We start from the raw sequence: 70495 nt of genomic DNA, 5'->3' as shown, positions 1-70495 counted from the left end.
GAAGTTTGAGTTAGGAGTTTGAAAGGAAATGTGATTCCAATGTGATCAAGCCCTGCTTAGCAACATGATTAGCTTAATCACAGAGAGCTACTGTAGCATGATTCTCGGGGTGTTACAAATCTCCTCCACTACAAGAAATCTCGTCCCGAGATTTAGGAGCGGGAGCAAGGGGGAAGGGATTTGGTTACGAAATTCTAATGGGTCTTCTCGGTGTTGGTTGCTCTTCTCGAAGAGGTCTATCCACTACGTTGATGTCTTCATTTCTCTGCTTCAGGTCGTTATGATAAAGTTGTCGTCCTTTCTTCGGGAACTACATCGTACTTACGACAGAGTAAGGGGGTATTCTGGAAGAACGGACTTCTGCAGGGTTTACTATCTGGTCAATATCATCGGGGAAGGTGGCGGAAAGTATCTCTCGAGCTAAACCTTAAGAAAAGCCGAGAGCAAGTAAGAAAGTACCATGAGAAGTTTCAAACAGGTAGGCAATCGTTCGAAGCCTGAAACAAAGTGTGAAAGGGGTTCAAAGCAATCGGAATAAGTATTATGTCTGATGCCAGTATAGATCACTAGGCAGGTAGCCCGTGAGTTACATAAGAAGTCAAGCGCGAGGAATAACTTTGGAAACCGGGGGTGTACAGGAGAGTCAGGTTTCGATCCTGTGGAACTGTGGGTTATGGGCCCACCATGTGGTTTTTTTTATGAGAGCAGTGACATCTTGCACGGTCATGATAGCAAGGCATGTCAGGGAACACCCTGTCAGTTATGTCGGCAACACGTTGGTACCAAGGGCGAGGGACGAAGAGAACCATTTTCCTGCTCGTTCAAACGAGGCGGACCATTAGGCAAAGTTCTCGTCCATCGGTGGTTACCGAAATGTCACCAACAATAGTAATAGGGTCTTACTGACAGAGTTGTACAACTAGGTGTTTACATAAGCAGGAGAATATTACTGCTTAGATCATATAGATCACCAGAAAGGTTAAACCAAACAATGAAAAGGAAAAATATGATTATCAGATTAAACAGAAGAATGGAAAGGAAAATGTGTTTAAACACATATTTCAGGGGTATATCCTTCCCAAGGACAAGCAGCGTATCATATCCATGACAGGATAGAAAGTAGAAAACCATTTAGGTAAGGGGAGAGGAATTTCATGACATCACCCATACAGCGGTGTTTGGATAATTGAACAAGAAACATTTAGTATTGGGCTTCAAATGTTCTTGTTGAAAATCGGAGTACCATAGACATGCTTTGAGATAGCATTGACATGGTCAACAAGTGAAGATCAGAATTTGGAAACAAAAAGGATCCATCAGGATCAACTTATAGAATAAGTCTTACAATTTCCTCATGGAAGAATAGCTAACCTTGCTAAAAAGGAAAACTTATAACACTAGGTCCTGCGGCCAGGTGTGTTAGGCATGATGTCACTTTACCGGGTCATAAATAGGCCAATGTTACAACTCTTGGAAATATGTTCCAACCATCATATCTGACCGAGATTCAGATCTGATTGGTGTCAGGATACCTCAGACTCAGGATGTCTGAGAAGAAAAGTGCAACACAAATTGATGGGATGACATAGTAAGATTCTCGGGAAATGAACTATGAAAGCAAGTTCCGAAACAAGAGTGCATCATTAAACCAAGGAAAGGGTTAGGAGGTGGCTGATGGACTCAGCGACATTCCTCGAGATTTCCAAAAGGAGGGATTTCCACACTTATGTGAACAAGGAGATAACATTTGCCAGATCAAATGATAAAGTGAGGTATGCTCGAGGAAAACATACTCAATTAAACATTGGTTGAAAGGTGCACCCGAATATGGGCTTAGGTAGCATGATCAAGGTTAGAATGGTGATTCGATAACCAATACACAAGGAATGAACTATCGTTCATTAACTTACAAGTAATAGGGTTGCTGGAAGTTTTGAATTTTACACATCACAGTTCATTTGTGGGTACTTTGGTTAAAATCAACATGGGGACCAAGAACTGAATGTAGACGGCAAGATGTATTACTATCTCAAGAATTCTAAAGGTGGAGAAATTCTCACGACATTCTTGATATAAAATTTGGTAATACTCCAAAGTAAAGGGGAACAAATGCTGGATAGCAAGGATCTCAAGGTATAACACATAACACGAACAAGTTTGTGTTGGAGGGGGGGCAGTAAAGTGGCCGATGATAACACAAATCATCAAGGGAAAGGATGGTCTTCCTCATCATGAATTCAATCGATATTCCGGAAGGACTCAGAATGCTCATGATGATCACGACACATTTGTCGAGAGATTCCATGAAGATGCAATCACTCGGCGATGACATCAAGTCAAAGGAATGATGAAGCGAAAGGTTATTGGAACCCTGGGTACGACACAAACTCGGAATCAAGCTTGTTGTTCAAGGCGAAATGATATGACGAGGAAAGTCGGCGTAAGCTTAGCTCATCGTCAAAAATCGTGCTTCGGAAAGAAGGACCAGATAGCACAGTTATTGAATCGGAGTGCGGAATCGATTCGCTTATCGGTGTTCTCGAGTGACTAATAACTCAGAGCCCGTGGAAAATTGGAATCAGTGAGAATGTAGCACTTGATGAAAAACTCATAAGAAGTTATGCAGTTCCATGATAATCTCGAGATACCAGGGGGTAATACTCGACGACAAACCAAAATAGAGGTTGGACTGGGGTATTGCTCTGCAGAAGACAAGTGCCTAACTTGTACGAGAAATGGTGTTTAAAGGAGAACATGGTCGGAACCACGATTGCAAAAGGCCAGATCCCAGATATAAGATGAACTTATACCAAGGGAATAATTAATTTAAGAGAAGCTTTTAATGATAAGATCTACATCGTGTCCATGGGCATGAACACAAAGTTCAAGGTCGACTCCCACTTCTTCAATGCATAACCTTTCATTCACTTCTTGCGTTTGATGAAGTTGCAGTGTTGAAAATTTTTATCTGGTAAAATACCAGAAGAGTATGACTCATGAAAACTTTCGAGTTCACACGTATTAAGGAAGGCATAGGTTCAAGCCATCGGGGCTTCTTAGAACATACACCACGAACTTCGGAGTAAATAATACAAGCTCGAAAGTAGAGTATGGTTCACAAAGCAAAGGATACAATTTACCAAAGGCATCATGTATCCGAGGAAAAGCTCACCAGCTTATTTAATATGGAGGACATTGTCGGATAAAATCCGACAAAAGGGTCTGGTGGTCCCCAAGGGATCTGATGTGAGCATCAGTACTCAACTAGAGGAAGAACGAATGCAAGGAGATCAGACTATAGAAACAACTGACTAACTCAAAAGCTCAAATGCAAAGGAATTATGAATTCCAAGACTAGGGATCAGAAGCAATGCTCTGATTAGGGATGGATAAGTTGAATAGCCTTAGGGGTACAATCGATGACGATTTGATTGGTCGAGATCCAGCTCATGTTAAAGATGTCTGAGCCGGAAGGATGAATTCTAGGATCTGATTGAGGATTGCGAGCATTCGCAACATATTGAATCAATGGACTCAAAAAGATAATGACAAAGGGTGCCAATAAGATTTCGAGGTTTATGGGATTAATCATAATGCTAGTAAGCAAGAATTTCAAGAGCAACAGGCTCCTGAAGATTATCGGAAGATCGAATGATATTTTGAACACTTTTGTGAAATACTTGAATCAACTGGGGATGAGCGGATACTCGGTAAGTGCGAGGATTATCCGTAGGGGTATTCAGGTGACAAAGAACAGCAGGGTAGTAAGCTCAAGGGATTCTCGGAACAACAGAGAGAATTTCGGGGTATCTTGTACTAACAAGATCATCTGGGAAACATTGTATGAGTGGCGAGTATACGTGGTTATCCATAGGAGTTTATTGATGAAAGGGAATTGCAAAAGCGATGAACACAAGTTCTCGGGGTAACAGCGGAGAGTATCTTCAGGGTCTTCACGTGCAGCAGACGATCATCAGTAATAAAGGGGCTCTCCGGGTGAAAGTGATAACGAGATCCTAATGTTAGATTTAGCAAAATTCATTTAACCCGAATAGAAGAGATGTCAGAGTCCCAGAGTATAGGTTGAGGAATAAAAGATCCTACTACCACCCAATGGCGACGTGGGCCCGTAAGCCACACAGCCATGCTAGTAAAATAGTTTTCACTGACTAGACTCAACTTCGGCCAAGGAGTTGAAAAGGGGGATTCCTACAGGCAGTCGGCTCTGATACCAACTTGTGACGCCTCCGATTTGACCGTACACTAATTATGCACGCAAATGTGTACGATCAAGATCAGGGAGTCACGGGAAGATATCACAACACAACTCTAAAACAAAAATAAGTCATACAAGCATTATAATACAAACCAGGGGCCTCGAGGGCTCGAATACAAGTGCTCGATCATAGACGAGTCAGCGGAAGCAACAATATCTGAGTACAGACATAAGTTAAACAAGTTTGCCTTAAGAAGGCTAGCACAAACTGGGATACAGATCGAACGAGGCGCAGGCCTCCTGCCTGGGATCCTCCTAACTACTCCTGGTCGTCGTCAGCGGGCTGCACGTAGTAGTAGGCACCTCCAGTGTCGTAGGTGTCGTCGTCGATGGTGGCGTCTGGCTCCTGGACTCCAGCATCTGGTTGTGACCACCAGATAGAAAAGAAAAGGGGGAAAAGAGGGAGAGAAGCAACCGTGAGTACTCATCCAAAGTACTCGCAAGCAAGGAGCTACACTACATATGCATGGGTATATGTGTAAAGGGGCATATCAGTGGACTGAACTGCAGAATGCCAGAATAAAAGGGGGATAGCTAGTCCTGTCGAAGACTACGCTTCTGGCCATCTCCATCTTGCAGCATGTAGAAGAGAGTAGATTGAAGTCCTCCAAGTAGCATCGCATAGCATAATCCTACCCGGCGATCCCCTCCTCGTCGCCCTGTTAGAGAGCGGTCACCGGGTTGTATCTGGCCCTTGGAAGGGTGTATTTTATTCGGTATCCAGTTCTAGTTGTCATAAGGTCAAGGTACAACTCCGGGTCGTCCTTTTACCGAGGGACACGGCTATTCGAATAGATAAACTTCCCTGCAGGGGTGCACCACATAACCCAACACGCTCGATCCCATCTGGCCGGACACACTTTTCTGGGTCATGCCCGGCCTCGTAAGATCAACACGTCGCAGCCCCACCTAAGCACAACAGAGAGGTCAGCACGCCGGTCTAACCCTATGCGCGCAGGGGTCTGGGCCCATCGCCCTATGCACACCTGCACGTTGCGTACGCGGCCGGAAGCAGACCTAGCCTAGTGGCGTTCCAGTCTAATCCGGCGCGCGCCACTCAGTCGCTGACGTCACGAAGGCTTCGGCTGATACCACGACGCCGGGATACCCATAACTACTCCCGCGTAGATGGTTAGTGCGTATAGACCAAATGGCCAGACTCAGATCAAATACCAAGATCTCGTTAAGCGTGTTAAGTATCCGCGAACGCCGACCAGGGCCAGGCCCACCTCTCACCTAGGCGGTCTCAACCTGCCCTGTCGCTCCGCCACAAAGTAACAGTCGGGGGCCGTCAGGAACCCAGGCCCACCTCTACCGGGGTGGGGCCACCTGTCCTTTCAGCCCCCTCATCAGAATCACTTGCGGGTACTCCTTGAGCCGACCCGACTTTAATCACCACATGTGTCATGTATATAATGTATATAGTATATACCCATGATCACCTCCCGAAGTGATCACGGCCCAGTAGTATAGCATGGCAGACGGACAAGAGTGTAGGGCCACTGATGGAACACTAGCATCCTATACTAGGCAGTAGGATATCATGTAAGGGTAACAACAGTAGAAGCAAGGGCAGGCTATGCATCAGTATAGGATTAACGGAAAGCAGTAACATGCTACACTACTCTAATGCAAGCAATATAGAGAAGAATAGGCGATATTTGGTGATCAAGGGGGGGGGCTTGCCTGGTTGCTCTGGCAAGGAGGAGGGGTCGTCGACTCCGTAGTCGAACTGGGCAGCAGCAGTGTCGGTCTCGTAGTCTACCGGAGAGAAGAGGGGGAAGAAACAGTAAATACAATGCAAACATCAGCATGACGATGCGTGACATGACAATGAGCGGTGCTAGGTGTGTCCTAACGCGACAGTAGGTGGTACCGGCGAAGGGGGGGAACATCCGGGAAGTATTCCCGATGTTTCGCGTTTCGGACAGACGGACCGGAGGGGGAAAGTTGCGAGTTCGATAGGTTAGGGAGGTGGGGTGGACGAACGGACTGCGTATCCGGATTCGTCTCGTCGTTCTGAGCAACTTTCATGTAGAAAACATTTTCATCCGAGTTACGGTTTAAAAGATATGAATTTTCAAAGATTATTTGAATTTCTGGAATTATTTGAATTTAGCAAAAATGAATTATGACGTCAGCATGAGGTAACGCTGATGTCAGCAGGTCAACAGGTCGGCTGACCAGTCAAACCAGACAGGTGGGTCCAGTGGGACCCACATGTCAGCCTCTGTTAGTCTAACAGTAATTTAAACTAAACTAACAGTCTAATTAGAGGGGTGGGCCCCATATGTCAGTGAGTGTTTAATCTAACAAATTAATTTTATTTACAAAAACAATTGTTAGACTAATTAACAGAGGGGGGGCCTGCATGTCAGTGGCTGGGGGCCACCCAGTCAGCACGTTGACCGCGGTCAACAAGTCAAGGGGGGCCCTGGGTCCACCAGTCAGTGGCCCAGGCGGTGCCACGCGGGTGCCACGTCGGTGACGTCGCCGGAATCACGCCGGCGACCATTCCAGCGGCGGAGGTTCGCCGGAGTTGCTCGGATTTCCAGCACGGTGCACCATTCCGCGCGTTTTCGGTGGCGTTCGAACGAGTAGATCGTCCCGCGTCGATCTAGAGCGATCCCCGGAGCGGGGGTGGCCGGATGGAGCTCAACGGCGACCGCGGGCGGCGCCGGACTACGGGCATCTCCGAAGACCACGCTACGGGCTGCGTTCTAGCTAACAAACGACGCTAGCGGGCTCTACGGACCTCCGGCAACTCGACGGAGGCCATGGCTTGGCTCGGAGATGGACGGGGTGAGCACAACGAGCTCGCGGACGAGGCCGCATGCGGCAATGGCGACGGCGGCACCGCGAGCCATCTACGGTGTATGAGGAGGAACCAGAGGAAGGAGGAAGGGCGGAGGCTTACGGCGCGGTACACGGAGGCCCTCGAGTGAACGGGAGCGCAGAGGGGAGGCGGGATGAATCGCGGCGGGCGGCGGCGAGCGAGGTTGGGGAAAGGCTTGACCCGGCCGCTGCAGGGCACCCCAGCTCGTCCTGAAGCGCGGGGTCGACGAGGACGACGTAGAGGGAGCTCGGGGACTCGGCGGCTCGACGAACGGTGGTCGGTGGCTGCGGGAACGACGGCGGCACATCGGCGATGGCGCTCGGGTGAGGCGGGTGAGCGAGACAGAGGGGGGGAGCGTGTGGATCTGGGAGGCGCAGAGGCGGGCGAGAGGGGGGCAAGTGGGAGAGATGGGTGGAGGCCAAGGCGACGGGGCGGCCTTATCCCCTCCCGGCGTCGGCGCCGACGAGGTGGTCGGGCGGGGACGGGCCCCTGTTGCTTCCCCGGTCGGGGGAACAGGGGGGGAGGCGACCCAGGGAGGGGCTGTGGGCTGGTAGTTGGCCAGCTGGGCCAGGTGGGCCTGTGAGCTGGGCCGCCTGGTCCAGTGAGGGGGGGTTCCTTTTCTTTTCTTTTCTTTTCTTTATTTTTTTTGTTTGCAAAAAATGTTTAGCACCTAAATGGTATTTATAAAATATGGGAGCTAGCTTATAAGTTGCAGTGCATCAGACCCTTGCACCAAAAACTAGTTTGGGTGAAATACTAATTCATATTGAATTTAGATTATTTAAAAGGTTATTAAATGTTGTTGCTCCAAAGTTTGAGGTTGTTAGGGTCACTTAACTAATCCATTTAAGTTTAGTTACAATTTTATAATTGCTTCAGAATTAATTGTCATTTAATGAACATTTTAGTTTTCAATTTTGACAACTTTTTATTTTCTACTTTAAATTTAATTGAAGTTTGAGTTAGGAGTTTGAAAGGAAATGTGATTCCAATGTGATCAAGCCCTGCTTAGCAACATGATTAGCTTAATCACAGAGAGCTACTGTAGCATGATTCTCGGGGTGTTACAAATCTCCTCCACTACAAGAAATCTCGTCCCGAGATTTAGGAGCGGGAGCAAGGGGGAAGGGATTTGGTTACGAAATTCTAATGGGTCTTCTCGGTGTTGGTTGCTCTTCTCGAAGAGGTCTATCCACTACGTTGATGTCTTCATTTCTCTGCTTCAGGTCGTTATGATAAAGTTGTCGTCCTTTCTTCGGGAACTACATCGTACTTACGACAGAGTAAGGGGGTATTCTGGAAGAACGGACTTCTGCAGGGTTTACTATCTGGTCAATATCATCGGGGAAGGTGGCGGAAAGTATCTCTCGAGCTAAACCTTAAGAAAAGCCGAGAGCAAGTAAGAAAGTACCATGAGAAGTTTCAAACAGGTAGGCAATCGTTCGAAGCCTGAAACAAAGTGTGAAAGGGGTTCAAAGCAATCGGAATAAGTATTATGTCTGATGCCAGTATAGATCACTAGGCAGGTAGCCCGTGAGTTACATAAGAAGTCAAGCGCGAGGAATAACTTTGGAAACCGGGGGTGTACAGGAGAGTCAGGTTTCGATCCTGTGGAACTGTGGGTTATGGGCCCACCATGTGGTTTTTTTTATGAGAGCAGTGACATCTTGCACGGTCATGATAGCAAGGCATGTCAGGGAACACCCTGTCAGTTATGTCGGCAACACGTTGGTACCAAGGGCGAGGGACGAAGAGAACCATTTTCCTGCTCGTTCAAACGAGGCGGACCATTAGGCAAAGTTCTCGTCCATCGGTGGTTACCGAAATGTCACCAACAATAGTAACAGGACTCCCATGAACCTCTCAAAGGGGAACATATTGTGTAGAAATACGGGCCCAGAATGACAATCTCGTCGACTAGATTAACTAGGACGTGCGTCATGATATTGAAGAAGGATGATGGGAACACCAGCTCGAAACTGACAAGACATTGCGCCACATCACTCCTTAGCCTTGGTATGATTTCTGGATCGATCACCTTCTGAGAGATTGCATTGAGGAATGCACATAGCTTCACAATGGCTAATCGTACGTTTTCCGGTAGAAGCCCCCTCAATGCAACGAAAGCAGTTGCGTCATAATCATGTGGCAGTCATGAGACTTTAGGCTCTGAAACTTTTTCTCTGGAATATTTATTATTCCCTTTATATTCGACGAGAAGTCAGTCGGGACCTTCATACTGAGCAGGCATTCAAAAAAGATTTCCTTCTCTTCTTTGGTAAGAGCGTAGCTGGCAGGACCTTCATACTGCTTTGGAGGCATGCCGTCTTTTTCGTGCAAACGTTGCAGGTTGATGACCCACAAGTATAGGGGATCTATGTAGTCCTTTCGGTAAGTAAGAGTGTCGAACCCAACGAGGAGCAGAAGGAAATGATAAGCGATTTTCAGCAAGGTATTCTCTGCAAGCACTGAAATAATAGGTAACAAATAGTTTTGTGATAGGATAATTTGTAACGAGCAACAAGTAACAAAAGTAAATAAAGTGCAACAAGGTGGCCCAATCCTTTTTGTAGCAAAGGACAAGCCTAGACAAACTCTTATATAGAGAAAAGCGCTCCCGAGGACACATGGGAATTATCATCAAGCTAGTTTTCATCACGTTCATATGATTCGCGTTCGGTACTTTGATAATTTGATATGTGGGTGGACCGGTGCTTGGGTGCTGCCCTTGCTTGGACAAGCATCCCACTTATGATTAACCTCTATTGCAAGCATCCGCAACTACAACAAAAGTATTAAGGTAAACCTAACCATAGCATGAAACATATGGATCCAAATCAGCCCCTTACGAAGCAACGCATAAACTAGGGTTTAAGCTTCTGTCACTCTAGCAACCCATCATCTACTTATTACTTCCCAATGCCTTCCTCTAGGCCCAAATAATGGTGAAGTGTTATGTAGTCGACGTTCACATAACACCACTAGAGGATAGACAACATACATCTCATCAAAATATCGAACGAATACCAAATTCACATGACTACTAATAGCAAGACTTCTCCCATGTCCTCAGGAACAAACGCAACTACTCACAAAGCATATTCATGTTCATAATTAGAGGAGTATTAATATGCATATAGGATCTGAACATATGATCTTCCACCAAATAAACCAACTAGCATCAACTACAAAGAGTAATCAACACTACTAGCAACCTACAGGTACCAATCCCAGACTTGGAGACAAGAATTGGATACAAGAGATGAACTAGGGTTTGAGAGGAGATGGTGCTGGTGAAGATGTTGATGGAGATTGCCCTCTCCCTATGAGAGGAGCGTTGGTGATGATGATGGCGATGATTTCCCCCTCCCGGAGGGAAGTGTCCCCGGCAGAACAGCTCTGCTAGAGCCCTAGATTGGTTCCGCCAAGGTTCTGCCTCGTGGCGGCGGAGTCTCGTCCCGAAAGCTTGTTTATGATTTTTCTTCGGACGAAAGACTTCATATAGTAGAAGATGGGCACCGGAGGGCCAACAGGGGGCCCACAAGGCAGGGGGCGCGCCCAGGGGGTAGGACGCGCCCCCCACCCTCGTGGACAGGTGGAGGCCCCCCTGACGTATTTCTTCCACTCAGTATTTTTTATTATTTCCAAAAATAACTTTCGTGGAGTTTCAGGACTTTTGGAGTTGTGCAGAATAGGTCTCTAATATTTGCTCCTTTTCCAGCCCAGAATTCCGGCTGCCGGCATTCTCCCTCCTTATGTAAACCTTGTGAAATAAGAGAGAATAGGCATAAGTATTGTGACATAATGTGTAATAACAACCCATAATGCAATAAATATCGATATAAAAGCATGATGCAAAATGGACGTATCACAGGTCCTCCCGTGCCTCAGGTGTATCTTTTGTCTTCCCATACACGTCCAAGAAGCCTAACAGGTTCACGCAAAGGTTCTTCGTCACGTGCATCACGTCGATTGAAGAGCGTACCTCTAACTCTTTCCAGTAGGGTAGGTCCCAAAATATTGATTTCTTCTTCCACATGGGTGCGCGTCCCTCAGCGTCATTCGGAACAGCTAGTCCGCCGGGACCCTTTCCAAATATTACGTGTAAATTAGAGACCATAGCAAGTACGTGATCACCGGTACGCATGGCGGGCTTCTTCCGGTGATCTGCCTCGCCTTTGAAATGCTTGCCTTTCTTTCGACATTGATGGTTGGTCGGGAGAAATCGACGATGGCCTGGGTACACATTCTTCCTGCATCTGTCCAGGTATATACTTTCGGTGTCAGCTAAACAGTGCGTGCATGCGTGGTATCCCTTGTTTGTCTGTCCTGAAAGGTTACTGAGAGTGGGCCAATCATTGATGGTCACGAACAGCAACGCCTTTAGGTCAAATTCTTCCCCCATGTGCTCATCCCACGCACGTACACCTGTTCCATTCCACAGCTGTAAGAGTTCTTCAACTAATGGCCTTAGGTACACATCAATGTCGTTGCCGGGTTGCTTAGGGCCTTGGATGAGAATTGGCATCATAATGAACTTCCGCTTCATGCACATCCAAGGAGGAAGGTTATACATACATAGAGTCACGGGGCAGGTGCTGTGATTGCTGCTCTGCTCCCCGAAAGGATTAATGCCATCCGCGCTTAAACCAAACCATACGTTCCTTGGGTTAGCTGCAAACTCAGTCCAGTACTTTCTCTCGATTTTTCTCCACTGCGACCCGTTAGCGGGTGCTCTCAACTTCCCGTCTTTCTTACGGTCCTCACTGTGCCATCGCATCAACTTGGCATGCTCTTCGTTTATGAACAGACGTTTCAACCGTGGTATTATAGGAGCATACCACATCACCTTCGCAGGAACCCTCTTCCTGGGGGGCTCGCCGTCAACATCACCAGGGTCATCTCGTCTGATCTTATACCGCAATGCACCGCATACCGGGCATGCGTTCAGATCCTTATACGCACCGCGGTAGAGGATGCAGTCATTAGGGCATGCATGTATCTTCTGCACCTCCAATCCTAGAGGGCATACGACCTTCTTTGCTGCGTATGTACTGTCGGGCAATTCGTTATCCTTTGGAAGCTTCTTCTTCAATATTTTCAATAGCTTCTCAAATCCTTTGTCAGGCACAACATTCTCTGCCTTCCACTGCGGCAATTCCAGTACGGTACCGAGCTTTGTATTTCCATCTTCGCAATTGGGGTACAACCCTTTTTTGTGATCCTCTAACATGCGATCGAACTTCAGCTTCTCCTTTTGACTTTCACACTTTTCCCTTGCATCAACAATGACCCGGCGGAGATCATCATCGGGCACATCGTCTGGTTCCTCTGGATCTTCAGCTTCCCCCATTGCAGCATCACCGTATTCAGGGGGCACATAGTTGTCATCGTCCTCTTCTTCTTCACTGTCTTCCATCATAACCCCTATTTCTCCGTGCTTCGTCCAAACATTATAGTGTGGCATGAAACCCTTATAAAGCAGGTGGGTGTGAAGGATTTTCTTGTCAGAGTAAGACCTCGTATTCCCACAATTAGGGCATGGACAACACATAAAACCATTCTGCTTGTTTGCCTCAGCCACTTCGAGAAAATTATGCACGCCCTTAATGTACTCAGAGGTGTGTCTGTCACCGTACATCCATTGCCGGTTCATCTGCGTGCATTATATATAATTATGTGTGTCAAAAGTAAGAAAATTAGACAAGTATCTATCTAAAGTAAGATTTTTTTCTTTCAGAAAGAAGATAAGAACAAGAGGCTCACCACGGTGGTGCCGGCGACGAGATCGGCGCGGGCGATCGACGGCGGTGAAGACGAGGACGGGGCGTGATGGACCGCTAAACCTAGACAAATCTCGGAAAAAATGGAGCTCGGAGGTCGAGCTTCGAGAGGAGAAAGCTTAACTAGTGTGGCTCGGGCATTTCATCGAACACCTCACATGCATAAGAGGTGAGCTAGAGCACCCAAATGCCCTTCCTCGCCGGCTAGCAAAAAACAGAGCACTGTGGAGTGCTCTGCTCGCCGGCGATGGGGTATATATAGGCAACTCATTTGTCCCGGTTCGTGGCTGGAACCGGGACTAAAGGCCATCCTTACCAATGGTTGTGGGCCAGGAGCGAGGCCCATTGGTCGCGGTTCGTGCCAAGAACCGGGACAAATGGGCCCAGACGAACCGGGAGCAATGCCCACGAGGCCCCGACCGGCCCCCTGGGCTCACGAACCGGGACAAATGCGTCCATTGGTCCCGGTTCGTGGCAGAACCGGGACTAATGGGCTGGCCAGGCCCGAACGAAAGCCCCTTTTTCTACTAGTGGTGGCATCGGCTCGATTCAAAAGAGGTGGTTGTTCATCCAACAAGAGTGCAACAAGTATTGCGCCGCATTTGAGAGCGTTGAAGCACGGCCCGTGAGTGGTCTCGGTGTTGGGGACATGGTATGCTCTCCTCTTCCTGGTCCTTTCCTTGCTACGGCCATGAGACTTCGGCCTTGTATATGTTTGCATGTTCAATTGTTGTTGATCATGTGGTGTAGGCATTTCAATCTTTGGAGGCATTCAAGGCCCGACACAATGACAAGCCATTCACTCTTACGCATTGTTGGACGATTATCAACAGTTGCCCTAAGTTCAAGGACCAATACCATGAACTTCAAAGGAAGAGAGGCTTGAAGACAGCCAAGTTCGCCGGAGGTGGAGATGGCGAGGCGTTGAAGAGGCCGAGGGGCAAGACCAACTCCAAGGTTGACGACATACATGATGCATCATCCATGGCATTGCATGACACTTTGCATGGCATGATGTCCCAAAAGGATGTGAGGGACGAGAAGAAGCGGCAAAGCAAGGACGAGCAAATGAAGCAATACCTAGACCTTCAAAGAAAGAAGCTTGAGATGGAGGAGGCGGCCAAGAGGAGGAAGATCGACATGGAGGAGGAGGCCCGACAAAGGCAGCTCGACATGGAGGAGGCGGCCCGGCAAAGGCAGCTCGACATCGAGGCCGACAACGTCAATGCCAGGCAGAGGCAGCTCGACATCGAGGCCACCAATGCCGCCACCAGAGCGAAGGAGGTGGCCCTGGCGATCATGAGCGTGGACTTGTCGAAGATGAGCGAGAAGACGAGGGCCTGGTTCGAGGCCAGGCAGAAGGAGATGCTCGACGCCGAAGGCCTGAACTAGGTCGTCCGATCGGCCGTGGCCGTTCTTTTTGGAGGCTGGCATGGGTGCCGCCCGCCCGCTGGGCCGCTGGCTGTGTGCCGGCGAGAAAACCATTCATTTTGGAGGCCGACTGTGTTGCCGGCCGCTGGCTGTGTTGCCGGCGAGGACAACTATTCATTTTGGAGGCTGGCTGTGTTGCCGGCCGCCGGCTGATGCCGGCGATGGACGTGTAGACCGCTGGCTCTGGTGCCGGCGTGATGAACCAGGGCCGCTGGCCTTATGAACTAGGGCTTGACATTTGAAATGTTGCTTTTGGTTTTTTAAATAGACGCGGACAGGATGGGGCAAATGGATGCGTCTGCGCGCTGGGTGCACGGCCACCGTATCCCATGACCCAAACGGACAGAATCCGGACAAAACGAACATCCGTTTGAGATCGCACGATGGAGTTGGCCTAAACCGCACGTCCAAACATGCAGTACAGACCGTACAAAGAAAAAAAAACAATCGCGGAGCCGGCCAGGTGATTCCTCTGGAGAATTCTCTCTCCAGGAAATCCCAGAGCGCAGAGTTCCATCTGTTCCTCCGGCGTCCAGGACTACTATTTGCCTGCCGTTCATCGCATCCACTGCATTAGCGAACAATCCACTTAACGTTACGCCATTTTAATACTTGGAAGAAAAAACAAGTTTTCCCCTCAAAATAATAGTAATAATGAAGAAACAAGTTAACGTCACGCCACGCATGCAAGCCCGCTCACCAACCCCGCGTCCTCATCCTCGCACCATGCGGGCGTGGGTAGTGCGTACGTACACGCGTTTTTTTAGGGTACGTACACACGTATTTACTTCCTCCGTTCCATAATATAAGAGCGCTTTTTATTATTATGGGACGGAGGAAGTAGTTACCGACTCGTTCAACCACGGCAGGAGTCGCAGATTTACTACTAATGTGATGTGCATAGACAGAGTCACACCACACAACCAACGGCTCAAACGCATCAAGTTCCTAAGCCTAAACATCAGGTGCATTGCAATTAGTTTGTAGTTGGGGTGCATTGCAATTGCTGCATGTAAATTAAAAATCTCAGGAGCAGCTCCTCCTCCAAAACAAATCTAGGGTTCGTGCCTCTCGCCGGTGCCGCCGCAAGTCTGCCTCGTCTCCAGTGGCCTTAGGGCCATGGGGGCGCGGTGGATCTTGGCAAGGGCCGGTGGGAGGGCTTCGTTATTAGTTGTTCATTCGAGTTTTGTTAGGGTTTGTGTCCTGCTCAGGAAGACGAGACAGCGGCGGCTCCCTGAAGATGAAATAAAGGTCTCCCCGCCTAGCCCCCGTTTCAATGGTGCGTCTAGCATCGTTGGTGGGCGTGTGGAGGTGTGTCTCCGGCGGATCTATCCTCGATGGATTTGCTCGGATCTGGTTGTTATTCGTCTATGTTCGTGTGTCTTCGGGTTGGATCCCTTCGATCTACGTTATTCTTCATTGGCGGCGGTTGTTGTTCTGGTGCGCTGGTCCTATGGGGCCTTAGCATGACGACTTCCCGACTGTCTACTACAACAAGTTGTGCCCTACTCCGACGAGGGAGGGGCGATGACGGCAGCGCGCCTTCGGCTCGCTTCAGTGCTTGTAGTCATCGCTAGATGGTCTACGGATCTGGATGTAATTTTTATTATTTCTGGTGTTCGTTGTACTGCCATGATTGAAGATGAATAGATCGAAAGCTTTCTCGCAAAAAAAAAACATCTTAATATGATTGTCAATTGATATGTTTAGCCGACTAAGTAGTAATAGTCGCATTTTTACAAGGCCCACTTCAAGGGCTCATTTGATTCAAAGGTTTTTCATCGGAATTTGGGATGATTATAATCCTTAGGATTTTTCTTGTGTTGGTTGTTTGATTCATAAGATTGAATCCTACAGAAATTTTTTCCTAAGAATTTTTTTGAACCACTTCCCATAGAGTTTCTAGCATGCACTCGAATCCTATTTAAAGAATCCTTTGTTTTTTCTACAATGAAATCAAACAACCCAAAGTCATGTAGGATTGAAATGCCATGACATTTCTATTCTCGTGTTTTTAGAATCCCACGAATCAAAGAGGCCCTAAGTCTGTTAAACACCCTCAGTAGAATTGCCACTGCACACAAACATCCATTCATATGGATCCCAAGAGTTGTATTCTTCTCATTCTATACTCCCATGACCTAAGCGATCAGGGCGATTGTTGATCCAACCAATCAGGACCGCATGCCCACTTTGACTTCGTTTGTCGCCCCCGTGACGGGAGAGGGCGGGAACCCATGGCTTCACTCTGATGGTGGTAGGGCTAGAAATAAAGTTAGGTGTTTTGTCTTCAAACAACGGTGATGAGACGATGATACGTCGCCGTTGACATGGAATAACGTATTCCCCGCCCGTTCCACGTTCCGATGATGCTTTTTCGCATCGTCGGGAGGTGCGTGAGGATGATGTGTCCTCCGATCTGATTCTTCGGTCTAGATTTTTCGTTTGCGGGGTTGTCTTGGTGGCGACGTCCTACGGGGCGGACAACGTGGTTGTGCGTCTAAGTCCTCCGGCTCCAAGTTCAATCGATGAAGGTTGGCTTAGCCTTCGCCTCGTCAAGGAACGTGTGAGACTTGTGTTTGTTGACTCCATTTGGTCGGAACCGAAGAGTTATACGGACCCTCTTCAAGTCTTCGACATTGTCTTCTACAGGACTTGCTATGCAGAGTTGCAAACCACGGCCGTCGACGTCTTCTGGTCTACATCGACGATTTATTGGCCGTCATTTCTACAAGCTCCTGGGTTTAAAAGTTTGCTTTGCTGAGGCGGGGCGACAACGAGATTTGCTCACGACGCGCCGTCACATGTATTTTTTTTACATAAGATTTTTTAAGGACGTCGGATTTTTAGGCATGACAAATCTGACATTTTTCATGGCTACTTATATTGGCGCGATGATGGTAAAATTTAGTTTGTAAGCATCGCAATTTCCTGACAGAAAATGAGCCGAGACGGATTTACCATGCTCGCTAACTAACTTGCAATCCTGAGCAAACATAATTTGCCATAAAAAACGTTGGGTTTGCCATCCTAAAAGTCTGACGTGTGCTGGATATTCGGGTAAATAAAAGCACCCACCCATGCTAGCAGCGGACCAGCGGTAATTAGCGGAGAGAGTGTGTAAAAACGCAAAGCCAGCCGTGGTGTGCTGGAGAGGAGACGAGGAGAGAAGGGCCGGCCGGGGCCGGGGCCGGGGTTGGCGGGCAGCACTATGCCGGGGACGGAAGGGGGAAGAGGCCCCACCGGTGAACCACCCTACCTCTCCTCCTCCCTCCCCCTCCATTATTCTATTGCTGTTTTTTAATCTCTTCTCACCGTCGTCCGGTGGAGCAAATGGAAATGGACAAGCAGAGTCGCCTTAGAAATCTCGCAACCTGATTAACGCGCTCGGCTCGGCTCGGATCTTTTTCTTTTTGTGCAGTTCCGCCGGCTCCCTAATTAAGATTCCCCTTTCTCTCCCCCTCCTCCTCCTCTCTCTCCTCCACCTCCCCGCGGCGCGGCGCGGCGCAATGATTTCCGGCCCCCTGCTGCTCCGGTACCGGCCGGGAGTACACTAGCCAGCAGGAGAGCAGGAGGCGGAGCTCCCACCAAATCTGCTCCGCGTCACCTGCCGTGCGCCCGTGCCGCTCCTAGGCGGCCGTATCGACAGGAGGATCGATTTCGGCCTCGGCCGGGGGTCGTCGGCGCGGCGCGGCGGGATGTTCAAGCTCCACCGCCACCGCTCCTCGGACCGGAGCGTCGGCGAGCGCTTCGAGTTCAGGTTCTCCAGCTTCCGCGCCGTCATGGTAAGCCCGTCCGTCACCCGCCCAGATTCCCCACCTTCCCACCCTAGCTTACCGTTACTAGTACCTGCGCCCGCTGTCGATTCGAGCGGCGGCGGCGGCGGCGGCATTGGGGAGATCGCGCGCGCGTTCCGGAACCACCAATCGCGTTGCTCCTCTGCTTGATCTATCTACGAGTAGTAGTTTGCTAGAGCAAGCCGCACTCACTGCACACACGCCCGCTCGCTGTAGGCGCATAGCTGGAGATTTCATTTCATTCCTACCTGGCTGTGCCCTAACCTACCCACTACTACTACTACTGCACTAGTAGTAACCTGTGTTTAATGGCTACTGCGTGATCTGGCCATTATGATGATCCCACGATCCAAACCTACCTGTGTGGGTGTGTTACATTTGGAATTGGACCACCATGTCACAGATCAAACCAGCGGTGCATGGGCAATTCCTACTGCCAGCCAATTGCCTCTTTCTAGTCTACTAGAAGAAAAAAAAAACATGGTAGTATTCTCCTTTCTGGTTGGTGTTTCACAGTTATTCTGAAAATCTCCTATTAATAGATAGGTTACTGCGGTGTGGTGTTCCATTTCTCCAACGGCAGGTTTCTGGAAGAAATGCCAGTGACCCCGTCTTACGATTCTTATTTCTGTCAGAAATAGCATTCAAACAACATCCTTATACTCCACAACGGGGGAATGCATCGAACCTGTGAAAATCTGCGATAACAACGACTCTCTCTACTTCTTCTTATTGTTTAGTTGCTCAGGGTTTCAGGCGTGTTTCACGCTACATGTATTTACTGGTTTTCCAATGACTGATTGATTTGACTTGTATTCTACAGGTCCCTGCAGTATCGGACAGGATGTTCCTTTCGATAGTCTCTGTGGATACCGGGAAAACCATCGCCAAATCCAGTAAAGCGGCTGCCCGCAGTGGAATCTGCCAATGGCCCGATTCCATATCGGAACCGATATGGTTTTCTCGAGACGCAGTGTCAAAAGAGTTCGATGAGTGCCAATACAAGATTGTTGTTTCTGTGGTATGTATGGGTATTCATAGCATACTACTGTGTTCTATCTAGCCACCTTTGTTTTTCAATCTCACCGATATGGATGTATGGATATCTGTGGACTAGTATTTGTTTTGCTGAACAATTCAATCCCATGTTGCAGGGATCAATAAGAACTGGTATTCTTGGCGAAATTTTCCTAAACCTGTCCAACTTTCTGAATTTGGCGGACCCAACTGCCATCTCTATGCCGTTGAAGAGATGCAACTCTGGAACAGTTTTGCAGGTAAGCGAGTTCTATGCAACCGCTTCCTTTTTAAAGATTTTTCGGGTGCTCGTGTATATGATCCTGTAACCTGAAAATGGTGCCAACTCACTCAACTCTCAGTGTTTATGCTTTTCCATTTATTCTGCTTATGGTGACATTGGTTGCTTCTCGTTTGCAGCTTAAGGTTCAATCTCTTGGCACAAAGCCTAAGTTGGGGTAACTAATTCAACTTGACTTTTTCTCTTTTCCTATTTCCCATTTATAGCTCCAATGTGTACACTTCACACTGAAGACCCTGCAATCTCTTTATATTGCTCTCCCATTGTTTTTGCTGTCTGCAAGTCTTGATACTCTATTATAACCTTGGCATATCTATACAGTGGTGTGAGATCTTCAAGGGACATGCCTCCTCGTATCAGTGACCATTGTCTAATAAATGACGACATGGATAACAAATCAGATGGCTCTGATAATACGGCCAACAGGAGTGTCCGTTCTGCGTCAGGAACTCCTTTAGGGGGCACTTATCAAGATGAACCTGGAAACAGGGTATGCTGATATTCAGAACAATTTTCTCCATCCTAAGTTTATTTTTTCAGAACAGTGTTTCCTTTAACAAGCGTGCAATGCATGCTTTGATTTATGTTTCTACTAATCTATTTGCATCTTTTGAATTTTATTTTAGTAACCAATAACTTGATTCTTGATCATTTAGACACATCTTCCCAGCACTGATGATACCACTCTTCAGGAAACTCGAGCTAGCTTGTCATTTGACTGTTTCTGGTGCCTATAGATATCGAGAAATTTGTCTCTTATTGTCAGTTAAACTGGTTAAATATCACAAGAATATTCGATTACAGATCTAGGTTCTTCTCTTTTCCATGCTTTTGTTCCATGCTTTAAATATCACAAGAAATTTATATACACATCTCTAGGATAGTTGTAAGTAAACACCCCATGTTCCAACAGCAGTTACATACTCTGAAATGAAATGAAAGAAAATTCCAATCCATTAATATTTCTATTTTCTGCAGCTAATAGCAGACTTCAAAGTGTTCATTTGCCTTTGATCATCACATTATGCCTTAAGTTTAGTTTTAATCTTCCTAGCATTTTTTATTGTACTCATTTGGCTTGCATCAAGCTGTGGCTCCATGTGTATATAATTTTTTTTTTAAATTCACAATCATGAATTCTTTTATGTAATGCCCTGTCAGAGTTTATGTGTAAATGCTGGTTTGTTGTCTCCTTTTTTCCCTTCAGGAAATGAGTTTCTCAGCATCAGGGTCTCACCGGAGTTCCAATTCTGGAGATAGTACCCAAGATAGAACAAATTTGTCTCCGATAGACAACACTAATGGTGGATTGTATGTCGGAAGGCAGGATTCAGGTAGTTCCTATGTCAGCGCTGGCCGTGGTGATGAAGGATTGAGATCAAACAATTCATCTTTCAGTTCCCGGGCTTCAGGTCCAAACATGCTGCAAGGAAATACTCCCAAATCCTTTTCAAATGGGATTGCTCAGTCATCATTGGGGACAACTGATTCATCTAAAGATCTTCTTGAAGCTGCTGAAGAAACAATTGAAGAACTCCGTGATGAGGCAAAAATGTGGGAACGACATTCTCGCAAATTGAAGGCTGATCTAGAGGCGCTGAAGAGGGAATGTTCTGAGAAATCAAAGCAACAGACTGAGCTAGCACTTGAACTGTCTGCTGCACATGCTGAGCGGGATTCTTACAGGCACGAAATTGAAGAATTGAAGTCATCACGGCAAGAGTCATCTCGGCAAGAGTCGTTTCGGCCAGAGTTAAGCAGACGGCAAATAAAATCTGTAACCCCCAAACGTGGGGACTGGATCAACATGGAGAAGGAAGTAGAAGACGAGATGAAGTTTCTGAAAGAATCAAATGCAAGCTTACAGGTACAGCTGAAGAGCACTCAAGAGGCAAATATAGAGCTTGTTTCTATTCTTCAGGAACTGGAAGAGACCATAGAAGAACAAAGAGCGGAGATATCTAAAATTTCTGAGGCCAAGGATGTCACTAATACAGATGTATTGAAGAATGGGTTGTTAGTCAAAGAAGAGACAGAATGGGCTAGGAAACTGTCAATGAAAGAAGATGAAATCAATACTTTGAGGCAGAAACTAGATCGCCTTCTCAGTATTGAAAATGCAGGTGCCGCAGGTTCTGATACCGTTTATCTTGAATTGGAGAAAGAAAATGAAACTCTAAGGGTAAAAATACAAGAACTTGAGAAAGATTGTTCTGAACTAACAGATGAAAATCTGGAGCTTATATATAAGCTGAAAGAAAGCGGTGTGGGAAAAGGGCAGGATTCTCATGTTTCAAACAACAGTGAATTGCAAATTGAAAAGCTTACATCACAAATATATCAACTGGAAGAGGAACTTAGAGACAAGGAAATGATGCATGACGGCAGTTTTACCGAGTCATCAGTGTCTAATGCCAAAGAGTTACAGAGGAAGTGTGCTGACCTTGAGCTGAAGCTGCTACGTTTTAGGTCTCAAGGCTTTGAGCTAGAAGAGAAGTTCCGAAAAAGCCAAGAAGAACTAGAACAAAAAAATCTTGAGTTATCTAAGCTGAGAGAGGAGCTTGAAGGCTTGGAAGGTGGTGAAACTGGTGGTGCGAGAGGATACCAATTTAGAGAAGATCTAGAGGATAATGAATCTGAGACAGATATACTGAAGACCAGAGTCCAGCTACAACAGCAGGAAAATGATGACTTGCGGCGCTCCAAAGTCGAAACGGAAAATTTGATGTCTGAAATTCAGGCAGAGAAGAGTCTGTTAGAGGAACGCTTGGCAGCATCAGTTAAAGAAAGTAGCATCACTTCCAAATGCTTGGATGAATTGCAACAAGACATTTTGGTGCTTTCTAGCAGCATAGATTCCCATGTGTCTGCTAATAAGGTTCTTGAAAGAAAGATAAATGAACTCGAGAGCTGCAAAGCAGAACTAGAGTTACATATATCAGAGCTTGAACAGGAAAATATAGAGTTGTCAGAACGCATATCTGGACTGGAAGCCCAATTATCTTACATTACAAATGAGAAGGAGTCAAGTGAGCTGCAGATGCACGACTCAAAATCCCTTGTCATCAGTCTCAAAGATAAAGTAGAGCGACAACAAGTGGAGATGGATACTCAAAGGGTTGAGTTTAAACAAAAACAGCAAGAAACACAAAGAAAACTGTCGGAAGCACAGGACGATTCAGAAGTTCTGAGAAGATCTAATTCTAATCTGCAATCTACAGTTGAGAACCTTATTGAAGAGTGCAGTTCCCTTCAAAATCTGACTGCAGATCTCAAGAGGCAGAAGTTGGAATTGCATGGCCGTTTTATGCAACAAGAGCAGGAATTGGATAACTCGAAAAAAAGGATCCTTGATTTTTGTAAAACAGTGGAGTTCCTAGAATCAAAGCTTTCTTCTCTTCAGAAGGACATATCTTGCAAAGAGCAATCATTGCTGTCAGAACTGGAGAGTATATTCCAGGAGCACACAGAGCAAGAAGAAAAGATAAATCGTGCTCATTTCATGTTAAATAAGATCGAGAAAGAAAAGACTCTTGAAGTAGAGAATCTTGAGAGGGAGGTCGTGAGCCTCACTGCACAGGTCTCCTCCACACACGAGGAGAGAGAAAATGCCACAGTAGATGCCATTAGGGAGGTCTCTGTCCTGCGAGCTGAAAAGGCCAAACTTGAGGCTAATTTCGAAAATGTCAGTGCACAGTTGAGACATTATGAGTCTCAACTTGAGGACCTTCGCAAGGAGTCTAAAACCAAGATTAAAGGTTTGGTTGATTCCCTTAATGCATCCAAACAGAGCGAGGAAATGTTGACAGCAGATGCTGAACATATGAAGAAGTTGATGGAGGCTGCTAAATCCAATGAAGATGAGTTACGGAAGTCTTCTGGTGAACTAGAGTTAAAGCTTAAAGCCAGTGACTATGAGAGACAGCAAATGATGGAAGAAATATCTGACCTGAAACTTCAGGTCCAGAAAATAACAAGTCTTCAAGATGAAGTTTCCAAACTTAGAAGCTCCCTTGACGAGGCTATGTTTGAAAAGGGAAAATTGAAGGCGCTGCTAGAGTCTGTGACTGAGGAATGTGAAGAACTGAAGGCACAGAAAGCGATGCTAACAGATAAAGTTTCTGAGATGCAAGAGACTTTGGACAATGGTGAAGAAGAAAAACGAAGCAGAATATCTATGCAAGCAAAGCTTGTGAGATTGGAGAGTGATCGATCAGCATCGGAAGCATCACATGTACATGAAGCAGAGTTAAAGAACGAACTTAGTAGGATCAGAAGATCAAATAGCGAATACCAGAGGAAGATACAATCCCTTGAGCAGGAAATTGAGGATCTCACTAGAAAGCAGGTTAGCTATATACAGTACTTATTGTGATGATTAAAAAGAATCACCGCATTGATGTTCCTAATGTCTTGGTATCCCCTTGCATTTCCTTGTATTTTCAGGAGATTGGAGATTCTACAGATCTTCAGTCGAAGATTCAAATACTGGAAACTAAGCTTGCAGAGGCTTTGGAGGAAAATAAGATGTACAGGGCTCAACAAAAGAGGTATCCCTTGCACTCTGAAGCCTGAATCTAAATGTTAGCATTATGCATAGATTATACATGCTATTACACTTTTCTTTTGTTATGGGTAGTCAGTCTAAGCAAGCATTGACAAGTGGCAGCCCTCCCAAAAGTTCTTTTTTTCCTTGTAATGTAATATAAATATCCATGTAATTTTAAATAAAAAATTGACGATTTGCACTGCAGAATGCAATTGCTTATTAGTCGGGCGAGGAAATAGCTTCTACAATCTGTTACGCGTTGCAGTATATTATTAGCTCTTTCTCTATCTTAACTGCTCCTTCATATGAACTGGGACCATGTGAATACTAGGTATGATTTTATACACATCACTAGCTGGAGAACCGGTGTTTAAGCTTAATATCACATCTTGAAGCTAGATTGTACACTGGTATTGACAGAACCTTGAAATCTGTTGGTTACCACTGTGTGGAAAATCATTTCATTTTATTGGCTCGAGGGATTGTCCATACTGTAGATATATGATGGCAGAGTACACATCTCCTAGCAAATCTTTTTATAGGGAAAATTATAGAGGACTCCCGTACATCATAGCAAATCATCTTTTATTGCTGATTTGTTAATTTTCAGCTGTCTATATTCAGAAGATCAGAATATTCACATATTTTATAATTTTCTTACTTGTACAGTCCCGTTGCCGAGGAGCAATCTGCTGGTGGGGACAGGATTTTGCAGCTGGAAGGAGATCTAAGAGATATGAAGGAGCGGTTACTCAATATGAGCTTGGAGTACGCAGAAGTAGAGGCCCAGCGGGAGCGATTAGTGATGGAGCTGAAATCTGTCAAGAAAGGGGGGCGATGGTTCTAACATGATGGAGACCTTGCCTGCCATAAACATAAGACTGACAACACAGGTACATGGATGCTATTTTCTTGCCAATAAATGATATGATAATTTGGATGGGTAGAGCAACATCTCTCGGAAAACTGTTTTAGGTTTGTTATCAGTGGGATCCCATCATGTACTTTTTGGGTAGAAGATACTTTTTGTCCAGTTCTTATGGATACTCTAAAGCCTTCTGCTTTTGTAGATGACCCGTCATCAATCAGCGTCATGTCTGCGTCATGACAATACAAGCCATGACAATAGGACTGATGTCAGATTATCATGATGTGAGAACAAGCAAATGCAGAACCACAGGTCATGTGCCGCACTCACTAGTTGGTACCGGTGGATTGCGAGTCTGACTATTACCCGGAAGAAAAGAAAAGGTCACCTCCAAGAGATGAGATGGTTTCTCTGAAGAGGCAAATATTGCGAGTCTGACCATTTCCTGGAAGAAAAAGCCACCTCACCTGTAAGCCTCACTATGATAATTCCGATTTAACCAATTGATTATGTGATGCCTTGTGTTTCTTCATCCAGTATACCTGTTTCTCAGTTGACCGGGAGGGTGAACGTTATTTGTTCATATGGTTACTCAGATCACCCACCATTTACATGGGTATTTACATGATTACATGCAAAGTCCACTTTAACTGTTGATAAATGTTGTTCTTCGTCTTGTTTGTGGAACCAACATGGAAGAGTTTAAGCTAGTAGTACAATAGCTATACTCTTACATTATTGTAATTCAATTTGTAAAATATGAAGGGGTCAACTGCTTAATTATTTTTATTTTCATCGCAAATCGGAAAATTACTTATTGCTTTTGTGGGATATCTCGAGTCCGGTATGAATATATTTTATCATGACATGATCTGGAGGATTACTACTGTTATTTACTTAATTAAAGAACTGAAGGATCCAAGACAAGCATCAGGTGTCAGCTTCACGATTGAGCTGGCGTATTCATTAGCTCAAGCTAGTAGCATGACCACCGAAGCGAAACTTCACCAGTGCAGCCAGTAAGGTGTAGTCGAGATGAGAGAGTTTGAGTGGAAGAAGATAAAGATATGGCAGTGATTGTTTGGGATGAGATTGGATGGAGACCATCAAGTGAAGGTTGCGCTGGACAAGGTTTTAGAAATCGAGGCCCCGCCTAGGCAAAGCTGGAAGATGATGAAAAGCTTGGCATGGAATAGGAGGCCGTCTGGGGGTGGTGGGTGTTGTGCTGTCGGAGAGGGTGCTGGAAGAGGGCGAGGAAGAAGAGCCGTGGGCTTCCATGGCGGCGCTCGAGGGTGCCACCACGGAGGCTAGAGCTAGGCTTTCCACCCGACAGTCTTCTAAGTGTTGGCATACACATTAAAAGAAATCATAAGCATTATACTTGTATAGCAAATACAACTACAACTCCAAACATAAACGAATGCACATTAGTGTATTATTAGCATGGACCATAGTTGATTGTCACCAGTAGTACTTCTTACATTGACCAACACTGCAGTGATAAATAGAAGAATGGTACCAAAATCACCATGATCACCGTGTCCTTTGCTTCTACCAGTCTCAGGCCACTTTTGCCCTTTCTATGAGGTCCATGAGAACAGAGGGGCAGCTGCTCTGTAAATGTTTGAAACCGCCATTTTCCAAGACGACTTTCATATTGTTTGGGGAGATGAGGAAGTCGATGCATGCCGCCTTGAGCCTCTGGGAGTGGTGCTGCTCCGCTAACACCAACGTGGTTATGACCGTGCTTGTGGAGACACGTTTGCACAACATATCCTCGCAGATCAGCTTCAGTCTCTCCACCTTGTACCTATCAGCCGCTCCAAGCAATCGGTGCGCCATTGCTGTCACCGCCTCATCTCCCTTGTCCATTTCATCAGGCAATGTGTCGGTGTATATGTAGTGGAGCAAAGCCTTGAACACTTTTGCCTCCATGTCGTCGATCCTTACGGTGGCCATGGGCGTCGTCTTTTTCTCCCTTTCTGGCACGCCGAGGAGCTCTGCTTCTGCTGCTGCCTTCAAGATCAGAGATCTGGCAGCCAGCACCCATCGATGGGCGGCAATTGTCTCACCACCCACTTTGAAGGTCACATCTGCCCCCTCCTTCCACAGGAGATCGACAAAATCACAATCTTCCGTTTCCTCGGCTCGCAGCTTTGTAACAGTAATGTCGCAACTGAGAGTGAAGCAGTCATCCTTGAGGTAGCTCTCTAGCGTCGATCTTGTGAAGAATTTGTACCAACCCTCTTCGTTGGTCGTGAAACGCCTGCTGAAGGTGTAGGTATCTAACGGCACTGGTTTCCCAGTCCGGTTCAGTAAACCGAGCGAACCTTGAGCTGAGATGCCCTTGTCAGGCACCACTGGCAAGTCCCTGCTTACACTGACAAGCTGAATGAAGACACATAGGGCGTGTTTGGTTGCCGTGTGCAACAGTGCCTGCATCGCATACACTTCTCTACTCAGCCTGGCTATGCAAATGCAGCCTCAAATGCACCATATGCATGTTGTTTGGTTGCCTGCATGCCCTCTTACCTGCATGGGCTGAACCACACTGCCTGGTGTTTGGTTGCCTGCATGTTAGTCCACAAACCCAAGGCATGGTGTTTGGTTGTATGCAAGGCCTGATGTGTGGTAACCTCTTTGGCTAGTTGGTGAGGTTACCACCACACTTCGGCAGCACACATCATAAGCACAACAGACTATAAACAGTGCATCAACTAGCATAATTCAGATATAAGCAGTACCACAGATATAACAGTTCAACGCATAAACCATCAACTAGCATAATTCGATAGTACGCTCGAAAGAGGTGGCCGGGCCCTACTCCTTGGCGGCGAAGGCGTCGTCGTGCTTCCCGCACTTGTTGACGACCTCAATGCCATCGTCGTCGAAGATGATGACCTTGAGGGTGTCGGGAGTGAGGAGCTTGAACATCACCATATAGCCGATCTTGATCTGATGAACGACTGCGTAGGTGGCCCAACCCTGATCCAGGGTCACCCTGCCGTTCATCAGCTTGACTGTCACCTTCCAGGAGCAGCCGATGTTGTTCCTGAGCTTGAACTCCGTCGGCACCGCGACGAAGTGCTTGGTGAAGTCCAGGGGCATGGGGATGCACTCAAGCTTCGGTGCAAGGATGACCTTGCAGAAGTGAGTTGGGCCAACCTCCTAATGGTAATGGCCGTAGTTGCGGCGCTTGTTGCTGGGGGGCTCCTCCATGCCCTCGTCGTCGCCACCCTCAGGCGTCTTCGGGTCTTCCTCGGCGGTGGGCAGTAGCTCAACCTCGTCGGGCATTGGGTGAAGGGGCTGCTTGCCCTTGCTGTCAACGGCCGGGAGCACCTCCGTGTCCTCGATCTGCACACAAGTCATGGAGTCAGGCATTGCACAGAGTTCATGGCTAATTCAAGAGCTTGTAGTTAAAACGGCATGACTGTCACTCTTCTCCTCCTCTCCATCCCCCCTATATTTACTCACCCTGCCCACCACTATTTACCCACCCCCTCTCTTCTCTCACTGTCAACCTTCCTCCTCCCCATCGCCATGAGCTCTAGCTCCAGCTCCAGCTCCAATGCCAACCCCTTCCCTTGGGGTATTGGCTGGAGAGCCTTCTTCCTCGGGTGGACGGCTGGTGACCGGACCAAGTTCGAGAACACCATGGAGGTGTGCTCGAACTTCGGCTCCATGGCTGACATGCAGAACGAATCGAATGCCGTGGTCATGAAGGCCACTAAAGAAGAGCTGAAGACACTGATTCCTGACCCAGCGAAGGGCGCGATGGCAGTTGACATCATTCGCTGGGCCATGAATCATGCCGTCTCCGACGACCCTAAACAGAGGAAGAAGTGGCGCAAGTATAAGACCTACTGGGCTCCTAATGACCGCCGTGCCGCAGTGTACTGGGAGACGGCTATCGCGCCGCCGGCGGTCATCGGCGGGGAGCCTAAGGAGGAGGAAGAAGACGCGGTGCACATGCCAGCTAGGGCGCCGGAGCCAGTCCGTCCTACCTGGCAGATCGACCTCGACTCCGCCGAGGACGACCCGTCGGCCCGCACGGCGATGAAGAAGAAGATGAAGGATTGCATGTATGAACTCGTATGAACTGCTAAGAACTAGTATGAACTACCCCTATGCTTATCTACCTCTATTCCCCATTCCCCTCCGCCGTGGATCGAATCTATCGCCATGGATCGAATCTAGCGTGCATGTCGAAGAGAGAGAAGTGCTTACCGCCATTGATGGAGTCCGGTCTTCTTCCTCTGCTCCGATCCGCCGCCGCCGGTGATGGAGTCCGGTGGTCTTCTTCCTCTGCTCCGATCCGCCGCCGCCGGTGAGAGTTGGGAGTGGGGAAGAGTGGGGAGAGGGAGCGATGAGGGGCGGTGAGGCTAATAACTGCCGGTGCTTCGGGAAGCAACGCGGCTTCTCGAGGGTGGCCGCGCGCGTGCAGCCGCGCCCGCCCACGTGCACCGCTCGGGCCTGGCCCTGGAGAAACTGCCGATTCGTGCGTTTCCAGCGAGGCAGGCCCAGAGCTGCTTTAAACATCGTGCTATGCAGGCCCAATAGTAAAACTAGGCAACCAAACAGCCCACACTCATCCCGCGCAGGCCTGGTTGGGCTCGATGCGGGCAACCAAACACGCCCATACATAATCAGTGGCACCTGAGTTGTAGCCGCTGGGGTAATACTTGATACGCCAGCTGTGGCCTCCAACGTCAAAAGTGCAAGATTGGATGCAGTTAGCAACGGCGACCACCTTGGTTTGCGAGTAGCCGTCGATCTTGAGGAAGTGGTGCCCACTCACCGCTCTTGCGATGATGACGGAGGTAGAGCGTGATGACATCTTGGATATAATGAGGCTCAAAGAAGGGAGTTCCGTTTATATGAAAATACAATGTGTATGGAAACTGCGGATCCATGGTGCAAATATATAGCAGCAAAATTAGAATGAATGAATATATTTATGGATCCTCCAGTTAAAGGAAGGTGATATGTTCTGATAAGACTTGCAAGCTTCTATGAAGGATCCTTTGCTTTGATTAAGCACGTAATATGTTCGGATAAGACTTGCAAATTTCTTTATTGTTTTTCGAAAAGGAGGGTAGACCCCGGACTTGCAAATTTCTGTGACAGATCCTTTGCTTCACTTCGATTACTGGCGACTATTCCCAGAGGCAGCTGATACAAGGTTGCTTGCCGTGGCCGTGTTTTTTTTTTTTTGGATTTAGGTTGTGTTTGGTTTGAACTCAAGTTTAGTAAAGGTTTTACTTGCTCGTGATTTGGCCAATGACAAGAAAAATGAACTAGAATAGCCAAAGGGGGATGGGCATGCCAATTTTTTTGGCAACCATCCAAACAAGGATCAAAGTTTGTCATGACCAAAAAAATTTGGTAGGGTAGCCTTTGGCCATAATAATTAACCCTAACATAATTGGCAATCTTAAATTTCTCACAAGCTAATGCTAGCTGCATCCATTCTTCATTGGCAAGCTAAGAATATCAAGGTTTCTGGGTTTTAGTTTGTTCCTTTGATGCTAGCTGCTTCCTGTTTTAATTGGCAAGTTAACAGTATTGAAAGTTTTTGGGCTTCAGTTTGTTCCCTTGATGCTAATTGCTTCCAGATTTAATTGGCAAGCTAAGAGTATCAATTTTTTGGGGCTTTGGCTTATTCCTTTGTGCTAGCTGCTTCTGGACATAATTGGCAAGCTAAGAATATCACTGCACAAACTAATTCAATTATTACTACTTCTATTTCAGCCCCTGTTAAAAAGGACCACTTCTATTTCGCAATTTAGGGTCATTTAGACAGAGAACAGATTTTGTGCCCTTTTTTCTTGAAAAATAGAAGAGCATGCATGTTGATATATTGAAAATTTTGAATTATCTTCACATGTACAGTCTGATAACGTGTGAATATTCAAATTTTGGGCCATAAATATGTCCTTTTGTGGGATATACAGAAAAAATTTAACACGGGAGAGGTTGGTCTAAAATAGAGCCCATAAGTGTGCACAGCCCACACATGGGCATATGTTTTTATTGAAATTTATAAATTCATATTTCATCCGAAAAATGTATCTACAATTTCTTTAGAAATTTTCGAAACCTCAAATGTGTTATCACCTGGGTGCACAGGTTTCCATTTAGACATGCCTGAGGTGTAACATTGAAGATACTGAAACAGAAAACACAGTGAAACTGGTTCCAGCAAAATGATAGAAAAATTGTAGCACACAGTCAAGATACAAGTACTTTTGCATAGCCAATCCAACACGGTACATGCATATCATACAGAATGAGGAACACTAGGGCCACGCTAAACGAAACTGCGGCCACTAGGGTGCAGCATACAACTATGATTCTATAGTTGTATAGCATTTAAAGAAATCATAAGCATTATGGTTGTATAGCAAATGTATACAGCTATAATTCTAAATATATACGGGAGTACGTTAGCAAATTAGTATGGGGCATAGTCATTATCAGTAGTTGTTTAACACCACTGAAGCACACATACTTTCATTCATACATCGGCCAATACTGCATTTACAATAGAAGAGCCGTGGCACGATCACCCTTAGACTGTATCCTTTCCTTGCTTCCCTCAGGCCACTTTCGCCCTTTCTATGAGGTCCATGAGAACAGAGGGGCAGCTCCTCTGTAAATGCTTGAAACCACCATTTTCCAAGACGACTTCCATATTCTTGGGAGACACGAGGAAGTCGATGCACGTTATCTTGAGTCTCTGGCAGTGGTGCTGCTCCGCTAACACCAGCGTGGTTATCGCCGTGCCTGTGGAGACACGTTTGCACAGCATGTCCTCGCAGATCAGCTTCAGCCTCTCCACCTTGTACCTATCCGCCGCTTCAAGCAATCCGTGCGCCATTGCTGTCGCAGCCTCATCTCCCTTGTCCATCTCATCAGGCAATGTGTCGGTGTATATGTAGTGGAGCAAAGCCTTGAACACTTTTGCCTCCATGTTGTCGATCCTCACGGTGGCTATGGGCGTGTTCCTCTCCCTTTCCAGCTCGCCAAGGAGTTCTGCTCTCACTGCTGCCTTCAAGATCGGTGACCGGGCAGCCAGCACCCATCGATGGGCGGTGAGTGTCTCACCATCAACCTCGAAGGCCACATCTGCCCCCTCCTTCTTCCACAGGAGATCGGCGAAATCGCAATCCTCTGTTTCCTCTACGCGCAGCTCCGTGACGGTGATGTCGCACCTGAGAGTGAAGTTATCGTCCTTGAGGTAACCTGAGTTCTCCAGCGCCGACCTTGTGATGTAACTGTACCAGCCCCAGCTTCCTTCAGAGGTCTTGAAACTTCTATTGAAGGTGTGGGTATATGATGGCACTGGTTTCCCATCCCGGTCCAGTAAACTGAGCGAGCCTTGTGCTGAGATGCCCTGCAAGATTGGCACGACCGGCAAGTCCCTGCTAACACTGACAAGCTGAATGAAGACAGATATGTAATCGGTACTATCTGAGCGAAAGCCGTTGGGGTAATAGTTGATACGCCAGCTGTGGCCTCCGACATCAAAAGTGCAGGATTGGATGTAGCTAGCAACGGTGACCACCTTGGTTTGCGAGTAGCCGTCGATCTTGAGCAAGTGGTGCCCGCTCACCGCTCTGGCGATGATGGCGGAGGTAGAGCGTGACGACATCTTGTGTATACTAAACCCCGTGCGTCCACACGGTTTGATGGGTAGTGACAGTGGGTTATTAACTTATTGAATACGATGGGTATGCAAACTGCAGCAGCGGCAGCGATGATCCATGGTGGGAATATATACAAGCAAAGTTAGTTAATGAATATATTTTATGGATCCGCAGGTGGAAGGAAGGTAATATGTTCTGATAAGACTTGCAAGTTTCTGTGACGGATCCTTTGCTTTGCTTCGATTAAGCACATCTGGTGTAAACTTGCTGGCTGCTAATCCCAGAGAAGATGCCAGGTTACGTGCCGTTGTGCCAAAGTTTTTTGGGGCTTTAGGGTGTGTTTGGTTAGAGCTCAAGTTTGTCCTGCTAAAGAATTAGCTAGTTAAAATTGTTAAGCTTCAGTCAAGGTTTTACTTGTCCATGATTTGGCCAATGTTGGTAAGAAAAGAAACTATAATAGCCAGGGCATGCCATAAAAATTGGTAGCCATCCAAACAAGGATTAAAGTTTTGCTCACGACAACAAAATTGTAGGGCGACCTTTAGCCATAATCCAAACATAATTGGCAAGTTAAGAATATCATACCACAAACTAATGCTAGCCGCTTCTAGTCTTAATTGGCAAGCTAACAATATCGAAGTTTTTGGCTTTAACTTGTTCAATTGGCAAGCTAAGAATCTCAAAGTTTTTGGCTTTAACTTGTCCAATTGGCAAGCTAACAATATCAAAGTTTTTGGGCTTTATCTTGTTCCTTTGTTGCTAGCTGCTTCCAGTCTTAATTGGCAAGCTAAGAATGTCTAAGTTTCTGGGTTTTAGCTTGTACCTTTGATGCTAGCTGCTTCCAGTGATCTTAATTGGCAAGCTAAGAATACCTTTGATGCTAGCTGCTTCCAGTCTTAATTGGCAAGCTAAGAATACCATTGCACAAACTAATGCAATTACTACCTTTATTTCACAATGTAGGGCCATTTAGACAGAGAACGGATTTTGTGCATCAATCTTTTTTGAAATAAAATAGAAAAGCATGTGTGTTGATATTTTGGGAGGTTCTGAATTATTTTTACATACATTGTCCAATACATGTGAATTATTTTTACATACGTTGTCCAATAAAGTGCCTCCTACAATGCATCGCCTCATTTGCCACAAACATGCCATTTTGAAAAGAACACGGGATATGATGGTCTAAAATAGAAACCATAAGTGTGCACAGCCCACAATGGACATATTTTTTGATCAAATTTTATAGGTTCATATTTCATTCCCACAACGTATCTCAACTTTCAAACCTCCTTGTTTTTTTTTTCACCTAGGTGCACCATACATTTTCTCCATTTAGACATGGCCATGGTGCAGCACTGAAGGTACTGAAACAAAAAACACGAAGTGAAACTGGTTCCAGCAAAACCAAAGAAAAATTGTAGCACATAGTAAAACTACAAGTCTTATTGCATAGGCAACACACAAGTGTATAACAATTCCACACGGTACATGCATATCACAGTCCATAACAGAACGAGGAACACAATCATAGGTAGGAACACACAAGCATGCAACACACACTGAGATCAATAGAGAAGTACACGCATTGCAAACACTCACACAACACAATCATCACTCACTCCAGAGCATGCAGGCTCGTACTGACCGGTTCCAGCAATGGCTAACTTCAGGCGTTGTGCTTGAAGACGGGATGGTTTGGGTGTGCTGCGACGGCCTGCTTCACCGGGTCTGGGTTGCAGCTGCCACTGAGCTCGAGCTCTTTCAGCCTTGGGAGATGGCCGATTCCGGAGATGAACTGCATGCTCTTGAAACCCCAAGCTATCTTCTCCAGCCCAGGCGCTGCTCCACTCTCGAAGATGATGTTGGTGATGTCGGAGCCCTCGATGATGAGAAACTTGAGGCTTGGGAATTCTTCTTTCCCAAAAGTGATCTTCATTTCGGCGTAGGACATTTGTCGGAGCCTAAGGCAGCGCAGGCCAGTGAGTTTGCCGAGGAGTCGTATGGCATGATCCGTCAGGGATGTGTCACGCAGGGTAATCTTGGCAAGTTGGTGGAGCTCTGTGATCCATGGAGGCAGCCCAACGCCTGTGAGGCCGCTGATGTACAGGCTCTGGAGAAACTTGGGAGGTGAAAATGGATTCTCTTGATCCACGCTGAATGTAAGGGGATCGGTCTCATCGCCAGGATGTCCAATTCGGATCGACAAAGAGTGAAGGCATTTGTGCAGCTTGCTGATTGCTTGGAGCAGATGCTTGAAGGAGCTGCCGACCTTCTTGCCATGGAGAACAACTCCTAGCTTCCGTACCTTGAGTAGCTGCCCAACATCCATCAACATCAACTCACTACCACTCCTGGAGACCTGCACGTGTGACAGTATCTCCAGGTTCCTCCTCATGGCCCCGATTCCGCGGGGCATGCGCGGCGTGGAAAACGATTCCTTGGAGTTGATGGTGTCCTTGACTGGGGATAAGTCTGCACGGCCTGCGAGCAGATGCTTGAGCATCAAGAGCTTGGCGAAATCTGCGGGGAAGGCTTGTATCTTGGTTTGCCGAATGTCCAGCGTCTCTAGCTGCTGCAGCTTGTGGATTCGCTTTGGCAGTGCAGAAACATCCGTGTTCCTGAGGCTCAAATACTTGAGCATGAACAACTTGCAGATGTTGTTCAGATGGCGCTTCTGCAAGCCTTTGCAGCCTTCTAGATCGAGCACCTTCAGCAGCAGCAGTTGAGAGGACGCGGGCAGTGATCCCAGGCACCTCTTGATGTCACCAAGATGTGCACTGCAGATCATGGAGCCGACACTGATGACATTCTCTTCTTCTGCAACCTCAGTGATGAGGCGATGCACTGGAGGAGGCACTACACAAGTCTTGATCTTGCCTGCATCACCAATGTCAGCAGGGCAAATGAGACCTCGGCTGACAAATGCACCGAAGCAGCGCTCGGCTGCCGCTTCAGCTGAGCCATGATCGCCTTCCGCAGATATCAGGCCTTGGGCTGCCCATCTTCTTACTAGGGATGTCCTCCTGATGCTGTGATCTTGTGGGAGGAGAAGGCATAGGTGCAGGAAGCACATCTGACACTGTCTAGGCATGTCACTATAGGAAAACATAACCATCTGCTTAAGGTTATAGGTGCTATCGTCGTCGGCCTCCGAACACAGGCTTTCCTGCAGCTTCTCCAGTTCTTGTTTTGTCCTGTTAGGATTGCCATACAAGGCATGGAGGAACATCTTCATGGAAGCGACATCCGGGTCGCATCTCTTGAGTATGCTGCGTATGATGGCCCGAACATCGCCATCCTGAAAATTGCTGGTCACAAGGGCCACTGCTCTCTTGAAGAAGAAATCCACAAGGGAATAGGTTACCACTTTATCCGGAGAAGATGACTTGACAAGCCCATCATCCTTTGTGGTCACCATGATGGCGCTGCCAGCAGGGAGGCTTATGAAGTTGAGAGCAATCCTGATCTGGTCCCAGAGGCCCGCGTAATCGTCGAGATCATCGAGAACAATCAGGACCCTTCTGCCTTCCAAGCGGCCTCGAATGCTCCAGAGGAGCTTCATGTTGTCTGATGATGTGTCGTCCAGCATGTCCTGGTTTTGGCCAGGAAGGAGCTGGCAGAGCAGGTCATGGAATATCTGCCAGAGGATTGGAGGCCTCTGGATGGTGATCCATACCTTGACGTTGAACACGCCGGACACCGAAGGATCTTGGTACACTTGCTGAGCTAGACCGGTACCTTCTGCATCATCTGGTGCTAGAATGACAGTGAGTCTGAACGGCCGCCCTCCGGCCTCGTCACCGTCTCCTTTCTTGCCCAGCCAGGCGATCAGCTCTGCTGCACCTTCCTCCAAGATGTTGGGCTCAGCATCGATCAGAGCTCGCCTGAAAACACCTCTCTCGTCGTCGTTGTCGCCACCGTCTTCTGATTCTTGGAAATTGTCGAGAGGCGGTCGTCTGCTGCTGCTGACCATCGCCATGGTAGTAGAAGTTTGCGTGATGGCAGGCGGTGGCGGCATGACGATGCCGTACCTCAGCCGTCTCTCGCCGGCCTCTTGCACCCGGACCTTGAGCTCCCGGATACGCTTGGCGATGGTGCTGCGGCTGCGAGGGATGGTGGCGCACCCTCCAAGGAACCATGGCATTTGCACGTAGCGCAGGAGCCCCTTTGCACGGCGGGGGCCTGTGTGCCGGTAGAGGTTGATGCAGTCCCGGGAGTCGCCAGCGAGGTCCCTGACCTGCCTAGCCCACGCCTGAACCTCGTCGTTGTCTTGGTCGTCGCGGTGCCCAGCGCTAGGAGCCAGCTGCTGGGTCCTGGCAAGGTGGCGGACGAAGCCGTTCATGACCTCCATCTCGTCCTGGATGAAGTTCGCGTCGCGTTGGATGCCGGCAGCCAGTGGTGGCTGCGTCTCGTCGCAGATGGCCGGCGAGATGTCGCGTGAGGATGAGCCGCCGGCTCGCCGGGAAGCTTCATCCATCTCTCTCTCAACTGTATATCTGAGTCGAGATGTTTCTTTCTCGGTTGTCGCAGGAAAGGAAATGGTGATGGACGGAAACAACAGATGAGCAGGAGAGCGTACGTGATGTGTGTTTCTCTTCTTGTTTAATTTCCTTGTTCGTTTCGTGTTGCAGAGGGGGTGCATATATAGTCCTTGCAAGCTAGTTTAGGGTGTATGGAGGAAAAGAGCCTGTACTGTGATTGTGCCAAGGGGCCCTGCTACCTCTTTTCGTTAGATTTCCTTGTTCGTTTCGTGTACAAGGATGCATATGTTTCTAGTTTCAGTGGCCTTTGCAAGCCAGGGTAGGGTGATAATAGCACAAAGGGTCTATATTTAAATTCTGGTTTTACTTACGACCTTCTATATGTATAGATGAACAACAGGTGAAATGCAAGGTTAAACCAAAAGAAAAATGCAAAAGCCTATGAATTATAAAAGGAAAATGACTCAAACAATTGACTGGTCGAGGGACCCGCACGCCGCACGCGCCCGGCTCCCCTCGCACGTATCTTTCTCCTATGGCCTCAAGTACATGTGTCGCCTCTCTTCGCAGCTGAGTCCTCATCCAAACCTGCCCTCCTCCCCTAGTACCACTCAATTCTTCCTCCTTGTGGCGTCCATCTCCTGCCATGTATGTTACCAACATTTTGTGCCATGGATCATGGGTGACTCCATTCTGGAGCTCTCATGGTCACGTCATTGAGCTTCGGGAATGCAGAGGAATGGAACCAAGTTTGCTTGATCCGGCGCTGACATGGCTCTGGCGAGCCTGAACTAGCGAACTCGTTGCCTCCATTGTGGGCGGTCAGAGGTTAGTCATCTTGGGGATCTCTCGGGTGTAGGCTTCAAAGGGATTTTCTTATGCCGCGAATGTGTTTCTTTGTTGCTGCGTGCATTGTCACACATGCTGCTTGCGTCAGTTTTTATGTTGTGAACACACATTTTCAGCCTCTTTGCTACGACGTATGGGGACGGGGATTTATTGCATACACAAGAATTTATGTTGGCACTAGGGAAAATGTTACATACCCCAGGGGAAATGTTGTGTCCGGTTTGATGTTGTGACTGTTTTCTCAAAATGTGAAGGGAAATGTTGCACCGATGTTATAAAGCACAACACATACTTGCACGCGGGAGGTTTCTATTGCATAGTCGGATGGCTCGGGATCATGACTTAAAATCAGATCCGGCGGCTAGAGAGCCAGAGGTCATCGCCGTGCCGTGCTGGTGGAGACACGTTTGCACGGCGTGCATGTCCTCGCACATCAGCTTCAGCCTCTCCATGATTCAAGTAATCCTGGTGCGCCATATTGTCACACCCTTATGCATCTCAACGGACACCGTTTCTACTTCTTTTTCTCCTTCTTGGAAAGGAGGCACAATATTTGCCTCATCCATTAATTAACAAGTTTGTACATTTTTTAGACAAAAAGTGCCTCGCACCGATTCCATACTTGTAGCAAGCGGAAGGTTCGGCAAAATGAAAACGGGATCAACCATTTAAACAGCAAAAGGCTGCAGAATTTACAAGGCCCAACTGTTTGTACGTTTTATTTCAACCGCTAGATGTATATATATGCTTGTATAGGGAAAATCGAAAACCTAGACAGTACACACGACTCCTCATCTCCGGCAGGAAGAAGAAAAAAGATACAGCATGATATGAGGCGAGTACAACAAACAGGTAAGTGAGTGAATGAATGGCCTTTGAGAAGGTAAAAGAGCGTGCGTCACGTCACAAGCTGATACTCCAGCTGAACCACATATATACTGCTGCAGTCGGTCTCAAGTCATCACCGTTTGGCGCCTCCACCTGGAATTATACTTCCGAATTACCCGGACACCCGCATGGACCTGTGCCCGAAAAACCAGTGGGTCACCTTTTTAGCGAAGCGCCTGTCCCAAAATAACGAGCTCTTTAATGGTGGCCTGAAGAACTCCCACACGCCCTTCTTAAACAAGGGCTCGTCACAGTAACGGAGATTGAACATGGCCGTGGACACAAGCCAGACGGCAGTAATGAACTCCCACCACTGTTGAACTGCCTGGCGTGGGAATCCCTAGTGCAGTGGTGTGCCGCGGCAAAAATGACAAATTTGACCTGTGGACAAAAAGAACTCACAAACTGAACTGTTGATGAAAAAAAATTCACATAGCTGACCCTTTTGTGTAGCGCCCGACAGCTAGGCGTCACACTACACTGTGCAGTGCCTAACTGACCAGCGTCGCACACCGAACTGCCTGAAAATTGCTAAGTCAGTGTGCAACGCCTGAGAGCTAGGCGCTGCACTATATAGTGTAGCGCCTAGTGTCTAGGCGTTGCGCTAGTGCATATGCGTTGGTGCCGCACTATGCCTAGTCAAAGACACATGTAGGGTCAGGTGTGCAGTGCGAGTTAAAACTTCAAGGATCTTTCGTGGCCAATTCGAGGTATTTCAACAGCACACGGATACAGACGATCCAACTAAAAAAAAGTTGGTTCTTGATAGGGACCTACCAGGAGTAGCCCATAGATAATAGCCAGAAACCCATGCATGCACTAGCTCGTAATAGTACTGCTAAGACTACCCACAGTGGGAGTAACATAGATGGTAACATCACACTTATCTAGACAAAATAGATGATGTGGCATGTAATTAATGAAGAAAGAGAGGCATGTGGTAACATAGCTAGTTACTGTAACATCACACATATCAAGAAAAGATGAGTCTACAACATAATAAATGAAGTGATGCATGACACAACAGATATGTTACTACCTACTGTGGAGGTAGTAACATAGACTAGTAACATATGTATGTAACTAGTCAAAGTTACTACCCATTCTGACTAGTCTTAATCTACTAGCCCATCACATATTTCGAGAATCAGAGCTACGAACCAATGCACCAGATAACGCAACCCCTACGCATATGCTTGATTGGCAACTAGTGCAGCGCCTAGGCGCTAGGCGTTACACTGTATAGTGTAGCGCCTAGCTCTCAGGCGTTGCACACTGACTTAGCAATTTTCAGACAGTTCGGTATGCGACGCTGGTCAGGCGTGCATCGCGTGTCAGTTAGGCGCTGCATAGTGTAGTGTAACGCCTTGCTGTCGGGCGCTACACAAAAGGGTCAGCTATGTGAAATTTTTTCATCAACAGTTCAGTTTGTGAATTCTTTTTGTCTACAGGTTAAATTTGTTGTTTTTTCCATGTGCCGCATAGCTCAACATCTCCACCCATACCCCAAGTACAACCCGCCGCACCTCCTGTGGGGGCCGCCGTATCTCCCCCTCTAGCAGCCTAAGAGCAAGGTCCGCTCCACGGGCCAAGGCAGGTGAAGGAAAAGGTTCCACACGCAGCTCATCGCTTCTTTTGTCCAGCTTCTCCACGTCTGTCATTATTCTCTTCAGCTCCTCCATGTTCTTCCTTGCCTCAGAACTTCTTTCTCCAGCTCCTCCCTTTCTTCGTCCAACTCCTTGCATCTATTGGCCAGCCATCTATTGCCCACCTGCTCCTCCCTTGTTATGTCCATACCCTCCCTTATTATGTCCAACTTATCTCGTGCTCCTTTGTACAGCTCGTCCCCGTCTCTTCTTGTGTGTAGATCCCACGATCTTCATTTTCTGTCCAGCTCCCACCTTCCGCTGATGCGTTCCACGCCAGGAAGATCAAGCCCCACCACATATGCTGCTTCAATATTGGCATACAATCCGGGCCGAACAGGGCTAGGAAGCATGTAGGGACGTTAAACAAGGAGGAATAGCATGTAGTTAGACACTGCCCTAATTGCCTCCCCAACATAAACATACTCTTCCCCTAGAGGCGACACTGAGAAGAACATTTTGGTGACAAAGTATCAGCAAAGGATTTTGTCATCGAAATCAATTCCAGCATGCGAGGTGGGATCCTCGAAGAATTCGCTCCATGGCTTCCGTGCACACTGAGCACTGTAACTCCTCCTCATCTCCTCATTGCCTTTACATGCCACCACCATTCTATCTATCTCTTCCAACACCAACTTCTTAGTATCAACTGAAATGACAACTAAGGAGTGGTGCAACTTTGTCCCATTCCCAGGCACTGCGCAGACATGCAATCTCCAGTGTCATGGGGCGAGTTCACCAACTCGGGGTGTCCAATGGAACCTGACCACCTTCTATTTCTTTCTACAACCATGACACACCGCCGGACACACCGTCTGATACATAGAACTATCTTGTGAACCCGATGCCATCTCCTAGCACACAACAATGCGCATGTCCATGTTGATCCCATTAGCTTCAGCAACGAGGTCGTCTCTATGAGGACAATCCAACTATTAAGATGCATGTGACGATGACATCAACTCTGTTCAAGTCATTTTTGCCAATTGTTGACTGAAACAGGAAGAAAGTGGTGATGCTAGCAACCAATGAAATGGCATGAATAAAGCATCCATACCATGTGAAGACCACTGCTACCTTGGTACATAGGAAATCATACATCAAGGAGAGCTGCATCTCAACCAACTCGAACATTTGACCCTTGTTAGTGAATAGCTCTATGGCTTGACTCTGCAATGTGGATGGCCAGAACTTATAGTCCACCAACTGAGCCATGCAAATGGGGAGCAGGTCATGAGCTCCCTGTAGAACCTCTTCAAGATCCAACTTCTCCCCTTGGCCCTCACTAGTAGAAAAAGGACCTAATGTGAGACACATTAGTCCCGGTTTGATTTTGGCCCGGTACTAATGGTACCATTAGTGCTGGTTCGAACGGCTATGCATTAATGCCGGTTCGTGTTGAACCTTTAGTACCGGTTCATGCCACGAACCGGTACTAAAGGGGTGGTGGCAGGCTGGCGTCAAGCCGGGGCCCCACGATCACCTTTAGTACCGGTTCGTGGCACAAACCGGTACTAAAGGGCTAACCTTTAGTACCGGTTCGTGCCATGAACCGGGACTAAAGGGGTCTGACCTATAGTCCCGGTTGGAGACACAAACAGGGACTATAGGGCAATTTTCAAACTCTACCCCCCCCACCGTGTATCGCCATTTCAGTTTTGAAAAAATCAAAAGAAAATGATAAAAACTTCAAAAAATAAAATCCTTCGAGAGGTAGTTATATTACTACATCTACTAGTTAGGAAAATTTGAAAACTTCAATTTGGACATGTTTTGCAAAAAGTGTAGGGAAAATGTAAAACGGCGATAACTTTTGCATACGATGTCAGAAAAAACGTATAATATATCAAAAAATTCACTACGAAAATCCGCATACGATTTTGACTGGCTTGAGAGATTGCCCATACTGTAGATATATGATAATAGTACGAAAATCCGCATACGATTGCAGTATGTTCTTAGCTCTCTCCCTATATTAACTGCTGCTTCATATGAACTGGGATCATGTGAGTTGACTAACTGTGACTTGACACATCGCAAGATGGAGAATTGGTTTTTAAGCTTAATGCCATGTTTTGAAGCCAGTTTGCACATTGGTAAATAGCAGAATCTCGAAGTCTATTGGTTACCACTGTTTGTGAAAACATTTCATTTTACTGGTTTGAGAGATTGCCCATACTGTAGATATATGATAACAGATTGTACAACTGCTAGCAATTTTTTTAAGGGAAAATTATAGGGGAGGCCACCACATCGTAATAAAACAATCTTTTATTGCTGATTTGTTAATTTTCAGCTGTCTATATTCAGAGGATCAGAATATTCACATCTTTACAAGTTTCTTCCTTGTACAGTCCTGTTTTCGAGGAGCAATCTGCTGGTGGGGACAGGATTTTGCAGCTGGAAGGAGATCTAAGAGACATGAAGGAGCGTTTACTCAACATGAGCTTAGAGTATGCAGAGGTAGAGGCCCAGCGGGAACAGTTAGTGATGGAGCTGAAATCTGTCAAGAAAGGGGGGCGATAATTCTAGCATGATGGAGACCTTTTGCCTGCCATAAACATAAGACTGACAACACAGGTACATGGATGCTATTTTCTTGCCAATAATTGCTATTTATGATAATTTGAATGGGTAGAGCAACATTTCTTGGTAAACTGTTAAGTTTGTTATCAGTGGGATCCCATCATGTACTTTTTGGGTACAAGATACTTTTGGTCCAGTTCTTATCGGTAGAATAACGCCTTCTGCTTTTGTAGATGACCCATCATCAATCAGCGTCATGTCTGCGCCATGACAATACAAGCCATGACAATAGGACTGATGTCAGGTTATCATGATATGAGAACAAGCGAACGCAGAACCACATGTCACGTGCCACACTCACTAGTTGGCACTCACACTGGTAGAAAATGGGCCTTTAGTCCCGGTTCGCAAAGGCCTTTAGTCCCGGCTGTGCAACCGGGACTAAATATGCGCGACTAAAGACCCCCCCCTTTAGTCGCGCCTCTTACGAACCGCGACTAAAGGCCCGTCCACGTGGGCGCCAGGGGTCCGTCGGGGCGGAGGACCTTTAGTCCCGGTTCTCGTGGCTAACCGGGACTAAAGGCCCGTCCACGTGGGCGTCAGGGGTCCGTCGGGGCGGAGGACCTTTAGTCCCGGTTCTCGTGGCTAACCGGGACTAAAGGCCTCCTCCGCAGGTTTAGGGTTTTAGCCCCCCTAAACCTGGTTTCTTTTTAATTTTAGTGTTTTATTTCTTTTATATTTTATTTTGTGTTTTATTTTAATTTTGATGAAGTTTCAGTACACATATTCTACGCTACTATATACATGCATATGAAATTTCAAACAAGAAGAATTCAAGAGGAATATATAATATATATTCAATCTCGGGTGACCATATACAACTTCGAACAAGTTTCCATACACAATTAGGATGGATGACCATATACAACTTCGAACAAGTTTCAATCTCAGGTATGCATATAAATTTCTTCGTCCTCGGTATAGTGTTCTCCTTTAGGATTGATGACTTCCCTCATGAAAAATCCTGCTAATTCATCTTGAATTGGTCGGAAGCGAGCTTCTGGACTAAGCCTCCTCCGCAAGTTATCCGTCGCCTTCCGCACGCTATCCGATGCCTTCCGCTTAGAGGTGTGTCTCCGGATGTTCTCACAAACATAGTGTCCACATAGATTGGTCCCCGGTGGCTGCTTATCCACATTAACTAACCTTCTAAAATCTAGCTCATGTTTGAATTCACCGACAATTTCTTCTGAGAACCGTCTCCAAACCCTACAGGGCAAAGAAAATTAAATGAACAAGGGAGTTATTAGTTACTTGATATTAGGAAATGAACGAAAGAGACCGATCGATATAGAGCTCAAATGATTGAAAATAATTACTTTTGCAGCATTTTTCTCATGTCGGCCCAACGCTTTGGATCCGAATCCATAGAGTCCATGATTAGAACTCTGGAGGTGTGAAGTTCAATATTTAGCAGACTCCAGTGGAACCTGCGGACACGTTACATGCACAGTCATGCATAACTCATCGATTAGACATACCATGCATGGAGTAAACAAAAGAGAATGGGCACAAGAGAGAAACACTCACCCAAAATGGTAAGGAAATAGAATATGACTTTTGAGTTGATGCTTTCTAAGAAACTTGTACAAGTCTTTCTCCACGTCTTCGGGGTGATTTTGTAACACATGTCCATTAACGATATGTGGGTCAATGAACCCAACATCATGGATGTTTCTTATTTTGCATTCCCAAATCTTCAATCTACATAATAGCGTACGCAACAATATAGTTAGGACAATATATATATATATATATATATATATATATAGTGCAGGCAATGAAGAACGATATGAGGTAGAAATAAATCACTTGCAGAATGTAGCAACTCAGCATAGATTTGTCGAGGTCGCGCAGATTGAACAGCTGGAACAATTCACTCATATGAACTTGTACAGAGTACCGTTTGGTGTGATGCTCCTCTGTAACATCCGCATAAACATATTCTTTGTCGGCCCATGTTATGAATTGCTTGTACCAACGTAGCAGATTTCGCATTTGTGGTGGTAGACTCTTTTCCCGCGCAGGCTCGACGAGAGGCCCATTCCGCACATATTGTAATGCTATCTCACATACTGGTGCATCCTCAAGGCCTAAGAAGGCACGAAGAGTCAAACCCATCTCGGACGCTTGTTTCATGGCACTCGCTACAGTCAATCCAAGTGCCGCCGCAGCTGCTATGATCTCGGGGTCCTCTTCCGGACCGGCTTTCACTATGAGCGGGGGGATCGATTGTTTATTCTGCATCCCGAGCTGGTCAACTTGTTTCCCGCTTTTTTTACTTTCTTCTTTCTCCTCCTTCAATATTTTTGCTTGCCTACGAAGTTCATGTCCATAGTCGTCAGGCATATTCAGCTCGGCTTGGGACGGTGTCGTCAAAAAATCCTTAGCCCACTTCTTTTGCTTCTCAGTGAATACTTGCTTGGGCTCAGGCTCTTTTATCGCCTTCATATCCGCCTTCCATTTCTCATAATGAGCAGACGCGGCCAATTTGGTTTCAGCTTCACTAAGTTCCCAAGGCCTTGGGAGGAGAGGCTTCAGTGATGGCTCCGGTACCCTTGTGGTCTTAGGTACATAAGGGTCCGGGTTAATAGTCCAGGAGCGGGTTTCCTTGCTGTCCGCCTGCTTCTGCTTCTTCGCCGGAGGTGGATTGGGGGGCGTCGTACCCGCCGGAGGAGGATTGGGGGGCGTCGTACCCGCCAGAGGTTGTGGATCGGGGGACGGCGTCGAATGGCGTGAAGGAGGTGTATGTGAACCACCACGACCACCACCACCGCCACCACCACCACCACCACCACCACCATCGGAGGGGGTGGACTTGTTAGCCTTGGCGCCTCGCCTGGAAACACTATGTACTTCTTTTTCCATAGAATGATCTGGCGCTTGACATCTCCAAGTCTTCTCTCCCCTTCGGGTGTAGCTTTGTCAATCTCCAGGTCCTCAAACCCTTGGACTATGTCTTCCACCGTGACACGAGCATAGCCATATGCAATGGGGTTGTTGTGGTGGAGTGCTCCAGGTGTACAGGGTAAAGCACTGCCGCTAGCTACCTTCGTGGAAACGTTCCCCACGGGATAATGCAGATCACATTCTTTCATCTCCTTTACATCATCCACGGGGTAGTGAGGCTCCGGTGCACGAATCTCGATCATCGGTGCACTAGCACCAGGCGGGGCATCCGTGGAAGCCACGCTGCTTCTCCGCTGCTGGCTTCCGCAATCCGCTTCATGATCTTCATGCGGCCCTGCAACCGATTTTTCTTTTACTAGTTCATGCACGGTCTGCTTCAACTCATGGAGTTCCGATGCAAACTTCGCCATAAGATCTGCATCCCGGTCCGTCTTTCTCTTACGGCTTCTGTAACAGTACGGGTCATTGTCCTGGGAAAACCCTACTTTCCACGGAACTTTGCCTTTGCCTCGTACACGTCCTCCGTGTTCATCATTCCCGAGGGCTGTTGTCAGTGCGTCTTTATCTCTGTTGAACTTGATCAAGCCCTCTTGAGCTTGGGTCATTGCGTCAATAAGGGCTTGGGTGGGAGCAGACTTTTTCTCCCGGTGAACACACACCCCTGTCTCCGGGTCTAGCGATCCCCCATGCCCGTACCACCAGCTTTTGGCCCTTGGGTCCCATCCCTCTGTACCTAGAGGGATTCCTCGCACCCTCAGGTCCTCCTCCATCTTCTGCCACTTAGGCTCCGAAAGGCGGTATCCTCCTGGCCCCATAATATGATGGAACTTTTTCTTACTCGCATTATCCTTATTTTTTTTCGATATTTCCTTGAAATGCTCCGATTGCTTTTGCCTCACAAATTCTGGCCAATCATCTTTCAGTTTCTCATGTTGTCCATTGAAATCCGGAGTCTTGCCCTTGTTGACATAGTCACGGGTTAAATTTTTCTTGAAGTTCCGGAATGCTTCGCCCATCTTCTGAAGAGCGAACTCTTTAACTAGCCTCCTCCTCTCACGTCCACCCGGAACCTCGTTACCGAATTCATCGACTTTGTTGTATTCCAGAGGTAGAATGAAATGTTCCATAAGCTTTCTCCAGCAATCCTTTTTCGTTCTCTTGTCGACAAAACTGAAACCAAGACGTGCCTTCTTTGGCTCCTTCCATTCCTGGACGGTGATCGGGACGTTGTCTCTAACAACGACTCCGCATTGGTTGATAAACTTTGAGGTGTGCTGTAGGGGCTTGCCGGTTTCACTGACAAACTCAATGGCATATGTTTCTCCTGTTTTCATCGCCTTGGATTTGCCACGCTTTGTCGTACTCGATCCGGCCGAGGGCTAAAAAAAGAAAGAGAGTCGCGCGCGTTAATACATATGTATTCACATTTCAGTAAGTTTGTATCACGAGAGGCTCAATGTATATATATACCTCGCCGGAGGTGGTTGCTACTTGCAATTCGAGATCGTCGTTTGTTGACGGTTGACCTCCGTCGACAATGTCCGTTCCTTCACCTTCTTGATCATCGACAATGTCTGTTCCACCGTCAAGGTTCAGAAAAGAAGAGACTACATCCTCTTCTTGCTCATATTCTGAGCCCGGCACATAAGGAATCTCGTTGTTGATGATGCCCATTAAATAACGTTCAGCCTCCGGATCCCTAAGCGGCCCGTCTCTATCGTTCGCCATATGTCACTCCTGCATGTAGTAAAAATTCTTTAAAGGAATTAAAAAATAAGATTAAGGGGACATAGAGGAGGAGGAATTAAAAAATAAGATTATTGAGCACTAATTTGCATAGAAGTTTTTGTTTAGCACTGCCAAGTATTTTGTTTTTCCTTTTCTTTTTTCTTTTCTTTTTCCTTTTCTTATTTTGTTTTTCCTTTTCTTCTTCCTTTTCTTTTTCCTTTTCTTCTTCCTTTTCTTCTTCCTTTTCTTTTTCCTTTTCTTATTTTGTTTTTCCTTTTCTTCTTCCTTTTCTTTTTCCTTTTCTTATTTTGTTTTTCCTTTTCTTCTTCCTTGTCTTTTTCCTTTTCTTCTTCCTTTTCTTTTTCCTTTTCTTTTTCCTTTTCTTATTTTGTTTTTCCTTTTCTTTTTCCTTTTCTTCTTCCTTTTCTTTTTTCCTTTTCTTCTTCCTTTTTTTCTTCCTTTTCTTCTTCCTTTTCTTATTTTGTTTTTCCTTTTCTTCTTCCTTTTCTTATTTTGTTTTTCCTTTTCTTCTTCCTTTTCTTTTTCCTTTTCTTATTTTCTTTTTCCTTTTCTTATTCTGTTTTTCCTTTTCTTATTTTCTTTTTCCTTTTCTTATTTTGTTTTTCCTTTTCTTCTTCCTTTTCTTATTTTGTTTTTCCTTTTCTTCTTCCTTTCCTTTTTCCTTTTCTTATTTTATTTTTCCTTTTCTTATTCTGTTTTTCCTTTTCTTATTTTCTTTTTCCTTTTCTTATTTCCTTTTTCCTTTTCTTCTTCCTTTTATTTTTCCTTTTCTTCTTCCTTTTGTTCTTCCTTTTCTTTGTTTGAGGAGGACGGCGGCGGGCGGGCGGCGGGAGGCAGGCGGCGGCAGGGGCAGGGGCAGCGGCGGGAGGCAGGCGGCGGCGGCTGGGGCAGGGGCAGCGGCGGGCGTTGGCGACGGCGAGGAGGAGCGGGCGGCGGCGGGGCAGGGCGCGGCAACGGCTAGGAGGAGCGGGCGGCGACGGGGCAGGGCGCGGCAACGGCGACAGTGCAGGGTGTCGGAGCTCACTGGGGGCAGGGCGAGGTCGGGGAGGCGTTGACGACGGCGAGGTCGGGGAGGCGTTGGCGACGGCGAGGAGGAGCGGGCGGCGACGGGGCAGGGCGCGGCAACGGCGACAGCGACGAGGAGCAGCCTGGCGGCGTCGAAGCGCAGGGGCGTTGGCGTCGGGGGAGAATGTGGAAAAATCCTAAGTGCCACTTATATAAGAAAAGCATTAGTCCCGGTTGGGGAGACCAACCGCGACTAAAGGTACCCTTTAGTCCCGGTTGGGGACACCAACCGCGACTAAAGGACACCTTTAGTCGCGGTTGGTGTCCCCAACCGGGACTAAAGGTTCTTTCGCGCCGCTTTCGTTCCCGCGCGGAAAGAGCCTTTAGTCGCGGTTCGTGTCACGAACCGCGACTAAAGGTCCTTTTTCATATAAAATAAAACTAATTCATTTTAAAATCTTAAAAATACAAATAATATATCAAAAAAATCAGAAAAACAAAACCAATTCATTTTAAAATCTTAAAAATACAATTATATATCAAAAAAATCAGAAAAACAAAACTAATTCATTTTAAAATATTAAAAATACAAATAATATATCAAAAAAATCAGAAAAATAAAAATAATTCATTTTAAAATCTTAAAAATACAAATAATATATCAAAAAAATCAGAAAAATAAAACTAATTCATTTTAAAATCTTGAAAATACAAATAATATATCAAAAAAACAGAAAAATAAAACTAATTCATTTTAAAATCTTAAAAATACAATTATATATCAAAAAAATCAGAAAAATAAAACTAATTCATTTTAAAATCTTAAAAATACAAATAATATATCAAAAAATCAGAAAAATAAAACTAATTCATTTTAAAATCTTAAAAAATACAAATAATATATCAAAAAATTCAGTTCATCGATCCCTTGAAGGTTTGACAAAAGGTTTGATACATCATTCAGTTCATCGACCAAATACAAATCATCCGGATTCGCCATCGTACGTTTTAATTCACATGATCCATTCAACAAAGTTTGGTACAATAAATTATTACACACCAATTCTTCCCTTGTGTCCCTGCTTGCTTACGATTGTGCCGTATCCATGGAGCATCCTCATCATTTAACTTAATGCTTGGGTCAGTGTTCACTTTGAAGGGCGGAATTTCACCAAACATATTATAATCTTCTGACATGTCTGTCTTGTCCTCCACTCCCACGATGTTTCTTTTCCCTGAAAGAACAATGTGGCGCTTTGGATCATCGCATGATGTACTGATCGTTTTCTTATCTTTCCGTTTCCTCGGTTTGCTACTCATGTCCTTCAAATAAAAAACCTGAGCGACATCTTTGGCAAGGACGAATGGTTCGTCAAGGTAACCAAGATTGTTGAAATCCACCATTGTCATTCCGTATTGCTCGTCCACCTTTACCCCACCTCCTGTTAGCTTGAACCATTTGCACCGGAACAAAGGGACCTTAAAGGAGGGTCCATAGTCAAGTTCCCATATCTCCTCTATGTAACCATAATATGTGACCTTTTGCCCATTCTCGGTTGCTGCATCAAAGCGGACACCACTGTTTTGGTTGGTGCTCTTTTTATCTTGGGCGATGGTGTAAAATGTATTCCCATTTATCTCGTACCCTTGGAAAATCGTTATAGTCGAAGATGGTTTCTTGGCTAACATGTACAGCTTATCTCCAACATCATTGTCATTCATTAAATGTTTTCGCAACCAACTGCCGAAAGTCTCCATGTGGGCCTTTCTAATCCAGGATTCAGGCTTCCCCGGGTTGTCCGAGCGTAAAATATTCTTGTGTTGCTCGAAGAACGGAGCCACCAAGCTGGAATTTTGCAGAACTGTGTGGTGTGCTTCAGTCATAGAATGACCGTCCATACATATCGTTGATTTCCTTCCGATCGTGTCTTTTCCACTTAGTCTCCCCTCGTGCCGCGATTGAGGAATACCAATCGGCTTAAGGTCAGGAACATAGTCAATACAGAACTCAATTACCTCCTCATTTCCATAGCCCTTGACGATGCTTCCTTCTGGCCTAGCACGGTTACGAACATATTTCTTTAATACTCCCATGAACCTCTCAAAGGGAACATATTGTGTAGAAATACAGGACCGAGAATGGAAATCTCTTCGACTAGGTGGAGCAGGAGGTGCGTCATAATATCGAAGAAGGATGGTGGGAACACCAACTCGAAACTGACAAGGCATTGGACCACATCGTTCTGTAACCGTGGTAGATCTTCTGGATTGATTACCTTCTGAGAGATTGCATTGAGGAATGCACATAGCTTCACAATGGCTACTCGAACATTTTCCGGTAGGAGCCCCCTCAAAGCAATCGGAAGCAATTGCGTCATAATCACGTGGCAGTCGTGAGACTTCAGGTTTTGGAACTTTTTCTCCGCCATGTTTATTATTCCCTTTATATTCGACGAGAATCCAGACGGGACCTTCATACTGCTCAGGCATTCAAAAAGAATGACCTTCTCTTCTTTGGTAAGAGCGTAGCTGGCACGACCTTGAAACATTCCGGATGCTGGTCATCTGGGTCTTTCAAAAGTTGCTGGTCCTGCCGTGCTTCCTTTGTATCATTTGTCTTCCCATACACGCCCAAGAAGCTTAGCAGGTTCACGCAAATATTCTTCATAACATGCATCATGTCGATTGCAGAGCGGACATCTAGGACTTTCCAATATTCTAGCTCCCAAAATATAGATTTCTTCTTCCACATGGGTGCGTGCCCGTCAACTCCCCGCGGAACTGATTGTCCGCCAGGACCCTTTCCAAAGATGACTTTCAAATCCTTGACCATATCAAATATCTCAGCACCAGTACGTTCCGCAGGCTTCGGCCGGTGATCTGCCTTGCCGTTGAAATGCTTGCCTTTCTTTCTTACGTTATGATTTCGGGGAAGAAATCGACGATGACCCAGGTACACGTTCTTCTTACAATTAACCAAACGTACACTTTCAGTCTCATGTAAGCAGTGCGTGCATGCATTGTATCCCTTATTTGTCTGTCCCGAAAGGTTACTGAGAGCAGGCCAATCGTTGATGGTTACAAAAAGCAACGCTCGTAGGTCAAATTCCTCTCCTTTGTGCTCATCCCAGACACGTACACCAGGTCTGGCCCACAACTGTAAAAGTTCATCAACTAATGGCCTTAGGTACACATCGATGTCGTTCCCGGGTTGCTTTGGACCTTGGATGAGCATTGGCATCATAATGAACTTCCGCTTCATGCACAACCAAGGAGGAAGGTTGTAGATGCATAGAGTCACGGGCCAGGTGCTATGGCTGGAGCTCTGCTCGCCAAAAGGATTCATGCCATCAGTACTTAGACCAAATCTTATGTTCCTTGCGTCAGCTGCAAAATCTTTGAACACTCTGTCGATCTTTCTCCATTGCGTTCCATCAGCGGTGTGTCTCAACTCCCCGTCGGACTTACGGTCCTCTTTGTGCCATCGCAACGACTTGGCATGCTTTTTGTTCCTGAACAGACGTTTCAACCGTGGTATTATAGGAGCATACCACATCACCTTGGCGGGAACCCTCTTCCTGGGTTTCTCGCCCTCAACATCGTCACCAGGGTCATCGCCTCTGATCTTATAACGCAATGCAGTGCATACAGGGCATTCATTCAAATTCTCGTATTCACCGCGGTAGAGGATGCAGTCGTTAATGCATGCATGTATCTTCAGAACCTCTAAACCTAGAGGGCAGACAACCTTCTTTGCTTTGTACGTACTGGCGGGCAACTCGTTATTCTTCGGAAACATATTCTTCAACATTTTCAGCAAATTTTCAAATGATGAGTCACCTACACCTTCCTGTGCCTTCCATTTTAGCAAATCCAGTGTGCAGCCCAGCTTTTTCAGACTATTATCGCATCCTCGATACAACGACTTTTTGTGATCCTCTAACATGCGATCCAAATTCTCCCTATCCTTGTCAGTTTCGCAGCGTCTCCGTGCATCAGCAATGGTTCGACCAAGATCATCAGCGGGCTCATCATGTGCCTCTTCTTCACCTTCACCTAACCCTTCGCCACCTTCAGCATCATCCTCCATGAAAGTATCACCGAAATGATCATGATAGTTGTCATCGATATCATCCCCTTCTTCATCTTCTTCCATTCTAACCCCTCTTTCTCCATGCTTGGTCCAACAATTATAGCTTCGCATGAAACCGTGCCGAAGCAGGTGCATGTGAACGTCTCTTGAGGAGGAGTAACCCTTCTGATTCTTACAGACAGCACATGGACAGATAATAAAACCTTGCTGCTTGTTCGCATTTGCCACTACGAGGAAATCTTTCAAAACCGTAGTGAACTCGCCGGAGAGTCGGGGACCGTACATCCATTGCCGATTCATCTGCATTATTATTATATAAAGTATATAATTAACCATCATGCATTTGTTAAACTAACTAGCTAGAAATAATACAAATTAAACAATGAACTACACACATGCATATTTTATCAATGACACATGAAAGGTTCAAGTTGCTAACCGCGATCGCGGAGGAAAAATAAATGAGAAAGCTCAAGTGTGGCTCGGACACTTCATATCATGTTTGTTTTAGGCTCTCGGGCATTTCATCGAACACCTTGTGTGCATAGGAGGAACCAAAAGCAAACCCACCACCCCCTTCTGAATATTGTGAAGTGAGCTGAGTGAAGTGAAGTGAGCTGAGTCCTATATATAGGGATGGGCCTTTAGTCCCGGTTGGCCTGGCCAACCGGGACTAAAGGTCCCCGAAGACTAAAGCCCCTCCCGTCCGCCAGTTGTCGACCGAGCGCGCTGGGCCCAGATAGTTGGTCGCGGGTCTCCTCTCGAACTGTGACTAAAGACCCCTTTTGTCGCGGTTCGATTATTTTGGGGACTAATGGGGGCGTATGGAAGCCTCTTTTTCTACTAGTGATGGTGGATTGTGAATCTGACTCCCGGAAGAAAAGAAAAGGTCACCTCCAAGAGAGGTCTCCCTGAAGGCATATATTGTGAGTTTGACCATTTCCTGGAAGAAAAAGCCACCTCCATCTGTAAGCCTCACTATGTTAATCCTGATATAACCATCGATTATGCAATGCCATGTGTTTCTTCATCCAGTATACCGGCCTGTTTCTCAATTGATCGGGAGGGTGATCATTATTTGTTCATATGGTTACTCAGACCACCCACCATTTACATGGGGATTTACATGATTACATGCAAAGTCCACTTTAACTGTTGATAAATGTAGTTCTTCGTATTTTTTGTGAAGCCAGCTTGAAGAGGTTAAGCCAGTAGTACATTCACTATACTCTCCTACATTATTGTAATTCAATGTGTACAATATCAAGGGGTCAACTGCTTAATTATTTTCTATTTTCATCGCAAATCTTTAAACTGCTTATTGCTTTTGTAAGATCATCTCCAAGCCTGGTATGGATACATTTTACCATGTCGTGGCCTTAAGGATTACTATTTACTTAAAGAGCTGAAGGATCCAAGACAAGCGTCTGGTGGCAGCTTCATGGTTGAGCTGGTGCCTTCATTAACTCAAGCTAGTAGCATGACTACAAAGCATCGGCGACGCGGCTTCTAGGGGGGCGTATACAACTATAATTATATAGTTGTATATCATATAAAGAAATCATAAGCATTATTGTCATATAGCAAATGTATACAACTATAATTCCAATATAGACAGAAGTACATCAGTATATTAGAATGGTGCATAGTCAATTATCAGTAGTTGTCTAACAATAGTTTAACATCACTGAAGCACAAATAATTTCATTCTTACATCGACAAACACTGGATTTACAATAGAAGAACCATAGCACGATCACCCTTACGACTGTATCCTTTGCTTGCTTCTCTCAGGCCACTTTTACCCTTCCTATGAGGTCCATGAGAACAGAGGGGCAACTCCTCTGTAAATGCTTAAAACCACCATTTTCCAAGATGACTTTCATATTGTTCGGAGAGATGAGGAAGTCGATGCACGCCGCCTTGAGCCTCTGGCGGTGCTGCTGCTCCGCTAACACCAGCGTGGTTATCGCCGTGCCTGTGGAGACACGTTTGCATAGCATGTCCTCACAGATCAGCTTCAGCCTCTCCATCTTGTACCTATCCGCTGCTTCATGCAATCCGTGCGCCATTGCTGTCGCCGCCTCATCTCCCTTATCCATCTCAATAGGCAATGCATCGGTGTATATGTAGTGGAGCAAAGCCTTGAACATTTTTGCCTCCATGTCGTCGATCCTTACAGTGGCCATGGGTGCCTTCTTCTCCCTTTCCAACATGCCAAGGAGCTCTGCTTCCGCTGCTGCCTTCAAGATTGGAGACCGGGCAGCCATCACCCATCGATGGGCGACGATTGTCTCGCCGCCCACATGGAAGCCCACATCTGCCCCCTCCTTCTTCCACAGGAGATCGGTGAAATCACGATCCTCTGTTTCCTCGGCGCGCAACTCTGTGACAGTGATGTCGCACCTGAGAGTGAAGTAGTCGTCCTTGAGGCAACCTGAGTTCTCTAATTTCGACCTTGTGATGAATTTGTGCCAGCCCCACTCTCCTTGAGGGGTTGTGAAAATTCTATCAAAGGTTAAGGTATATGATGGCACAGGCTTCCCAGCCCGGTCCAGTAAACTGAGCACACATTGAGCTGAGATGCCCTTGTCAGGCTTGAACGGCAAGTCCATGCTAACACTGGCAAGCTGAATGAAGACAGATATGTAGTTGGCATTATCTGAACCTTGGCCGTTGGGGTAGTACTTGATCCTCCATAGTGTAGTGTAACGCCTTGCTGTCGGGCGCTACACAAAAGGGCCAGCTATGTGAATTTTTTTCATCAACAGTTCAGTTTGTGAATTCTTTTTGTCTACAGGTTAAATTTGTTGTTTTTGTCATGTGCCGCATAGCTCAACATCTCCACCCATACCCCAAGTACTACCTGCCGCACCTCCTGTGGGGGCCGCCGTATCTCCCCCTCTAGCAGCCTAAGAGCAAGGTCCGCTCCACGGGCCAAGGCAGGTGAAGGAAAAGGTTCCACACGCAGCTCATCGCTTCTTTTGTCCAGCTTCTCCACGCCTGTCATTATTCTCTTCAGCTCCTCCACGTTCTTCCTTGCCTCAGAACTTCTTTCTCTAGCTCCTCCCTTTTTTCGTCCAGCTCCTTGCATCTATTGGCCAGCCATCTATTGCCCACCTGCTCCTCCCTTGTTATGTCCATACCCTCCCTTATTATGTCCAACTTATCTCGTGATCCTTTGTACAGCTCGTCCCCGTCTCTTCTTGTGTGTAGATCCCACATTCTTCTTTTTCTGTCCAGCTCCCACCTTCCGCTGATGCGTTCCACGCCAGGAAGATCAAGCCCCACCACATATGCTGCTTCAGTATTGGCATACAATTCGGGCCGAACAGGGCTAGGAAGCATGTAGGGACGTTAAACAAGGAGGAATAGCATGTAGTTACACACTGCCCTAATTGCCTCCCCAACATAAACATACTCGTCCCCTAGAGGCGACACTGAGAAGAACATTTTGGTGACAAAGTATCAGCAAAGGATTTTGTCATCGAAATCAATTCCAGCATGCGAGGTGGGATCCTCGAAGAATTCGCTCCATGGCTTCCGTGCACACTGACCACTGTAACTCCTCCTCATCTCCTCATTGCCTTTACATGCCACCACCATTCTATCTATCTCTTCCAACACCAACTTCTTAGTATCATCTGAAATGACAACTAAGGAGTGGTGCAACTTCGTCCCATTCCCAGGCACTGCGCAGACATGCAATCTCCAGTGTCATGGGGCGAGTTCACCAACTCGGGGTGTCCAATGGAACCTGACCACCTTCTATTTCTTTCTACAGCCATGACACACCGCCGGACACACCGTCTGCTACATAGAACTATCTTGTGAACCCGATGCCATCTCCTAGCACACACCAATGCGCATGTCCATGTTGATCCCATTAGCTTCAGCAACGAGGTCGTCTCTATGAGGACAACCCAACTATTAAGATGCATGTGACGATGACATCAACTCTGTGCAAGTCATTTTTGCCAATTGTTGACTGAAACAGGAAGAAAGTGGTGATGCTGGCAACCAATGAAATGGCATGAATAAAGCATCCATACCATGTGAAGACCACTGCTACCTTGGTACATAGGAAATCATACATCAAGGAGAGCTGCATCTCAACCAACTCGAACATTTGACCCTTCTTAGTGAATAGCTCTATGGCTTGACTCTGCAATGTGGATGGCCAGAACTTATAGTCCACCAACTGAGCCATGCAAATGGGGAGCATGTCATGAGCTCCCTGTAGAACCTCTTCAAGATCCAACTTCTTCCCTTGGCCCTCACTAGTAGAAAAAGGACCTAATGTGAGACACATTAGTCCCGGTTTGATTTTGGCCCGGTACTAATGGTACCATTAGTGCTGGTTCGAACGGCTATGCATTAATGCCGGTTCGTGTTGAACCTTTAGTACCGGTTCGTGCTACGAACCGGTACTAAAGGGCTAACCTTTAGTACTGGTTCGTGCCATGAACCGGGACTAAAGGGGTCTGACCTATAGTCCCGGTTGGAGACACAAACCGGGACTATATGGCAATTTTCAAACTCTACCCCCCGTGTGTATCGCCATTTCAGTTCTGAAAAAATCAAAAGAAAATGATAAAAACTTCAAAAAATAAAATCCTTCGAGAGGTAGTTGTATTACTACATCTACTAGTTAGGAAAATTTGAAAACTTCAGTTTGGACATGTTTTGCTAAAAGTGTAGGGAAATGTAAAACGGCTATAACTTTTGCATACGATGTCAGAAAAAACGTATAATATATCAAAAAATTCAGCATGAAAATCCGCATACGATTTTGACTGGCTTGAGAGATTGTCCATACTGTAGATATATGATAACAGTATGAAAATCCGCATACGATTGCAGTATGTTCTTAGCTCTCTCCCTATATTAACTGCTGCGTCATATGAACTGGGATCATGTGAGTTGACTAACTGTGACTTGACACATCGCAAGATGGAGAATTGGTTTTTAAGCTTAATGCCATGTTTTGAAGCCAGTTTGCACATCGGTAAATAGCAGAATCTCGAAGTCTATTGGTTACCACTGTTTGTGAAAAACATTTCATTTTACTGGCTTGAGAGATTGCCCATACTGTAGATATATGATAACAGATTGTACAACTGCTAGCATTTTTTAAGGAAAAATTATAGGGGAGGCCACCACATCGTAATAAAACAATCTTTTATTGCTGATTTGTTAATTTTCAGCTGTCTATATTCAGAGGATCAGAATATTCACATCTTTACAAGTTTCTTCCTTGTACAGTCCTTTTTCCGAGGAGCAATCTGCTGGTGGGGACAGGATTTTGCAGCTGGAAGGAGATCTAAGAGACATGAAGGAGCATTTACTCAACATGAGCTTAGAGTATGCAGAGGTAGAGGCCCAGTGGGAATGGTTAGTGATGGAGCTGAAATCTGTCAAGAAAGGGGGCGATAATTCTAGCATGATGGACACCTTTTGCCTGCCATAAACATAAGACTGACAACACAGGTACATGGATGCTATTTTCTTGCCAATAATTGCTATTTATGATAATTTGAATGGGTAGAGCAACATTTCTTGGTAAACTGTTAAGTTTGTTATCAGTGGGATCCCATCATGTACTTTTTGGGTACAAGATACTTTTGGTCCAGTTCTTATCGATAGAATAACGCCTTCTGCTTTTGTAGATGACCCATCATCAATCAGCGTCATGTCTGCGCCATGACAATACAAGCCATGACAATAGGACTGATGTCAGGTTATCATGATATGAGAACAAGCGAACGGAGAACCACATGTCACGTGCCACACTCACTAGTTGGCATGGTGGATTGTGAATCTGACTATTTCCCGGAAGAAAAGAAAAGGTCACCTCCAAGAGAGGTCTCCCTGAAGGCGAATATTGTGAGTTTGACCATTTCCTGGAAGAAAAAGCCACCTCCATCTGTAAGCCTCACTATGTTAATCCTGATATAACCATCGATTATGCAATGCCATGTGTTTCTTCATCCAGTATACCGGCCTGTTTCTCAATTGATCCGGAGGGTGATCATTATTTGTTCATATGGTTACTCAGACCACCCACCATTTACATGGGGATTTACATGATTACATGCAAAGTCCACTTTAACTGTTGATAAATGTAGTTCTTCGTATTTTTTGTGAAGCCAGCTTGAAGAGGTTAATCCAGTAGTACATTCACTATACTCTCCTACATTATTGTAATTCAATGTGTACAATATCAAGGGGTCAACTGCTTAATTATTTTCTATTTTCATCGCAAATCTTTAAACTGCTTATTGCTTTTGTAAGATCATCTCCAAGCCTGGTATGGATACATTTTACCATGTCGTGGCCTTAAGGATTACTATTTACTTAAAGAGCTGAAGGATCCAAGACAAGCGTCTGGTGGCAGCTTCATGGTTGAGCTGGTGCCTTCATTAACTCAAGCTAGTAGCATGACTACAAAGCATCGGCGACGCGGCTTCTAGGGGGGCGTATACAACTATAATTATATAGTTGTATATCATATAAAGAAATCATAAGCATTATTGTCATATAGCAAATGTATACAACTATAATTCCAATATAGACAGAAGTACATCAGTATATTAGAATGGTGCATAGTCAATTATCAGTAGTTGTCTAACAATAGTTTAACATCACTGAAGCACAAATAATTTCATTCTTACATCGACAAACACTGGATTTACAATAGAAGAACCATAGCACGATCACCCTTACGACTGTATCCTTTGCTTGCTTCTCTCAGGCCACTTTTGCCCTTCCTATGAGGTCCATGAGAATAGAGGGGCAACTCCTCTGTAAATGCTTAAAACCACCATTTTCCAAGATGACTTTCATATTGTTCGGAGAGATGAGGAAGTCGATGCACGCCGCCTTGAGCCTCTGGCGGTGCTGCTGCTCCGCTAACACCAGCGTGGTTATCGCCGTGCCTGTGGAGACACGTTTGCATAGCATGTCCTCACAGATAAGCTTCAGCCTCTCCATCTTGTACCTATCCGCTGCTTCAAGCAATCCGTGCGCCATTGCTGTCGCCGCCTCATCTCCCTTATCCATCTCATCAGGCAATGCATCGGTGGATATGTAGTGGAGCAAAGCCTTGAACATTTTTGCCTCCATGTCGTCGATCCTTACAATGGCCATGGGTGCCTTCTTCTCCCTTTCCGACATGCCAAGGAGCTCTGCTTCCGCTGCTGCCTTCAAGATTGGAGACCGGGCAGCCATCACCCGTCGATGGGCGACGATTGTCTCGCCGCCCACATGGAAGGCCACATCTGCCCCCTCCTTCTTCCACCGGAGATCGGTGAAATCATGATCCCCTGTTTCCTCGGCGCGCAACTCTGTGACAGTGATGTCGCACCTGAGAGTGAAGCAGTCGTCCTTGAGGCAACCTGAGTTCTCTAATTCCGACCTTGTGATGAATTTGTGCCAGCCCCACTCTCCTTGAGGGGTTGTGAAACTTCTATCGAAGGTTAAGGTATATGATGGCACAGGCTTCCCAGCCCGGTCCAGTAAACTGAGCACACATTGAGCTGAGATGCCCTTGTCAGGCTTGAACGGCAAGTCCGTGCTAACACTGGCAAGCTGAATGAAGACAGATATGTAGTTGGCATTATCTGAACCTTGGCCGTTGGGGTAGTACTTGATGCGCCAGGCGTGGCGGCCAACATGGAAAGTGCAGGATTTGATGTAACTACTATTCGTGACCACCTTGGTTTGCGAGTGCCCGTCGATCTTGAGCAAGTGGTGCCCGCTCACCGCCCTGGCGATGATGGCGGAGGTAGAGCGTAACGACATCTTAGATGCACTAACCCGTGCAGACCGTGCGTCTGCACGGTTGCCGACGGTTTGATGGCTAGATTATTATGGCCAGCTCAGAGAGGGGGAGCATCTGGGAATAACAATGGGATGGAAATTGCAGCTGTGGCTGCAACAATGACAATCCATGGTGCGAATATATACAAGCAAAATTAGGTAATGAATGAATATATTTTATGGAGTAGCCCATAGATAATAGCCAGAAACCCATGCATGCACTAGCTCGTAATAGTACTGCTAAGACTACCCACAGTGGGAGTAACATAGATGGTAACATCACACTTATCTAGACAAAATAGATGATGTGGCATGTAATTAATGAAGAAAGAGAGGCATGTGGTAACATAGCTAGTTACTGTAACATCACACATATCAAGAAAAGATGAGTCTACAACGTAATAAATGAAGTGATGCATGACACAACACATATGTTACTACCCACTGTGGAGGTAGTAACATAGACTAGTAACATATGTATGTTACTAGTCTAAGTTACTACCCATTGTGACTAGTCTTAATCTACTAGCCCATCACATATTCCGAGAATCAGAGCTACGAATCAACGCACCAGATAACGCAACCCCTACGCATATGCTTGATTGGCAACTAGTGCAGCGCCTAGGCGCTAGGCATTACACTGTATAGTGTAGCACCTAGCTCTCAGGCGTTGCACACTGACTTAGCAATTTTCAGACAGTTCGGTATGCGACGCTGGTCAGGCGTGTAGGGCGTGTCAGTTAGGCGCTGCATAGCGCAGTGTAACGCCTTGCTGTCGGGCGCTACACAAAAGGGTAAGCTATGTGAAATTTTTTCATCAACAGTTCAGTTTGTGAATTCTTTTCGTCTACAGGTTAAATTTGTTGTTTTTGCCATGTGCCGCATAGCTCAACGTCTCCACCCATACCCCAAGTACTACCCGCCGCACCTCCTGTGGGGGCCGCCGTATCTCCCCCTCTAGCAGCCTAAGAGCAAGGTCCGCTCCACGGGCCAAGGAAGGTGAAGGAAAAGGTTCCACACGCAGCTCATCGCTTCTTTTGTCCAGCTTCTCCACGCCTGTCATTATTCTCTTCAGCTCCTCCATGTTCTTCCTTGCCTCAGAACTTCTTTCTCCAGCTCCTCCCTTTTTTCGTCCAACTCCTTGCATCTATTGGCCAGCCATCTATTGCCCACCTGCTCCTCCCTTGTTATGTCCATACCCTCCCTTATTATGTCTAACTTATCTCGTGATCCTTTGTACAGCTCGTCCCCGTCTCTTCTTGTGTGTAGATCCCACGATCTTCATTTTCTGTCCAGCTCCCACCTTCCGCTGATGCGTTCCACGCCAGGAAGATCAAGCCCCACCACATATGCTGCTTCAGTATTGGCATACAATCCGGGCCGAACAGGGCTAGGAAGCATGTAGGGACGTTAAACAAGGAGGAATAGCATGTAGTTAGACACTGCCCTAATTGCCTCCCCAACATAAACATACTCTTCCCCTAGAGGCGACACTGAGAAGAACATTTTGGTGACAAAGTATCAGCAAAGGATTTTGTCATCGAAATCAATTCCAGCATGCGAGGTGGGATCCTCGAAGAATTCGCTCCATGGCTTCCGTGCACACTGACCACTGTAACTCCTCCTCATCTCCTCATTGCCTTTACATGCCACCACCATTCTATCTATCTCTTCCAACACCAACTTCTTAGTATCATCTGAAATGACAACTAAGGAGTGGTGCAACTTTGTCCCATTCCCAGGCAATGCGCAGACATGCAATCTCCAGTGTCATGGGGCGAGTTCACCAACTCGGGGTGTCCAATGGAACCTGACCACCTTCTATTTCTTTCTACAGCCATGACACACCGCCGGACACACCGTCTGATACATAGAACTATCTTGTGAACCCGATGCCATCTCCTAGCACACAACAATGCGCATGTCCATGTTGATCCCATTAGCTTCAGCAACGAGGTCGTCTCTATGAGGACAACCCAACTATTAAGATGCATGTGACGATGACATCAACTCTGTTCAAGTCATTTTTGCCAATTGTTGACTGAAACAGGAAGAAAGTGGTGATGCTGGCAACCAATGAAATGGCATGAATAAAGCATCCATACCATGTGAAGACCACTGCTACCTTGGTACATAGGAAATCATACATCAAGGAGAGCTGCATCTCAACCAACTCGAACATTTGACCCTTGTTAGTGAATAGCTCTATGGCTTGACTCTGCAATGTGGATGGCCAGAACTTATAGTCCACCAACTGAGCCATGCAAATGGGGAGCAGGTCATGAGCTCCCTGTAGAACCTCTTCAAGATCCAACTTCTTCCCTTGGCCCTCACTAGTAGAAAAAGGACCTAATGTGAGACACATTAGTCCCGGTTTGATTTTGGCCCGGTACTAATGGTACCATTAGTGCTGGTTCGAACGGCTATGCATTAATGCCGGTTCGTGTTGAACCTTTAGTACCGGTTCGTGCCACGAACCGGTACTAAAGGGGTGGTGGCAGGCTGGCGTCAGGCCGGGGCCCCACGATCACCTTTAGTACCGGTTCGTGGCACAAACCGGTACTAAAGATCTAACCTTTAGTACCGTTTCGTGCCATGAACCGGGACTAAAGGGATCTGACCTATAGTCCCGGTTGGAGACACAAACCGGGACTATAGGGCAATTCTCAAACTCTACCCCCCCCCCCCCCCCCCGTGTATCGCCATTTCAGTTTTGAAAAAATCAAAAGAAAATGATAAAAACTTCAAAAAGTAAAATCCTTCGAGAGGTAGTTATATTACTACATCTACTAGTTAGGAAAATTTGAAAACTTCAATTTGGACATGTTTTGCAAAAAGTGTAGGGAAAATGTAAAACGGCAATAACTTTTGCATACGATGTCAGAAAAAACGTATAATATATCAAAAAATTCAGCACGAAAATCCGCATACGATTTTGACTGGCTTGAGAGATTGCCCATACTGTAGATATATGATAACAGTACGAAAATCCGCATACGATTGCAGTATGTTCTTAGCTCTCTCCCTATATTAACTGCTGCTTCATATGAACTGGGATCATGTGAGTTGACTAACTGTGACTTGACACATCGCAAGATGGAGAATTGGTTTTTAAGCTTAATGCCATGTTTTGAAGCCAGTTTGCACATTGGTAAATAGCAGAATCTCGAAGTCTATTGGTTACCACTGTTTGTGAAAACATTTCATTTTACTGGCTTGAGAGATTGCCCATACTGTTGATATATGATAACAGATTGTACAACTGCTAGCAATTTTTTTTAGGGAAAATTATAGGGGAGGCCACCACATCGTAATAAAACAATCTTTTATTGCTGATTTGTTAATTTTCAGCTGTCTATATTCAGAGGATCAGAATATTCACATCTTTACAAGTTTCTTCCTTGTACAGTCCTATTTCCGAGGAGCAATCTGCTGGTGGGGACAGGATTTTGCAGCTGGAAGGAGATCTAAGAGACATGAAGGAGCATTTACTCAACATGAGCTTAGAGTATGCAGAGGTAGAGGCCCAGCGGGAACGGTTAGTGATGGAGCTGAAATCTGTCAAGAAAGGGGGGCAATTATTCTAGCATGATGGAGACCTTTTGCCTGCCATAAACATAAGACTGACAACACAAGTACATGGATGCTATTTTCTTGCCAATAATTGCTATTTATGATAATTTGAATGGGTAGAGCAACATTTCTTGGTAAACTGTTAAGTTTGTTATCAGTGGGATCCCATCATGTACTTTTTGGGTACAAGATACTTTTGGTCCAGTTCTTATCGATAGAATAACGCCTTCTGCTTTTGTAGATGACCCATCATCAATCAGCGTCATGTCTGCGCCATGACAATACAAGCCATGACAATAGGACTGATGTCAGGTTATCATGATATGAGAACAAGCGAACGCAGAACCACATGTCACGTGCCACACTCATTAGTTGGCATGGTGGATTGTGAATCTGACTATTTCCCGGAAGAAAAGAAAAGGTCACCTCCAAGAGAGGTCTCCCTGAAGGCGAATATTGTGAGTTTGACCATTTCCTGGAAGAAAAAGCCACCTCCATCTGTAAGCCTCACTATGTTAATCCTGATATAACCATCGATTATGCAATGCCATGTGTTTCTTCATCCAGTATACCGGCCTGTTTCTCAATTGATCGGGAGGGTGATCATTATTTGTTCATATGGTTACTCAGACCACCCACCATTTACATGGGGATTTACATGATTACATGCAAAGTCCACTTTAACTGTTGATAAATGTAGTTCTTCGTATTTTTTGTGAAGCCAGCTTGAAGAGGTTAAGCCAGTAGTACATTCACTATACTCTCCTACATTATTGTAATTCAATGTGTACAATATCAAGGGGTCAACTGCTTAATTATTTTCTATTTTCATCGCAAATCTTTAAACTGCTTATTGCTTTTGTAAGATCATCTCCAAGCCTGGTATGGATACATTTTACCATGTCGTGGCCTTAAGGATTACTATTAACTTAAAGAGCTGAAGGATCCAAGACAAGCGTCTGGTGGCAGCTTCATGGTTGAGCTGGTGCCTTCATTAACTCAAGCTAGTAGCATGACTACAAAGCATAACTGCGGCGATGCAGCTTCTAGGGGGGCGTATATAACTATAATTATATAGTTGTATATCATATAAAGAAATCATAAGCATTATTGTCATATAGCAAATGTATACAGCTATAATTCCAATATAGACAGAAGTACATCAGTATATTAGAATGGTGCATAGTCACTTATCAGTAGTTGTCTAACAATAGTTTAACATCACTGAAGCACAAATAATTTCATTCTTACATCGACAAACACTGCATTTACAATAGAAGAACCATAGTTCGATCACCCTGGCGACTGTATCCTTTGCTTGCTTCTCTCAGGCCACTTTTGCCCTTAATATGAGGTCCATGAGAACAGAGGGGCAACTCCTCTGTAAATGCTTAAAACCACCATTTTCCAAGATGACTTTCATATTGTTCGGAGAGATGAGGAAGTCGATGCACGCCGCCTTGAGCCTCTGGCGGTGCTGCTGCTCCGCTAAGACCAGCGTGGTTATTGCCGTGCCTGTGGAGACACGTTTGCATAGCATGTCCTCACAGATCAGCTTCAGCCTCTCCATCTTGTACCTATCCGCCGCTTCAAGCAATCCGTGCGCCATTGCTGTCGCTGCCTCATCTCCCTTATCCATCTCATCAGGCAATGCATCGGTGTATATGTAGTGGAGCAAAGCCTTGAACATTTTTGCCTCCATGTCGTCGATCCTTACAGTGGCCATGGGTGCCTTCTTCTCCCTTTCCGACATGCCAAGGAGCTCTGCTTCCGCTGCTGCCTTCAAGATTGGAGACCGGGCAGCCAGCACCCATCGATGGGCGACGATTGTCTCGCCGCCCACATGGAAGGCCACATCTGCCCCCTCCTTCTTCCACAGGAGATCGGTGAAATCACGATCCTCTGTTTCCTCGGCGCGCAACTCTGTGACAGTGATGTCGCACCTGAGAGTGAAGCAGTCGTCCTTGAGGCAACCTGAGTTCTCTAATTCCGACCTTGTGATGAATTTGTGCCAGCCCCACTCTCCTTGAGGGGTTGTGAAACTTCTATCGAAGGTTAAGGTATATGATGGCACAGGCTTCCCAGCCCGGTCCAGTAAACTGAGCACACATTGAGCTGAGATGCCCTTGTCAGGCTTGAACGGCAAGTCCGTGCTAACACTGGCAAGCTGAATGAAGACATATATGTAGTTGGCATTATCTGAACCTTGGCCGTTGGGGTAGTAATTGATGCGCCAGGCGTGGCGGCCAACATGGAAAGTGCAGGATTTGATGTCACTACTATTGGTGACCACCTTGGTTTGCGAGTGCCCGTCGATCTTGAGCAAGTGGTGCCCGCTCACCGCCCTGGCGATGATGGCGGAGGTAGAGCGTGACGACATCTTAGATGCACTAACCCGTGCAGACCATGCGTCTGCACGGTTGCCGACGGTTTGATGGCTAGATTATTATGGCTAGCTCAGAGAGGGGGAGCATCTGGGAATAACAATGGGATGGAAATTGCAGCTGTGGCTGCACCAATGACAATCCATGGTGCGAATATACACAAGCAAAATTAGGTAATGAATGAATATATTTTATGGAGTAGCCCATAGATAATAGCCAGAAACCCATGCATGCACTAGCTCGTAATAGTACTGCTAAGACTACCCACAGTGGGAGTAACATAGATGGTAACATCACACTTATCTAGACAAAATAGATGATGTGGCATGTAATTAATGAAGAAAGAGAGGCATGTGGTAACATAGCTAGTTACTGTAACATCACACATATCAAGAAAAGATGAGTCTACAACATAATAAATGAAGTGATGCATGACACAACACATATGTTACTACCTACTGTGGAGGTAGTAACATAGACTAGTAACATATGTATGTTACTAGTCTAAGTTACTACCCATTGTGACTAGTCGTAATCTACTAGCCCATCACATATTCCGAGAATAAGAGCTACGAACCAACGCACCAGATAACGCAACCCCTACGCATATGCTTGATTGGCAACTAGTGCAGCGCCTAGGCGCTAGGCGTTACACTGTATAGTGTAGCGCCTAGCTCTCAGGCGTTGCACACTGACTTAGCAATTTTCAGACAGTTCGGTATGCGACGCTGGTCAAGCGTGTAGCGCGTGTCAGTTAAGTCCTCCATAGTGTAGTGTAATGCCTTGCTATCGGGCGCTACACAAAAGGGCCAGCTATGTGAATTTTTTTCATCAACAGTTCAGTTTGTGAATTCTTTTTGTCTACAGGTTAAATTTGTTGTTTTTGCCATGTGCCGCATAGCTCAACATCTCCACCCATACCCCAAGTACTACACGCCGCACCTCCTGTGGGGGCCGCCATATCTCCCCCTCTAGCAGCCTAAGAGCAAGGTCCGCTCCAAGGGCCAAGGCAGGTGAAGGAAAAGGTTCCACACGCAGCTCATCGCTTCTTTTGTCCAGCTTCTCCACGCCTGTCATTATTCTCTTCAGCTCCTCCACGTTCTTCTTTGCCTCAGAACTTCTTTCTCCAACTCCTCCCTTTTTTCGTCCAGCTCCTTGCATCTATTGGCCAGCCATCTATTGCCCACCTGCTCCTCCCTTGTTATGTCCATACCCTCCCTTATTATGTCCAACTTATCTCGTGATCCTTTGTACAGCTCGTCCCCGTCTCTTCTTGTGTGTAGATCCCACATTCTTCTTTTTCTGTCCAGCTCCCACCTTCCGCTGATGCGTTCCACGCCAGGAAGATCAAGCCCCACCACATATGCTGCTTCAGTATTGGCATACAATCCGGGCCGAACAGGGCTAGGAAGCATGTAGGGACGTTAAACAAGGAGGAATAGCATGTAGTTAGACACTGCCCTAATTGCCTCCCCAACATAAACATACTCTTCCCCTAGAGGTGACACTGAGAAGAACATTTTGGTGACAAAGTATCAACAAAGGATTTTGTCATCGAAATCAATTCCAGCATGCGAGGTGGGATCCTCGAAGAATTCGCTCCATGGCTTCCGTGCACACTGACCACTGTAACTCCTCCTCATCTCCTCATTGCCTTTACATGCCACCACCATTCTATCTATCTCTTCCAACACCAACTTCTTAGTATCATCTGAAATGACAACTAAGGAGTGGTGCAACTTCGTCCCATTCCCAGGCACTGCGCAGACATGCAATCTCCAGTGTCATGGGGCGAGTTCACCAACTCGGGGTGTCCAATGGAATCTGACCACCTTCTATTTCTTTCTACAGCCATGACACACCGCCGGACACACCGTCTGATACATAGAACTATCTTGTGAACCCGATGCCATCTCCTAGCACACAACAATGCGCATGTCCATGTTGATCCCATTAGCTTCAGCAACGAGGTCGTCTCTATGAGGACAACACAACTATTAAGATGCATGTGACGATGACATCAACTCTGTTCAAGTCATTTTTGCCAATTGTTGACTGAAACAGGAAGAAAGTGGTGATGCTGGCAACCAATGAAATGGCATGAATAAAGCATCCATACCATGTGAAGACCACTGCTACCTTGGTACATAGGAAATCATACATCAAGGAGAGCTGCATCTCAACCAACTCGAACATTTGACCCTTGTTAGTGAATAGCTCTATGGCTTGACTCTGCAATGTGGATGGCCAGAACTTATAGTCCACCAACTGAGCCATGCAAATGGGGAGCAGGTCATGAGCTCCCTGTAGAACCTCTTCAAGATCCAACTTCTTCCCTTGGCCCTCACTAGTAGAAAAAGGACCTAATGTGAGACACATTAGTCCCCGTTTGATTTTGGCCCGGTACTAATGGTACCATTAGTGCTGGTTCGAACGGCTATGCATTAATGCCAGTTCGTGTTGAACCTTTAGTACCGGTTCGTGCCACGAACCGGTACTAAAGGGGTGGTGGCAGGCTGGCGTCAGGCGGGGGCCCCACGATCACCTTTAGTACCGGTACTAAAGGGCTAACCTTTAGTACTGGTTCGTGCCATGAACCGGGACTAAAGGGGTCTGACCTATAGTCCCGGTTGGAGACACAAACCGGGACTATATGGCAATTTTCAAACTCTACCCCCCGTGTGTATCGCCATTTCAGTTTTGAAAAAATCAAAAGAAAATGATAAAAACTTCAAAAAATAAAATCCTTCGAGAGGTAGTTATATTACTACATCTACTAGTTAGGAAAATTTGAAAACTTCAATTTGGACATGTTTTGCAAAAAGTGTAGGGAAATGTAAAACGGCTATAACTTTTTCATACGATGTCAGAAAAAACGTATAATATATCAAAAAATTCAGCATGAAAATCCGCATACGATTTTGACTGGCTTGAGAGATTGTCCATACTGTAGATATATGATAACAGTATGAAAATCCGCATACGATTGCAGTATGTTCTTAGCTCTCTCCCTATATTAACTGCTGCTTCATATGAACTGAGATCATGTGAGTTGACTAACTGTGACTTGACACATCGCAAGATGGAGAATTGGTTTTTAAGCTTAATGCCATGTTTTGAAGCCAGTTTGCACATCGGTAAATAGCAGAATCTCGAAGTCTATTGGTTACCACTGTTTGTGAAAAACATTTCATTTTACTGGCTTGAGAGATTGCCCATACTGTAGATATATGATAACAGATTGTACAACTGCTAGCATTTTTTTAAGGAAAAATTATAGGGGAGGCCACCACATCGTAATAAAACAATCTTTTATTGCTGATTTGTTAATTTTCAGCTGTCTATATTCAGAGGATCAGAATATTCACATCTTTACAAGTTTCTTCCTTGTACAGTCCTTTTTCCGAGGAGCAATCTGCTGGTGGATACAGGATTTTGCAGCTGGAAGGAGATCTAAGAGACCTGAAGGAGCGTTTACTCAACATGAGCTTAGAGTATGCAGAGGTAGAGGCCCAGCGGGAATGGTTAGTGATGGAGCTGAAATCTGTCAAGATAGGGGGGCGATAATTCTAGCATGATGGAGACCTTTTGCCTGCCATAAACATAAGACTGACAAAACAGGTACATGGATGCTATTTTCTTGCCAATAATTGCTATTTATGATAATTTGAATGGGTAGAGCAACATTTCTTGGTAAACTGTTAAGTTTGTTATCAGTGGGATCCCATCATGTACTTTTTGGGTACAAGATACTTTTGGTCCAGTTCTTATCGATAGAATAACGCCTTCTGCTTTTGTAGATGACCCATCATCAATCAGCGTCATGTCTGCGCCATGACAATACAAGCCATGACAATAGGACTGATGGCAGGTTATCATGATATGAGAACAAGCGAACGTAGAACCACATGTCACGTGCCACACTCACTAGTTGGCATGGTGGATTGTGAATCTGACTATTTCCCGGAAGAAAAGAAAAGGTCACCTCCAAGAGAGGTCT

At 46.1% G+C, this 70495-nt stretch overlaps 7 protein-coding genes across 7 annotated transcripts; 1 reads left to right on the top strand and 6 right to left on the bottom strand.

Annotated features, from left to right (window-relative positions):
• Positions 1 to 17476: 17476 nt before the first annotated feature.
• Positions 17477 to 25660, top strand: LOC109763289 (uncharacterized). The gene is made up of 9 exons (XM_020322132.4): positions 17477 to 18111; positions 18947 to 19144; positions 19278 to 19400; positions 19561 to 19598; positions 19763 to 19931; positions 20649 to 23789; positions 23888 to 23991; positions 24660 to 24883; positions 25061 to 25660. The coding sequence occupies exons 1-8, from the start codon at positions 18025 to 18027 to the stop codon at positions 24835 to 24837; spliced, it is 4038 nt and encodes a 1345-aa protein (XP_020177721.3). The 5' UTR covers positions 17477 to 18024; the 3' UTR covers positions 24838 to 24883; positions 25061 to 25660.
• Positions 25661 to 26312: 652 nt separating this feature from the next.
• LOC109763293 (BTB/POZ and MATH domain-containing protein 2-like) lies at positions 26313 to 28080 on the bottom strand. Its single transcript, XM_073497190.1, has 3 exons — positions 27683 to 28080; positions 27391 to 27428; positions 26313 to 27326 (listed from the first exon to the last, which is right to left on the bottom strand). Exons 1-3 carry the CDS (start codon positions 27964 to 27966, stop codon positions 26419 to 26421), a joined length of 1230 nt encoding a protein of 409 aa, XP_073353291.1. The 5' UTR covers positions 27967 to 28080; the 3' UTR covers positions 26313 to 26418.
• A 3270-nt stretch (positions 28081 to 31350) lies between these two features.
• Positions 31351 to 32597, bottom strand: LOC109763288 (BTB/POZ and MATH domain-containing protein 2-like). Its single transcript, XM_020322131.2, has one exon. The coding sequence runs from the start codon at positions 32510 to 32512 to the stop codon at positions 31457 to 31459; it is 1056 nt and encodes a 351-aa protein (XP_020177720.1). The 5' UTR covers positions 32513 to 32597; the 3' UTR covers positions 31351 to 31456.
• A 1369-nt stretch (positions 32598 to 33966) lies between these two features.
• On the bottom strand, positions 33967 to 37266 carry LOC109763291 (disease resistance protein Pik-2-like). Its single transcript, XM_020322133.4, has one exon. It carries the CDS (start codon positions 37150 to 37152, stop codon positions 34177 to 34179), a length of 2976 nt encoding a protein of 991 aa, XP_020177722.2. The 5' UTR covers positions 37153 to 37266; the 3' UTR covers positions 33967 to 34176.
• A 17241-nt stretch (positions 37267 to 54507) lies between these two features.
• On the bottom strand, positions 54508 to 55811 carry LOC109776502 (BTB/POZ and MATH domain-containing protein 2-like). Its single transcript, XM_020335150.1, has 2 exons — positions 55584 to 55811; positions 54508 to 55446 (listed from the first exon to the last, which is right to left on the bottom strand). Exons 1-2 carry the CDS (start codon positions 55809 to 55811, stop codon positions 54508 to 54510), a joined length of 1167 nt encoding a protein of 388 aa, XP_020190739.1.
• Positions 55812 to 59467: 3656 nt separating this feature from the next.
• Positions 59468 to 60520, bottom strand: LOC109776493 (BTB/POZ and MATH domain-containing protein 1-like). Its single transcript, XM_020335139.1, has one exon. The coding sequence runs from the start codon at positions 60518 to 60520 to the stop codon at positions 59468 to 59470; it is 1053 nt and encodes a 350-aa protein (XP_020190728.1).
• A 4918-nt stretch (positions 60521 to 65438) lies between these two features.
• LOC109776483 (BTB/POZ and MATH domain-containing protein 1-like) lies at positions 65439 to 66491 on the bottom strand. Its single transcript, XM_020335129.1, has one exon. The coding sequence runs from the start codon at positions 66489 to 66491 to the stop codon at positions 65439 to 65441; it is 1053 nt and encodes a 350-aa protein (XP_020190718.1).
• Between the last annotated feature and the right edge of the window lie 4004 nt (positions 66492 to 70495).

The sequence above is a fragment of the Aegilops tauschii genome, chromosome 4, assembly GCF_002575655.3.
Source record: "Aegilops tauschii subsp. strangulata cultivar AL8/78 chromosome 4, Aet v6.0, whole genome shotgun sequence".
NCBI classification, from domain to species: Eukaryota; Viridiplantae; Streptophyta; class Magnoliopsida; order Poales; family Poaceae; genus Aegilops; species Aegilops tauschii.
Note: the sequence above shows the minus strand (reverse complement) of the source record. Positions and strands in the feature narration are given on the sequence as shown.

Bases quoted from the DNA above. Each gene is read 5' to 3' on its own strand.
- LOC109763289 (XM_020322132.4), top strand. From the start codon at position 18,025: ATGTTCAAGCTCCACCGCCACCGCTCCTCGGACCGGAGCGTCGGCGAG. The intron at 19,145-19,277 runs GTATGTATGGGT...CCCATGTTGCAG, and splicing joins ACAAGATTGTTGTTTCTGTG to GGATCAATAAGAACTGGTAT. The intron at 23,790-23,887 runs GTTAGCTATATA...TTGTATTTTCAG, and splicing joins AGGATCTCACTAGAAAGCAG to GAGATTGGAGATTCTACAGA.
- LOC109763293 (XM_073497190.1), bottom strand. From the start codon at position 27,966: ATGCCCCTGGACTTCACCAAGCACTTCGTCGCGGTGCCGACGGAGTTC. The intron at 27,429-27,682 runs GTAGGGCCCGGC...ACTAACATGCAG, and splicing joins GACGCCTTCGCCGCCAAGGA to GCAACCAAACACCAGGCAGT. The intron at 27,327-27,390 runs GTAAGAGGGCAT...GCATTTGCATAG, and splicing joins GTGTGGTTCAGCCCATGCAG to CCAGGCTGAGTAGAGAAGTG.
- LOC109763288 (XM_020322131.2), bottom strand. From the start codon at position 32,512: ATGTCGTCACGCTCTACCTCCGCCATCATCGCCAGAGCGGTGAGCGGG.
- LOC109763291 (XM_020322133.4), bottom strand. From the start codon at position 37,152: ATGCACCCCCTCTGCAACACGAAACGAACAAGGAAATTAAACAAGAAG.
- LOC109776502 (XM_020335150.1), bottom strand. From the start codon at position 55,811: ATGCAAGGAGCTGGACGAAAAAAGGGAGGAGCTAGAGAAAGAAGTTCT. The intron at 55,447-55,583 runs GTAGTACTTGGG...CCTTTTGTGTAG, and splicing joins CCCCACAGGAGGTGCGGCAG to CGCCCGACAGCAAGGCGTTA.
- LOC109776493 (XM_020335139.1), bottom strand. From the start codon at position 60,520: ATGTCGTTACGCTCTACCTCCGCCATCATCGCCAGGGCGGTGAGCGGG.
- LOC109776483 (XM_020335129.1), bottom strand. From the start codon at position 66,491: ATGTCGTCACGCTCTACCTCCGCCATCATCGCCAGGGCGGTGAGCGGG.